The sequence below is a fragment of the Triticum aestivum genome, chromosome 5A (genome assembly GCF_018294505.1).
Source record: "Triticum aestivum cultivar Chinese Spring chromosome 5A, IWGSC CS RefSeq v2.1, whole genome shotgun sequence".
In the NCBI taxonomy this organism is placed as follows: Eukaryota; Viridiplantae; Streptophyta; class Magnoliopsida; order Poales; family Poaceae; genus Triticum; species Triticum aestivum.
The window spans coordinates 436,422,405-436,480,226 of record NC_057806.1 but is presented as its reverse complement, the minus strand read 5'-3'; the positions used below and the strand labels follow the sequence as shown (position 1 = coordinate 436,480,226).

The window sequence follows — 57,822 nt, the reverse complement described above, 5'->3', positions numbered from 1 at the left end:
TCGACTGGTGTCGAGAACTCGTTGCCGCGCGCGCTCGTCGAGTGCTCGCTGAAGGTTCTCCAGTCGAGTGCGCTCGGCCAAATTGGCCAGGCGCGCCTCCTCCAAGGCACGAGCCTCGGGGGTTTCTCCTGCGATGGGAATACGCAGGGGATCCTCGTTCCTGCGGCGAAGTTCCTCTCTTTGCAGAGAGTCGAGTGGCTCGGGTTGGTACTCTTCGTAGCCTCGCGTAGGGTCGCCGCCGTCACCTGCTCCACCGCCACGGGCGAAGCCAGGGGGACTGTGGGGCCCATCGACCATCAAGATTTCCGCCGCTGGATCACTGCTACCGCACTCGGATGCAGTCTCTACGGAACCAGTCGGCAGGTCGAACAAGCCGTAGAGAGGTTCGTCGGGCTCGATTGCCGCAACTTGGGTGGTGGCCGATTGGCGAGCCACCGCGTGCCTCACCCACCGCTGAAGCCTCGACCGGCCCGAGCGCTTGCGCTGGCGGGAGACCGGGAGGGTGGACGATGGAGGAGCCGACCGATACTGGGTCGACGGTTGCCGCAGCAGAACGCCGCGGACACATGCGCGAAAATGCGTCGCACCGCGGACGGGGAGCGCATCTACGTCGAGTGGAGCCTCCTGGAGCAGAACGCCGCAGCAGAACGACGGGTCGGCGATGAAGGTGAGAGTGCCGAGACGGATCTCTTGACCATCGACCAAAACTCCAGTAGACACCATGATGAAAGTACTCGGAAGAATCGCAACTTCCCCACAAAATCGCTAAAACACCTGCCCCACGGTGGGCGCCAACTGTCGTGGTTCTAAGCCTGACAGTAGAGTGGGGGGTAGGTATGGAGAGGCAAGGTCCTAGCTATGGAGAGGTTGTAAGCACAAAGGATGTACGAGTTCAGGCCCTTCTCGGAAGAAATAACAGCCCTACGTCTCGAAGCCTGGAGGCGGTCGAGTGGATTATGAGTATATGAGCTACAAGGTGCCGAACCCTTCTGCCTGTGGAGGGGGGTGGCTTATATAGAGTGCGCCAGGACCCCAGCCAGCCCACGTAGGAGAGGGTTTAAGGTGAGTTAAGTCTGGGGCGTTACTGATAACGCCCCACATAAAGTGCCTTTACTATCATAAAGTCTACTTGATTACAGGCCGTTGCAGTGCAGAGTGCCTCTTGACCTCCTGGTGGTCAAGTGAGTCTTCGTGGTCGAGTCCTTCAGACCAGTCGAGTGAGTCCTCATTGGTCGACTAGAAGGCGACCTCTTCTAAGGATGTCTTGGGGTAAGTTACTTGGATCAGGTCCATGACCCTACCCTAGGTACATAACCCCATCACTTTGCTCATGAGCTTTTTTTGTTGAATATTGACCCATTTTCCCCATCTTCTTTTGATTCCTTTGAATCTATTTTTTTTTTGTCTTTCTAGTGGTATCAAACAACCGCTCAATATTTTATCTACCCCTTCAGGAAATGAATATTCGCACGAAATATTCGGACTTCCGTATGGCTTTCTTTTCACTTTACTCGGAGCAGACCACCTAGTAGACTTATTGTCAAGCAAATTTAGGGATGAAGATCTTGGCAATATGCAATTCTTGAAGAACGAACAGAAAATGAACAACTTCTGTTTGGCATTTTGGAGTAAATTCTTTCGTTCCTCGATGCTCAATCAAAACTTCTTTTTATTATGAAATCTTTCTCTAGGCTCTCGTATTCGTCCTCCGAGTCTTCCTCTAAAGTCATCTATTTGTCCTCTGAGCATTCCTCGGGGTTGCCATATTCGTCTTCCGGGACTTCCTCTAGAGTTTCATATTCGTCATCTTGGGTCATATATATCCTTTATGGGCTCTTATATTCATCTTCCGAGTCTTCCTCTAAAGTCCTATATTCATTCTTTGAAATCCCATATTTGTCTTCTAGGGTTTCATATTCACAGTCGTCTTTTAGGATTCCGTATATTTAGATTCTTCTAGGCTTTCTTATTCTTCCTGTTGAGTCTTGTATTCGTTTTTTAGGGTCTCATAGTCCTATTTTATATTCTTGAACCCATTTATATTGACTGTATCATGCAATACGCAAAAAAAAAAGGTATTTCTACTTAAAACACCCATAAAGGGCGATTTCGTAATCCCGAACATGATAATAGTTTTTATTCTCTTGTTCTTGATGATATTGTAATAGAATACTGAAATAATTTCTACGCCATTTGGCGTAAAAATCTGAATTATCATGAAAAATAGAAGGATGGATAAAATTTAATTGCTCGTATTAACTGATACTAAATCACAATGTGCATGAAATGTACTGTACTAGTTAACTGTAAAATAAAGTTTGTGCGAATGCTACAAGAGCAAAGTATGAAATGTACTGTACTAGTTAATTGTAAAGTCAAGTTTGGGTGAATGCTACAAGAGCAAAGTTGAGTTTAAGATTCTCTCTCCGAAATTTAGGATGCGGGATTAGCCATGCATCCCCTATCTGACTATCGGCCATTTTTAAGGAATCCAACTGTATAATTTCATTTTTCATATCTGAGACAAGGTACCTTCATAAGCCTATTATATTCCAATCCATCTCTAATTCAGCTCCCGGTAGCATATGAACTATGTATCTGTAATTAGTACTATAAAGAATACGAGGATGATCAGTTCTCATCATTTACATGTCCTACTAACTAAGTACAGTTTGTGTTGTCCGGTCGACAACAAAGCTATTAGTTTTACACGTTGATGAAGGGCGCGCCAGTGATGATCTCCGTTGCCGCCAGAGCGACGAGTCCGAGCATGGCGAAGCGGCCGTTCCAGAGCTCCGCGTTGGCGTTCATGATGATACCGGCTCTGCCCTCGGCGCTCTCTCCTTGGAGCAGCGGCACCAGAGAAGATACGGATAGCACCGCCACGGAGTAGGCGAACCACGCCTGCCCGGTGCCGCTGCCGAGCTGCGAAAGGAGCCCGTCGCCGCGCCCTGCCTCCACGGCGAGCGCCGTCACGAAACCCACCATGGCCAGGCGCCCATTAATGCGCTCCGGCGCAGGGCCGCTGAACGCCAGCGCGTCCCAGATAGAGGTGCTCGCCTGTGCCGTGAACAAATATCAGAAAACTGTCACTCGGCTGAGTTTAGCGACGGCGCCGTGCCGCTTATACAGTTGGTACGTACCTTGGGTTTGTTTGGCGGTGGTGCGCTCGGGCCCCCGGTCTGTGCCCTGACGACGAGGGCGCGTCTGCCCAGCGCTGGCAGAGACTGGGCGCCGAAGCGGCTAGCCGAGCAGCGCGGCAGGACGGCGGCGCCGGCGCCGGCAAAGGAGCTCATGGCCATCATGATCGCCATTAATCAGCTGCGGACAGGAGGTGCACGAAGGACAGAAGAAGCTACAGATGCTGCAACAGGCAAGAAAACTGCTAGATGATTGCTAGTGGAGTGCTACTTGCTGCTGTGTCGCCGAGTGTTGTTTACTGATGTATTGTTCCGTGTGAGAGGGCACAATTTATAGGCCGTGCTCCACGCAAGCCAACCCATGACGAGCTGAGCGCGGTGGCGGCGACCGTGCCCACGTCGCGAGCAGCTCTCGGCCGTGAATTATCCTCTACGTGGAGCGAACCAGTGAGTACGCGGACGTGGAGGCCACCATGCTGAGGGCAACGCCAAACTGCAGACAGACAAGTTGGAAGCTTGTGTCGACGCACAGATCTTAAAGAGGCACGTGTGGACCAGAAGCTTTTTTTTAAGCTCGTGTGGACCAGAAGCTGAACTTTGGCATTTTTCTTTGTTTCTTACTTTGGTTTTCTTTATTTATATTTGATTTTTTTTCTTTTCCTTTTTCTAAACAAAACACATTTCTATACATTATACATTTTTAGTATACATGAGGAATATTTTTGATACATGTCTAACATTTTCCAAATACTACATGGTTAAAAAATAACTATATAATTTGATGTCTAACTGTTTTCATACACATTATGCATTTTTGGTATACATAAAAAACGTTTTTATACATGTTTAATATTTTTTTTAAAAACTTTATTAATCTTTCTTTCAAATACTTGTTTAAAAAATGAATAAGTGTTAAACATTTTTCAATACAAGCTGAAACATTTTTTTAATGGTACAAAACTTTTTTGTAAAAACTATGCAAACATTTTATTAAACAATATAAACATGTTTCAAAATTTCAGAAACATATTTTCCAAACGCGTGAACATTTTTTATATGTAAATTACATTTTTTGAATGGTACAAAACATTTTCTTTAATTATATGGAAAAAATACAATGAATAATATTTGCAAAAAATATCACATACATTTTTTAAACTCGTGAACTTTTTTCTGATGTCACAGACATTTGTTAGTGCTTAAATTGTTTTTAAGAAGTTATACTAACAAAATATATACACTATGTTAACATTTACAAATTCGTAGTAAACTTTAAAAAAAAGTATATTAAGTTTTTAAATACATGTACTACTCCCTCCAATTCTATGTATGTGTCGTGGTTTAGTTGAGATTTGAAATAAAATCATGACTCTTATTTTATATCGGATAAAGTATAATATTTTCAAGAATATAAACAAAAAGAATAAGAGAATAGAAAAAACTATTAACAAAATTGATGTATGTGTACCTGCATGATTATGAGCCGGACCATTTCGGGTGTCCTTGAGGCTAGACGTTGCTTGTGTCTCGCCGATTCCACCAAACATTGTGTGCATATTGGTGCCGTTATGCAACATGAGGATTTGTGTGCAAACAAACTGGTGCAGTACATGGCCCAAAGCATGTATTCCCCGCAGGATCTACCAGGCCAACTTCCAAGGAAGCCGAAAAATAGTGCTAGTAATCAAACACGTCCTAAGAAACTAGATGATACTACACACGTTGTTGCGAAATATTTTGCAATATATTTTTAATAAAGATTGGTTGTATGAAACATGCATATTTGGAGTAATATGAGAACTAAAACTAAAAATGCATATGATTCATTGTGTTTGATTATTTTATTATCATAAAATATTTATTAAATTTAAATATAATAACAAATTTAAATATTTATTAAATATAAATATCATAATAATTGAAGATTCTCATGCATGTTTGCATGTTGAGGTGAAGTTTTTTCCATGCATGATACATGATGAGATGACATGCTTGCATATGAGAGAAATGTGATAGTGAGGAGTAACTATTTAAATATAGAAAAATCAGGATCGTCTTCTTTTTGCATCCACCCACGGCATGACATGAGCAGTACACATGGTTGTCTCAAGATCTCTGTCTGGCCGGAGTTTCAACAAGCGGAGATAAACCTGGAAAAAAATGTTGTGATCCCATCCCCTTCGTAGGACATGCCGCCGTGAACAAACGCTAAGCACACCAAACTGAGTGTCTAACAATCGATACGACTCGTCAACACAACCCTGAGGATGAACATAGATATGGGGGAAGCCAAAGAACCATTGTTACCATTGTCGTTTTCGCTCCAGCTTACCATGATGAAAAACTCAAAAACCCTATGAAAAACGGACCAAGAGACTCGGATCTGGGTCCCCTCATTCTCTGACCGCCACAACGATTTTTGGAGGCAAGTGGAACCTGTGATGGCACCCGCGGGTCGAGGGGAAAAGATAGGCTCCTCCTCTTTGGCAACCCTTAGAAAAATGATTTCTAGATAACGACCTTTTTTTACTACAATGTGTTTCGTGTTTAAAATAAAATACAACAGCGGCAACAATTTCATCTCTGAATAGATGATTTTACAATCTGAACATTCCCACTGTTTGTTTTTGTGTTGCGAAAATGATTCATTGGCGTGTTTTTCCCTTGTGTTGCGGAAATGATTCATTGGTGTGTTTTCCCTTGTGTTGCGGACAGTGCCATAGCCAGAATAGCCGCACACCCAAGGCCATCCTCGTTGCTACAGTGTTTAGTGTAGCTACAGTGCACTCACGTAGCTACAGTAGCGAACATTTTCATCAGCACGGCCCTGGTAGCCCGGAGCCTGGCTACGCCCCTGGTTGCGGAAGTGTTTTAGCTTTTTCTTCATACAAATTGATTTTGTGAGAGTACACCTGCCCAACCATTTTCTGCATTTTAAATTGCCTTAGATGATTTACTGGTTTTTGCTTTGATTTCTGATGCCCATGCCAAACTAATGTGTGAAAAATGAGGACAACTCAATCGGGCATTGGTTATTTACATGTTAATTTGTGTTGGGCAGTATACTTGGAAAAGTGGAAAAATGAAGGACATCACTCCCTTTTCCACCTCCATCTCATCGTCGAATAAGGGTTCTCCAGTTCCTTCTCCATTTGGTCATCATCTTCAATGCCGGCGAGGAGCGCGGATTATTTTTTTCCTGACGATCTGCTGGATGGGGCGGGTGGTGTGAGCGGCAAGGTGGCATCAGTGAGATGGTGGAGCCGGTGTTGAGAGGCCTTTCGTTCTTCCAGCTTCCCCTTTGTCATGGTGGTGGCCCTCTCGGCGCTGTCGCCAAGCTTGGAAGATTGTGTAGGTGCATGTGTGGTTTGTGGACTCCGGATCTGTTGGTTCTCGTTGGTATGGGCGTCTCGATAAGCCGGCGCAAGTGGTGGCACTATGTCGATCCGGATCTTCTTCAACATGCTGGCCTATTGGGCCAAGGATGGTGACTTCTCGTCGTCAGCAGTCCGTGCGCATGACCAAGGTTATCATTGGCTCTGGAAGGGAGTGGTGGCGCCAGCGGCGGCGGTGTGCCCTCATCCCGCGTCGACGATGTTTCTGGATTGTTTCTTCAAAATGTTCGTTGTAATTTCCTTATTTTGCGGGGTGCGTTGTACCACTGCTTACTTTTAATATATGGTCCTTTTCGTAAAAAAAATTAAGGAAGAAAACGATTATAATTTTTTTAAAGAGATTATATTTCAAAGAAGACTTGCCCGCGAAAAAAAAATCAAAGAAGACAAAAAGGATAAAGGAGTAAATAAGGACCAAAAACAAGTACCCCAGCCGCTGCCTTGACGGAGATGGCGTTCCCGGTGGCTGTCCCACGCCCGAGACCCATCCTCCATCTGGACCGTTTCCACCTCACCCCCATCCGCGCCGCCGCGGCAAGAACCCCCGTTCCCCAGCCCCTCCCCGACGAGCTCCAGCTCGTCGCCGACGTCCGCTCCCCGCACAACCACATCCGCGTCGCCGACGTCTCCCCGCGCGCTGCCGGCCACCCCCTCGCCGGCGCGCGCCTCCTCCTCCTCGACGGCCCGGGCAACATCCACTCCGTCTCCTTCCCTCGTCGCCCCTACTGCCCCCTCACTTCCACCTACTTCGACGTCTTCGCCACCCTCCCGCCTCTCCTCCCGCGCCCATCCCTCGCCGTCCTCGGCTTCGGCGCGGGCTCCGCCGCGCGCGCCCTCCTCCATTTCTACCCGGACATATCCGTCCATGGCTGGGAACTCGACCCCTCCGTCATCGCCGTCGCCCGGGACTTCTTCAGCCTCGCGGAGCTCGAAAGGGACCACGCCGGCAGGCTGGTCATCCACGTCGGCGACGCGCTGGAGGCCGAGGCCGTGCCGGGGGGCTTCGGCGGCGTGCTGGTGGATCTGTTCGCCAACGGGAGCGTGCTGCCGGAGCTCCAAAAGGCGGACACTTGGCGCCAGATAGGCGCGATGGTAGCGCCGGGAGGGAGGATGATGGTGAACTGCGGCGGGGGCTGCGTGGAGGCGGAGGAGGAGGGGAGAGACGGCGAGGCAGTGAAGGATGCGACGCTGCGGGCGATGGTGGCAGCGTTCGGGGAGGGAATGGTGGCGGTGCTGAGCGTGGATGAAAGTTGGGTGGCGATGACAGCGCCGGTGGCGCGGGCATTGGAGGAGGCGGCGGCGTGGAAGGCTAGGCTGCCGCCGGAGCTGGGCCACTATATTGACATGTGGAAGCCGCACAATGGCAATGGTGATGCATGAATAGATGGGGATTATGCAGTGGTTCTCTGTGCAAGAATGCAGAGTGATTTCTGTAAGTAAGCGCACCACATTACTGAATTCTTCTTGTCCCTATTACCTATACATTCTTGGAATTCATTGACTAGTGACTAACAGGGCATGCCAACTAGAGAAAATGAAACTATATCTAAGCTATTTAAAATGTAATTGTCACAAAATGAGTGGTCTAAATCTATGACAAATTGTTTTTTCTGTGGTATGGAACTATGGATAGTGTCTGCTGAAATCTCTAATAACCAGATGGTAAATCAATGTGTGTGATCACAAATGTGAATTGGCAAGAAAGAAAGATTCTAAAGGCACAACAAGATTTCAGATCCGATGAGCTGTCAGTTATTTTAAAACCTGTTCAAATCACAATTTAATAGTTCAAAATTTCGGTATTATCTCAAATGTGGAGGAGAGCAAAGGTGTTGTGTTTCATTGTTTAAGATTTGTTAGTGGAGTTCGTGCAACTAAATATCCCCGCTTCACTGGTATGTAGTTATTCAGAACGATTGTGGTAACTGATAACAGCATAAAATCCAGATCTCTTCTGTACAAACTGTAGTGATTTATTTGTTACTAACTTCTGTTGTGCTGATTTGGTATTTGCCGTCTAAGATGCAAACTTGTAGATTTTGACAGTACAGTTCTGGAAGAGAAAATATTTGGGATTTTTCAGCTGCTTTCTCAATTAAGTCACACATTGCATGCTGCATTTTTGTACCTAACTTTAATGTCAAGTACTCCCTCCGTTCACAAATACTCCCTCCGTCCTAAAATAAGTGTCGCTGATTTAGTGCAACAACTTTGCACTAAATCAGCGACACTTATTTTAGGACGGAGGGAGTATAAGATGTTCTAACTTTTTTCTGAATCGGGTGTATATAGACACGCATTAGTGTGTTTGTCACTCATTTCAGTCCTACGTAGTCCATATTATATCCAAAACATCTTGTATTTGTGAACGGATGGAGTAGTTAACTGACCTAGTTTAAAAGACCAAGGATCACATCCTTTTTAAGCTCAAGGGAAAAAACAGAGCCACATTGGAAGGCAAGATGTAACAGTCTAAAAGGTTACATTGAACTTCATATGTCGATGTGTGGAGACAATTCCCTGCAAAAAGCATCAAACTGCGTATGATTATAGCAAGTTAACCCTGTTGGTATTCCTTTTTTCTCCTTTATCTTTATTTTTCAAGCGTTGACCATTCCCTTCAACAGGCACATCAAACTGCAGATGATTATAACAAGCTTTCAAAAATTGGCTCAGACACTACATGTTGCGTTTTTTCCAGCAATTTTCACGTCTTCGGTAGCTAAATTATCTACTCCTCTCTACAGACATTAATTAAGCCCTGACAAAAACAGAGTCGGCGTAGACAGACTTCATGTAAATGGATATTTGAGGAAACAGAAAACAGTTAGTTTGCTATCTAGTACTCCCTCTGTCCGGAAATACTTGTCCTAGAAATGGTTGTATCTAGACTTATTTTAGTTATAGATACATCCATTTTATCCATTTTTAAGACAAATATTTCCGGACGGAGGGAGTACTTGATTAAGTCAATTAGATTTAATGCTAGTTTCCCTCTTTAATAAACTCAACAAAGAACAGAAAAGATGTGCTGCATGGAAAAGTCCCACCCAACAGCTTGTAAAGTTGCATTTCGATTTAAAGCATGCATTGCAACAGCCGATTCCCTCCAAAATGCGTCCGAACTAGTTGACCTTTACATACGCATTCCTTGTGCTCTTTTATTCCCCTTTTCATACAAAGAAAGACAAGGTTGTTCTTTCCTTCCTCCTCATCTTTTCTCCTTTGATCCCTTTCCTTTTTCGCTTTTGCTCCTGCCCACACGCCTGAGTAAAACTATTTTCGCCCCCAAACCGAGCGCTTTGCCTTTGCATCTTGCTAATCATGCCCTTCAGCGTTCTTGAAAGAAGGCAAAGCTTGCGCTAATGGATCGGAAAGAGCTCATCTCCCTCTTTTCATTTCCCGTGCAACTTCCTCAGATTCCTCTCCCGTGCACTGACTGACTGTTTCAGTAGCATCTCTCCTCTTTCTTTCTATGCTTTGGCAAACATCTTTTTCTGTTCCTTTTCACTGGCTTATAAACACAGGCGTTGCATTGCACAGTCGGGCTGTCGTATCGATCCGTTATCGCTTGAAGTTTCGGCTACCTAGCTAACTGGTAGAGTAGTGCGTACGTGCAGGACCTTCCTCTTCTTTCACATCCGTTCTTTGTTCTTTGATTTGAGATTTGAGTTGACACTTGTAACTCTGTTTGTTTTTCCGTTTGCAGGCAGGGTGCAGCATGGGTTTTCAGAGAAAGATTCTTCTGCCCGAGAGAGCCACCATCCAGAAGACCGACGCTGGAACTCTGCAGCCGCTGAAGATGAAGCGGCCTCGTGACGGTGAGGACGAAGGCGCTTCGGGGCCGCTGACGCCGACGGCGAACAGCGCAGGGACCGCGCATCCGCGCTGCCCGCCGGCGCCGCCGAAGAAGCCGAGGCTCGTGCTGGGGTGCAGCCTGGACGGGTTCAAGGTTGTGAGCATCATGGACTTGCGTTGCTTCCTTCGTTGACGAGCCACCTTGCTTGCTTGTTTGTTTGTCTTTTTAGTTAGAGAAGAGAGGGGGTTTTGTTTTGGTGTTTTTGTGCTCTTCAACTCTTCTTTTTAACCGGAATAAGCCTGTACATTTGCAATGAATAGCTGTGCGTCAAGAGCAATGGATCGGTTTCAACAGTCACCCGTGTCATTCATTCCCAATCCCTGGGTTTCAGCATTCACTGCGTCTTGGACGATAATGGAGCCAGGAATTGAGTTTATCCGAAATGAATACGCAAGTCTTATTATATCTTTCTGAACACGGTAAGGTCTTAATTTTTTGTAAGGCATTAGATCAAGAAACGTATGCATTAGATCAAGAAAGTTTACCGGTGCTTTCCTGCCTGCAAAGGCTCCGCTTCCGCGTATGCACACACAACACGTGTTTCTCTAAGATGTTTCCATTAGCTCGCGCTAGAAACAAAGCCCGAATTTAACACGGTGCTGCGCTTCTGGTCCGTACCGTAGGTGCTGGAGTCCGCGGATGCTTCCCAACTTTTCTAGAGTATCTGTTTGGCGTTTCATGATGAAGCCCTTGTCCGCACGTCCGCTACCTCGCTCCACGTAGATGGTAACCCACGGCCGGGAGCAGCTCGCGACGTGGGCACCGCCGCGGCCACCGCGCGCAGCTCGTCACGGGTTGGCTCTCGCGGAGCACACGGCCTATAAACTGTGCCCCCTCTCTCGGAACAATACATCAAGCAAACACTCAGCGACACAACAACAATCAGAAACTGTACTAGCAATCATCTAGCCGATTCCTTGCCTGCTGCAGCATCTGTAGCTTCCTTCAGTCCGCGGCTGATTAATGGCGACCATGATGGCCATGAGCTCATTCGCCGGTGCCGCCGTCCTGCCGCGCGGCTCGGCAGGCCGCCTCGGCGCCAGGTCTCTACCAGCGCTGGGCCGGCGCGCCCTCGTCGTCAGGGCCCAGACCGAGGGCCCCAGCGCACCACCGTCAAACAAACCCAAGGCGAGCACCTCGATCTGGGACGCGCTCGCATTCAGCGGCCCTGCGCCGGAGCGCATCAACGGACGCCTTGCCATGGTAGGCTTCGTGACGGCGCTTGCAGTGGAGGCAGGCCGCGGCGACGGGCTACTCTCGCAGCTCAGCAGCGGCACCGGGCAGGCGTGGTTCGCCTACTCTGTGGCGGTGCTGTCTGTGGCGTCGCTGGTGCCGCTGCTCCAGGGCGAGAGCGCCGAGGGCAGAGCCGGCACCATCATGAACGCAAACGCGGAGCTCTGGAACGGCCGCTTCGCCATGCTCGGCCTCGTCGCTCTGGCGGCGACCGAGATCATCACTGGCGCACCCTTCATCAACGTGTAAAACTAGCTTTGTTGTCGACCGGATAACACAACTTATACATAGCTAGTAGGACATGTAAATGATGAGAACTGATCATCCTCTTATTCTTTGCAGTATATACTAATGGGATATATATATTTTTTGTCCTTCAACTTTACCGGTAGTTTAGAAATGGTCTCAAAACTACAAAACCAGAAAAACCTGGTCCCTCAATTGTCGAAACCAGGTCCAGCGAGCCATGCAGCCGTGCTGAGACTGCTGGTGCCGCGACGCAGGAGCCCGAGATGGCATGTGCATGGCGCCCTTCGTGATGTGCGACCCTGTTTCCCTGTGAATGCGCTGGCGCTGCCGTCCGAGGACGTGGGCACTGGCACATGGCCACCGTGCACTACTTTGACAACCACGGAGTGGAGCGCGCCGTCACAACGGTGTACGACCAGCAGCAGGCACTCGCAGCCACCGCTAGCTCCCGTGTGGAGACGCCCTGAGGCCAGGCCCATGGTAACCATGTGTGACTTCTCCGGCCTGGGTGAGAGAGAGAAGATAGAAGAAGAAGACGAAGATGAGTTGGACGATGATGTGGCAAGATCAGTGGTCAAAACCATGCCACGTCAGCACAAAACCATCTGAATCCATTTGAGGGACGAAAAATATCCGGTTTTAATAATTGAAGGACTAGATTTTTTTGGTTTTGTAGTTGAGAGACCATTTCTATACCATTGGTAAAATTGAGGGGCGAAAAATATACTTTTCCCTATACTAATTAAAGACGGCCTATTTTTTTCTCACTCGAAATCTTGTTAATTATTTTCCTGTTCGCGCGCAGCTCGGCGAGTGGCGGGCGTGGAGGTCGCCTGCGCCGCCGACATCGCAGCGACTCTCCGGCTGTGCTCTGCTCCACCACCCAACCACCCTTTCGACGTACTACTCCAGAAGGATTCAGCCGGCTGTTACTGGAGCCCGCGCCGTGCCGCGCCCGTGCAGGTACGAGCCTGCTCAGTTCTGCAAATCCCGGAACTCTTGGTCTAGCCCCCGCAAAACTCTTCTCTTTCTAATTTTGGGGTATGTTTTCCCAAGGATGTCCTACATGCTAGTACATGGTGAAAAATACCAATTTTGAAAATACCAACTTTGCGCCAAACACGAGTGTAGCTGAACTAAGCCAAAACCAGATGTCTCATTGCACGCCAGGTGTTTGTTAGAATGCCGATTCGTGGATACACTCGAATTATGTCTGTTTTTGCTGTGAAACAATGCCCGCATCTGCGGCAACCCCTAAATCCCTAAACCATCCAAGGAGCCAACATGTGACAAGCTGTACGGGACTGAAGTTCATGACAAAAAAGAATGTAGTAAACAGTTGAATAAATGGTTCAGTTCAATCAGGTCTGAATAGGGTATACACACGGAAATTACTACGAACAATGACCGGACTGGGGCCAGTGCTGACAAACTGGATGCCCAGGATAAGTTGAACTTTATGTATGGGCATAAACATAATTAGCTGTTGTATGTCGAGCTAATTCAGGCCAATCCTTTACCATTCTAGAAATTTATTCAGCTGGAGACTGCTTTATGCAATACCAGCTCAAATGAGCTAGAAACAACTTGAACTTGAAACAGGTGCCACTCATGTGCTAAGACTTCTGCGGCCGGTATCAGCGACAGTCGAACCATCGCGCGTATGGTCACTTGTTTGTTGACCTATGACTTCTTCGACCCTGACAAGAGACAGTTGAACCATCCCTCCTCGAGCATCTTCACTTGTTTGTTGACCTGTCTCTTCTTGGACCCCCATAGGAGACTGTTGAACCATCGCTCCTCCAGCCTGCTCGCCTCCATTTCCTTGTGCCTGCTCCCCATTTTGGCCAGGTTGCTCGCCTCCAGCCTGCCCGCCTCCATTTCCTTGTGCCTGCTCCCCATTATGGCCAGGTTGCTCGCCTCCATTTCCTTGTGCCTGCGCCCCATTATGGCCAGGTTGCCCGCCTCCATTTCCTTGTGCCTGCTCCCCATTTTGGCCACGTTGCTCGTTCCTTGGATACAAGTAAATGATCACAGCTACCACAAAACAGGATGTCGTGATAGCTACATTAAGTTTGAAAAGTCCTCGAAAACTGCCAAACGTGAGTTCGTCTGGATCAGGTGCACGTCCTGCATTGTTACAGTTGTTTTCATATCCTACTCCGATCCATTTCTTCTCAATTTGATTGATGGTATCTCCTCCTATTACACTGAGGATTGCCTTTGAGATGTCCCCAACTAGAGGAGATCCTTTTGGAAATGCCTGTTAAAGAAATTTATTGTTCTATTAGCTTATATGCATAGCTCTAGAGCACTTCATATCCGGCTATGGTGATGCCTAAAGGAGAATCAAAATTGAACCCATGTGGTATCAAAGAAGTCCAGATTGTCGTTAGCATAAGTGTTTTAGAAAGTCATTCTGATGTGCATAAATAAAATTATGTGGAAGCACATGTTATTTAGTAAGAGCTAGGAAATCCAAAATTTTCTTGGTCTAAGTTTTAAGAGCTCATTTAGATTTATGTATATGAACGTACGTGGCAGCACATGTTGACTCGAGGAGTCGGGGAACTAATAAACAACAGTGCTGCGCCTAACTACTTAGCACCCATTCGTTGTGCGTAACTGAACATGCATAATTGGATTCTATATCTATGTGATAAACAAAGATAATTTTTGCTTGTATGGGTGAGTTGTGCACAATTTCGAATTGAAAAGTCATCGGTGTTGCCATCACTTGTTTGAACACTTGTGTCAGCATTATCGTACATGTCGTTAATGAGGATAATGTACTTCGTTGGAACTTTGTGTTTCTCCAAATCCACCATATGACATTCCACGGTATCTTATCGAGTTATCATAGGACTTCTCCAAATCAATGAACACCATATACAGGTCCTTTTGTTACCTGTATCTCTCCACAAGTTGTCGTACCAAGAAAATGGCTTTCATGGTTGACCTCCCAGGCATGAAACCAAACAGAATTTTAGTCACGCTTGTTGTTGAAGATTGGTATTAATATTCCTCACCTCTGTTCTTTAGGCATCTTGTATGACCCAAAAAAGAGGTTGAAAAGGTTAGTTAGCCATACTACTGCCGTCTCCAATGCCTCTCCACACCTCAATAGGGATACAATCAGGGCCCATCTCCTTGCCTCCTTTCATCCTTTTTAAAGCCTCCCTGGCCTCAAACTCCTGGATTCGTCGCACAAAAACGTATGTTGGCATCATCAAAGGAGTCGTCCAGCTCAATGGTAGAGCTCTCATTCTTTCCATTGAATATTTTGTCGAAGTGCTCTTGCCATCTATGCTTGATGTCCTCGTCCTTCACCAAAAGCCGATCTGCTCCATTCTTGATGTATTTAACTTGGTTGACATCCCTCGTCTTCATCTCTCGATCTTGGCCATCTTATAGAAGTCCCTTTCGCATTCTTTCATGTTTAATCGCTGGTAGAGGTCCTCATACACCCGACCCCTTGCTTCACTCACAACTCGCTTTACTGGCTTCTTTGTCACCTTGTACTTCTCTATGTTGTCTGCACTCCTATCCAGGTGTAGGCGTCTGAAACATTCTTTCTTCTCCTTAATAGCCTTTTGGACATCATCATTCCACCACCAGGTATCTTTAGCTCGGCTTCTACTTCCCCTGATCACCCCAAATTCCTCTGAAGCCACCTTCCGAACGCAAGTCGCCATCTTCATCCACATATTGTTTGCATCACCCCCTTCCGCCCAAGAGCCCTCCTTAATAACTCCTTGAAAACATGAGTTTCCTCTCCTTTAGCTCACACCGCTTCGTTCTAGCGACTTTGGCACGCTTATCCTACTGGACACAAATCTGAAAGCAGAAGTCAGCACCACAAGCTTATGTTGAGGAACAACACTCCCCCTCCATGTATCACCTTACAATCTAGGCAAGCATGTCCGTCTTCTCTTGAGAGGACGAAATCAATCAGGCTAGAGTGTTGACCACTGCTAAAAGTCACTAGATGGGATTCTCTCTTTCCAAAGAGGGTGTTAATTACAATCATGTCGTAGGTTAAAGCCAAGCTTAAGACATTCCCTCCTTGATTCCTGCTGCCATAACCAAAGCCCCAAACCCACGCGAACATTGAGGTCTCATGCTATGAAGAGCTTCTCGCCAATAGGTACACTTCTAACCATGTCCCAGGCCTTCCCAGAATTCCCTTTTGGTCCTCTCACTGTGGCCTACTTGCGGAGCATACACGCTCATAACATTGAGAACTAACTCCCCGACGACGAGCTTTACCAGGATAATCCGGTCCCTTGCTTGTTGACGTCTACCACTCCATACTTGAGGCTCTTGTTGAATCTGCCTACTCCATTTATGCTTGTAGTTCTCCCCTTGTACCATAGTTTGAAGCCGGTATCCTCCACCTCCTCCGTCTTCTATCCCTTCCATTTGGTTTTTGGACTCATAGGATATCAACACTCCTCCTCACCGCTGTATCAACTAACTCTCGTGACTTACCCGTCGGGGACCCTACGATTCCAGCTACCTAAGCCGATCCTACTAGGCCCAACTAGCTTCCTTGCCCATCGCACTCGTTGAGTCAAATGCGAAGACCCTTACTCATTTTTCGCTACACCTGGGTGTCGACGTAGCGCGCCACTAAGGATGTGATGATCCGATCCTTAATCACTTATAACCACATGCAGATCAAGATACGGCACGCCACCAAGGTCCAAGGGGTTATGGCCCGGCTCGTGCCCATTTGACACCACACCAGGGTTCCGATATGGCGCGTGGCGTCTGGGTTTCATCTCCATAAGAGTGCTGAGTTTGGACGTTGGCTCGCCAAGTCTATCACAACCCTCCTCCTTTACCCGGGCTTGGGGCCGGCTATGTTGAGACATGTTAGAATTGAGTATTTGTGCACTTCGAAAGAAAATAGTATATGCACAACATGTTAGAACACATGCACCACTCAAAAAATTGAACACCAGCATGTTGTAATCATAAATACATGTGGTCAAATGCTTTCACAATTTTTCGCTAATCTATACATATGAAATGACATGTTGTAATCTGAATTTAAATACTTTGAAGACGAAACTTTCTGACAAATGTTGTGAAGTCCTATTTCAGCGGAAGGTTTCTATACTCGCGTAGGTTCCATGAAGTATATACTGTCGGGGTCTCCCAATCAATTTTCTTTCAAAATATGTTTTTTAATGCACACGTTTGATTTTCCAGAATTATGTACTACCCATAGAAGCACATATTTTTCCATTAACTAGTAGTGATACCATCCTCTTACTTAGGAATAGCACCTGTGGCGGCATAAATCATTATGAAATTTCAATGTCAAAGTTGATCATTAGTCACTTCAAACAGTGATCTTTCAGGATATGCCACTGTATAGTATGGAATCTATTACTCATGTGAATAGATTACATACAATGATCTTTCAGGAGTAACAAAAGCGGCGGGTGGCGACGCTGATTGGAGTTCAACTAGGATGGCAGGTGGAGCTAGCTATGCGCGCGTGCGTGCGTCTGACCGTCTGTTTTCTTCTTTCTTTGTTTAGATGTGCGTTCGTCTGGGTTAGATTAGGGGCATGGGTCAGTTAGTGGCCCCGTAAGTCAGTAGGGGTAACTTATGTCAAGTTTACAAATGCTGACACGTTTTTCTTCTGGTCAACTGGCCAAAAGAAATGGTTAACCCGCAGAGGTGTAACAGAGCGGTAGTTGTCATGCATTGTCAGAAGCTAGAATGGTAAAACTGAAATGTCAATTTTAAGAGTGGCATGGTCCAAATTTAGAGTGGCAGAAAAAAAATTCCGAGGCCAGTAGCATAACTTAGTTGACTTAGTGCTAAGGAGTTATGAACTAGTGATTAACGGCCATTTTATCAGTAAACATCAAATGTTCACAACGTGCATATGTTATGTGAGCATTAGTTCAATACCATTTGACATCTGTTCATTCAGTTAGGAATTAGGTATGCAAAGCCAGCAATGCTCGCATCTTAAATAAAACTAGCAGCGATGATATGTGTGTATGTATGTCTGTAATCTATACGTTTTAAGAAAAAAATGTATAACTGTCAGCTCAAGAAATTTATTGCAAACAAACAGATGAAATTAGGTTACTTACATATCCAAAACCTGCTGCCTTATAAAATGGAACCATGGTGTATCCTTTGCAGTTCCTTGCCAGAAATAATCTGATGTATGGAACTTCATGAATGAACGCGGCAATTCCGCCATTTTTGCTTCCCTTCGAGAGTGCACTGTAAAATCCGTCATAGGTACTATAGGTCTTGATCTTCGATTTGTCGAAATTGAGTTGTTCCAGTAGACTCTGGACGTAGGAACCATGAGTGCATCCTACATAGTCCCCACTTCTACGGAGGTCATGGATATCGGTTATAGTTGGATTTAGTTGTCTTATGGTAAGCATTGTTGCCAAATTTGCGGTGTAGCTTGCTGACAATACAAGGAAGAAAAACACCCATACAATCAAGACTATCCGAGATAGTAAGTGTCTCACTCTGTCTGAAATTTTTGATATGGAGTTCAATTAGTTTTTCAGTCATATGGAAGGAAAATTCAGGAACCACATAACTACATAATATAGATGAAAGTGATGAAACTTGATACGTAATTTTCTAGAGAGAATTCCTTATTTAACACCGTGTCTAAATTTTATGCCCTATTTAACATCGACAAACGATTTCTTCCCTATCTAACAAAGAGTTTAAATTTTATGCCTTTTATGACACTTTTGTCTATTTTGAGCCTCAATGACAACTGAAAAGACCCTTTTGCCCCTCATGTTTTATGTTTGTGCGCGCGTGTGTGCTGCTGATGTTGCGTGTGTGTGCGTGCGTGTGTGTGCTGCTGATGTTGCGTGTGTGTGCGTGTGTGTATGTGCTGCTGCGTGCCTGCGTGCTTGTGTGTGCGTGCGTGTGTATGCTGCTGCGTGTGTTGCTCGGTGTGTGCTGTCGCATGACTGCGTGTTTGTGTGTGTGTACATGCTGCTGTGTGTGTGCTGATGCGTGGGTGTGTGTTGTTGTGTGATGCGCGCGTGTGTGTGCTGTGTGCGTGTGTATGTGCTGCCGCTGCGTGTGTGCGTGTTGCGTGCGATGTGTATGTGTTGCCGCTGTGTGTTTGCTACTACCCCGTACTGATATTGCATGTGTGTGTGCTACTGTCCCGCACACATACATATCACATGAAGGGCAAAAGGGTTTTTTCATGTGTCATTTAGTCTTAAAATGGAAGAAAGTGTTATAAAGGGCATAAATTTTAGACTCGTTGTTAGATAGGGAAGAAAAAGTTTTTCAGTGTTAAATAAGAAAACAAAATTTAAGATAGTGTTAAATAAGGAATTGTTTCAATTTTCTACATGTGGTGCTTATTAAGTTTTTCAGATAGTGGGAATTATTTGCTAGTGTAGTTATCTTATGGCTCACGACGCACAGAACAGGGTTCTGGACAAGCATAGCTGCAAATCCTGAACGTGTGGTTGAGAATCAAACTTAGATCATCAGCCAGAGACAAGAGGTACCACACCGAAGCTATTGTAGTGTTAATTATTCGTAATACGGCACTGTTTCTGTGACAAAACTATTGTATATAAGATACTGAAATGACGTACAAAGTAACCTGACCACTCGAGCTTTGTTTTATACACCCCAGGCCTATCCGTTAAGCTTCATGTACTAAACAATGCAACCAAAAGTCCGAACTGATGAAAAGAGCTAGGCAATCTACATATACACTTCAATACCCCCTCTCACGTGTGATGCGGGAAGTCAATACATGAATAGACTTAGAGGTATGGCTAAAGAGGCCTATACATGGACACAAAGGGGGGCAGCAGCAATTTTTGGATAAATTGCGAAAGCCAGGACTTGAACTCAAGAAGGCCCTGATACCATGTTAAACTTCATGCACTAGCCAAAACAATCAAAAGTACGAACTGATGAAAAAGGCTAGGCAATCCACATATACACTTAAACATATCCAACAGCAGGAGCATCTAGTTTTGTAAGCTATGTCTACACGTTCACGTTCTTGCATACTTGGAGCATCTCAGATTGTTGAGCATAGACCCAAGGTTTGTTCCCTACATTGGTTGTTTGCTCATCTAAGACATGGAGGCAACTGGATGCATGCCTATTTGCTATAACATTGTAACTTTGTTAGTTGCACCAAGAATGAAATAATGATTTTGGTGCAGCTTGATACTTCATGTCATATGTTATGTGAAAGTTAATTTTCTCTTAAGGAATAGTAGTATTTTGGTAAATGTACTTACTGTCTCCAAATAGAGAAAAAAATGTCATAATCCCGATGTTTCTCAGAACTTCTCCAGTAATATTTATGTTGTTTTCCAGAAGCTCCAATATGCAGACAACAAACCATGTGTAGAACAATAATCCGATGCTTCTGAGCCACAGGCCACGTGATAATGGCTCAACGAAAATCCATGCTTTGTTAGTTCTGCTGCTCTTGGCTGGAACAACCATTGCCACTCCTGATTCTGTGTACGGTAGAGTGAAATCGACGTAGGAAGTTCTGTTATGTGAGATTGTTATATCCCCAATTGCTACATCATATTTCTGCAAGGCATCAAACAAAATTTGCTTTACTGGCCAGCACAATGATCGCTTAATCTTTATTATGAAAGCTGTAACTATTTCATAAGGACATGAATAGGTAAACTAAGAAGAGCCTAACTATGCCATGTTTCTTATCATGTACTCCGTCTGTAAAACTAGTATAAGATCGTTTGGATCACTACTTTAGTGATCTAGATGATCTTATATTAGTTTACAGAGGGAGTAAAGATGATGTGTATATTTCTCTGATATAGTACTATACCTAATGAGTTGCAAGCAACAGTTGACACGTTAATGCAATTTTTGCTACAATAACATAGTATCCCCTCTGTAAAGAAATATAAGAACGTTTGGATCACTAAAGTAGTGATCTAAACGCTCTTATATTTCTTTACGGAGGGAGTACCAAACAGTCACCTGACCCATAGTTAAGCATGATATGGTCGTTGTACAGACTATATAATAGAGAAATATGCCCCTGCTTAACATCTCCTCTCAATTGCAATTTATTTGAGCGGGCTGTGTGCCATTTCTTTTACATGGTTGCACTAAACTAAAAGTAGTAAATATATGTGTGAGCTCTTACATCATGGCATGCATATAAAATGTACTTTTAGCAAATTCAATGCGGAAGTTGAAGCCCTGTTGCGGTTATTACCTTAAGGTAAACTTGGTAAATAAAATCATCATAACCTCCACTGCTTGTGTCATTTGTAGTGCCAAATGCTACATATTCATAGGGTAGTGCATAGGGAAGTCTTTTAACTGCCTCTTCGAATACATCAATTGAAAGGCCACTTGCTTTAGTTGCCCCTGTGATTGGATCCTTTTCACTTGTCATAAATTGTGGGTATACACTTGCGTGCACTCCTACTCGAAGCTTCTTCCCATTTACAGGAGCTTCCCACCCTCTCGGTATCTCTGTTGATTTTCCCGGCCAAATCACGGGGTTTAGGTCAGAAGCTAAGCCTGAATGATGTGGCATTGCTTCCCCGTGATATAGTCGCCGGGAAATACCATTCTCTGCAGTCCAAAACCCAATTTGTTGCCACCCTTTACCAACTACATTTATGATCTGAAATGTAGAGGCTTGCAGCTGCCTGCCAGAAAGGTCAAAATGACCACTCAAACCTCTAAATTTGTATTGCAAGATGGTCTTTAGGAGATCCGGTCCATAAACAGAAGTTCCCAAGCTTGTCATATTTCTTGCAACTGCTGGTTTTTGAAATGATGTTTTGTTCTTAATACCAAGGTTTTCAACTGCTTGTGCTACCGCCCATATAGTATCATAGCCCCAGAGTTCAAATATGGTTGGTTTCAGTGGTGGATCATTTGGGTTATCAATCTGTAATCTCCTGTTCCAGCGTATGGTGAAGTTATCCAATTCTGCTGATTTAGGAGTATAAAATTTTACACCTAAAACACCATTCATTGCATCCATGACAGAAGGGTCCATGGAGTCTATGACATTGGTTAGTCCATCTGTCATGATCCATACGAATCCTTTCTTCATCATACCAACCTCTTTTGCCTTTGTGAAGAGGATTGACGCCAAATCAGGTGACATATGCACCACGAAGACCCTTGTTTGCATTGTCATTAACTTATAGAGTTCTTGGGTAATTTGTTCAGTAGTTGCTGACAGAGGGATCACACTCCGATAGGGAACACGGGCATCAATTTCTTGGAGGGCGTCGATGAGATATGGTATGACACCTCTACCATAGTCAGTTTCTTCATAAATTGGCACCACCTGTCTCCACCCGTAGACCTTAATTAGGGAGGCAATGCTATTCACTTGTGTAGAGTCACTCAATGTTGCACGAACAAAATATGGAAGACTGCCAGAGTAAAGAGATGGGCTTGTTGCTGTGAAGGAGATGACAGGGACCTGAGTTTTATTCCCGAGAGCCGATACAAATGCTGCTTGTGAAGATGTTTGAGGGCCTATGATAACTTGGACACTGTAATTCTCTAGCAGGTCGAGAGCTGTGAAGTTGCATAATCAAATTTTAGTTGAATGCAAATTTGTGGCTGCCAGAAGCTTCGTAAATTCCGAATCGAAGAGTGAAGCAATGCCGTATGGTATTTACTCAATATATGTTCGTTCATAGCACTCTATAGCGTGTGTTTCTACTGTCCTAGCAAACTTACACTTGTGAAAACAGGATTGCAAATTTTTACCAATTTACAGATGAAGCTGCAAATTTGAACCCACAATCTTTGTATGAATGTAGCAAACCATGTCGTCATACAATGAATGATTACAGTTCGCTTTGTTCACATGAGTTGCTTGTTTTTAAACATGGCATTTATCGTGTTCCTGCATTACTAGTTATGCTGATAAATAGTGTTTATTTTACATTGGATTTCATCACAAAACTTTTAGAAGCCTCTTATGGAGTATATTCCGTGCTCTTTTACTACAATAACAGTTCTAAGCAATGCTTGATTCCCCTTTTCCATTTCAGGTCATCCTATCATAGGGATATTTCCTTGATCCATCTGGACGATTGTTTGAAGGTATTTTGGTGTGATTTTTCCATTGGAAGTGAACTTCATATTTTCATTGAAAAAAAAGTGTCCTCACATAGAAAGATGACTGCTAATAACGGCATTCTGATTTTAAGTCCACTTGTTATGTTCTGATTTTTGCCAAAAAAGGTTTCGCCTCGCTTTATATATAAAGCACCGATCATTAAGCACCCAGTACAAACACACGCCACCGCAACACACGCACACACCCAGGGCAGGATACATAGGCGCCGAGCGCAGCAACACCACCCCTAGCACTGCCACCACGAAGAGATGAAGCTACATATGACGAACCATGTGTTCCAAGGAGGCGTCTTCGGGAAGGGTACGACACCGGAGCGCCGCCACTGCTCGATCCTAGTATCAGAGTTTTCCCTGGAGTCGCATGACGGGCAATGAGAGCCGCGACGACGCCTTCAAGAAGGGAACGATCTTCGCCGCCGCCGGTCCGTCCGAAGATAGAACAGGTTTTCACCTCGGCCAACGCTCACTGCCATCGAACGCCACACCTCGGCAACCATGCGCCCACACGGCCATGGTGACCGGGCAGCACCAAGGCACGGGCTCTCTGCCCAAGAGCACCGTGCTACCACCACCAGGGCCACCGCCTCGGCATCCAAGACCTTAACACCACCTCACCCGAGACCCGCCGCAACCCCAACAAAAAAAACGAGCGGAAAGGTCCCACCTTTCGTACCCCTGGGCGACCCCCAGCGTCGAGACCCAACAGGCCGGCCAGAACTGGCATCCACCGACCCGTCCTGCTACCCCGAGCGCGAGACGAGTTCGGTCCTGCAGCACCGGGAGGGGGACGAGGTCAGTCCTGCTGCACCGTGCGCGAGACGAGCTCAGTCCTGCAGCATCGGGAGGGGGACGAGGTTAGTCCTGCTGCACCGTGCGCGAGACGAGCTCAGTCCTGCAGCATCGGGAGGGGGACGAGGTTAGTCCTTCTGCACCGTGCGCGAGACGAGCTCGGTTCTGCAGCACCGGGCGCGAGACAAGCGGTGGACCACAATTGAGAGAAGACCAGCCCTTTGATGGGAATAACGCCCGGGCGACGAGGAGATGGCGAAGGTCGAGACGGTCCGAACGCAGACGAACCGACGCCAAAGCAGAGTCCGGTCCTCGCCGTGGCCGAGACCACCGAACCATCGTGTAGCCGACACGTCACAGGAAGGTCGCCGCAAAGCCAGACCTCATCGTGTCGCCGCCGCCCACGGCCAGAGCAGCCACCACGCTGAGCAACCGCCCCACCCGCACCATCCGCCAGGATCTACGCATCAGATCCGGCGCCATCCACCACCATCTTCCACAGAGCCGACCACGAGGTGCAGCGGCAACCAAATCCACCGCCAGCCGAGCTCCCACGCGAGCCGAACCAGCCCGGCCGCCGTTGAGCCCAAGTCTCCCGGAGGCACACCAGGAGCCAGATCTGGGCATGCCCAGCCATGGCCGCCGGCGCCCCTGGCGCCACCCTCGCGGACACGGAGCCGCCCGCGCAGCCACCATGACCAGGCGGCGTCGCCTGCCGGCCGGTCGCCGCGCCGCCATGCCCCCCGCACGCGCCGCGCCTCCACCTGGATGCGTCGTCCCGCGCCACCCGCTGCCAAGCAAAGAGGAGAGGCCGCCCCACCGCCGGCGGCGGCAACCGGGCTTTGCCCGGCCGCGCCCTCGGGCGGCGGCGAGGGAGGGAGGAGGGGGAGGAGGCGGGGTCTCCGGCGGCGGCGGTTAGGTCTCCTCCCGTGACGGGAGCCTCTCTGTTTCGTCCTCTGTTTTCGTTGCACTGTTACTCTGATTTTTTGTGAATAGAAACTGTTGATCAGTGAATCTCTCTGTTACTCTGTCAGTACGGAGAGAACAGTCCAGATAGGAAGGGATCAACACCATGGCTCTGATCAAGCAACCGGGTTACCTTATCATAAAAAGCACGCTAAAGCACTTGCCCACCAAAGATAGCTATCCATTGTCGAAAATTTATATGATGAATATGCCGTACGATTAAATTTCACAAAATACAGATGACCATACATCTGAAAACATGAATAAATCTATAATCTCTGGGTACTGAAATTTGAACCCAGTCAATTCACAGCAATTAGGTGGCTAACGGGATTACATCCGGGTCGGAACTAGCAGTAATCATTTTTGTTGTTAAGGTTTCTCAGACCAGCGAACTTATCAAGGATAAGCTAAGCTAAACATAATTGGGTTATTAAATATGTATGCACTAACCTTTATGAGAGTAAAACTCATAATATTTCCTTGCAAAAAAGTGTTGTAAATATTTCTCGGTAATAGTAACTTAGGTCATCTCCAACTCGGACCCCTAAAATGGACACATGATCCGTCCGCGGATGCATCTGCGGACATGGATACGGGAGGCGGCTATCCAACCGTGTACGTCAAACGTCCGGAGACATTTCAAACGGAATCTGAACAAACCGAATGATTTTCATGCAAATCGGATGATTTTCATTTAAATTTTGTTAGGAAATATTAGTATTGGTCTAAGAGTCCTTATTAGACTACGTTTCCTTTCCTTACACCTCAAGTCTTGCGTGATACGAGTATATATATGCCCCTTGGGCCTTCAAGCGGTTGCTACAAATCAGTCGGTTGATTTTTTACAAAATTAAGCCACCTAGCCAGCCGTCCGGTCTGACGGATACTGGCCGTGCAATCGCAGCAAACGGAGTCAACGTCTTCCTCCTTTGTTCTTCCATCCACCACACACATTATCCAACATCTGCACACGACCTCGCGGCATCGGAGCCGTCGGCAACCACTGCATCGCAACACCGAGAAGCCATCCGGGTGCTGCTCAAATGGCAACGCCAAGCGCGACGAAAAAAGCTTCAGCGCACCAGCTTCCATGGCAGCACCATGCGGCGCGAAGCACCGGCAATGCTCCATTGCAGCCCCAGCGCAGTACATTGCAATCCCCGGCAGCCCTCCATTGCAACCCCCGACGAGCTTCAACGACCCCGTGGCGCTTCATCGTAGCTCTAGCATGCTTCAATGCAGCTCCGGTGCTCTTCATTGCAGCTCCGGCATGATTCAATGAAGCTCTGGTGCACTTCATTGCAGCTCCGGCATCGCTTCAATGCAGCCCCGACTGACCTTTAACGACTCAAGTGGTGCTCCATTGCAGTCTTCGGCAGCACTCCATTGCAACCCGTCGAACTTCACTGCAGCAACACGAGCAGAGCACATCGCGTCGGACGCCGACAGCACGACGAGCGTGTCACGTTGGATGCCGCTTTGCAGCACCACGAAGCGTTGCTGCCCCTGCGAGATCCATGGTCAGCTGGTGCTGCAAGGCCGGCCGTGAACCTGTCTGCTGCAAGGGCTCATCCATGGGTGGGGGGGGGGAGGGGGGGCTGAGCCCTGATCTCGCACACCGGTGCGCTAGTTGGGCAGCAGCCAAGCCCATCTCGCACGCCGGTGTGCTGGTTGGGCAGCAGCCGAGCCCCGATCTCGCACGCCAGTGGCTTGGAGCGATGGCTGGCGCCTTGCCTTGCAGCCTCACCACGGCTTGCAACAACGGTTTGGGTGGGGCTTGCAGCATCGTCCTGTTTGGGTGTCTCTCATCCATGGAGGTGGATGGGAATGGGGAAGGAGAAATCGAAGGAAGAAGTTGACTCGGCCGAGAGATAAGGATAAGGTGGACGGGGCGGTGGGTGGGTCCCACGAAGGATGTGTGTCGATCTACGCCCATTGTCCTTAGTTAGCGAGTTTCTTTTGTCATTAGTTGTCATGGGCTATGATTTTCTGCGCAATGCTTTATTCTCTTGATGTGCCATCTTCCTTTGACATCCATCTTCTGTATCTTCTACTGATGTGGTGTCTTTCTCTGACGAGTCATCTCTTCATTATCCCCCTTGGCTTGACTCGACAAGTTTTGAAGACTCTTCATACTATGGCAACACTCTCAAGACGCATAATTGGATTATCATTTTTTTCTTTTACTACTAAACTTCTTAGGGCGCCGCTGAGCCCTGATCTCGCACGCCGGTGCGCTAGTTGGGCAGCAGCCAAGCCCATCTCGCACGCCGGTGTGCTGGTTGGGCAGCAGCCGAGCCCCGATCTCGCACGCCAGTGGCTGGGAGCGATGGCTGGCGCCTTGCCTTGCAGCCTCAGCACGGCTTGCAACAACAGTTTGGGTGGGGCTTGCAGCATCGTCCTGTTTGGGTGTCTCTCATTCATGGAGGTGGATGGGAATGGGGAAGGAGAAATCAAAGGAATAAGATGACTCGGCCGAGAGATAAGGATAAGGTGGACGGGGCGGTGGGTGGGTCCCATGAAGGATGTGTGTCAATCTACGCCCATTGTCCTTAGTTAGCGAGTTTCTTTTGTCATTAGTTGTCATGGGCTATGATTTTCTGCGCAATGCTTTATTCTCTTGATGTGCCATCGTCCTTTGACATCCATCTTCTGTATCTTCTACTGATGTGGTGTCTTTCTCTGATGTGTCATCTCTTCATTCTCCCCTTTGGCTTGACTCGACAAGTTTTGAAGGCTCTTCATGCTATGGCAACACTCTCAAGACGCAGAATTGGATTATCATTTTTTTCTTTTACTACTAAACTTCTTCAAATGCAATGCTATTGCATACGCTTTGCATTTGAGGAGGGTGTTAGGGAGTATTAGTATTGGTCTAGGAGTCCTTGTTAGACTATGTTTCCTTTCCTTGCACCTGCGCCTGCTCCATGGTAAAGTAAGCATGCACCAATGCCGGTGGGGGTGTTCGCTCGTCATCGGACGCCTCCTCCATCGCTGTGTCGTCCTCGCTCACCTCCGGTGAGCTCACCAGCAAGCCGGCCTCTATCCGTCGCGCATGACGGGCCTGCCATCCCACTGCAACGCCGGCCAACTTGTGCTTCTGCTTCGTCAAGAGGCTCTCCCACATCACTCTAGAGCTCCTGGTCATAGCGGAGGTGGCGCACGGAGGAGGAACAGAAGCAGGCGTGTTGCGGTGCGAATCGTGCCAAGCGTGGCCACGCATAAATAGCGGTCATGGGCCAGGACAAGCGGTGGGCGGTTCAATGCGGGCGCCGGAGTGGGTTTCTCAGACGCCGTGCATGTTTAATGCCGACAAGCAGGCGAACGGGCACTAGTTTTGAATGCAGTAGTTAGTCGTCCCGTTTCGTCCAGTCATGTCTCTCCGACATTGAATAGGTGTGAAGTTCGCGACGCGGCATGGACAGGATGCCGCTTTAATGGTGGCTCCAGTGACCGGTGGCGTTCGCTCTGGATCGGCATGAATGCGGTGCGGGGAGCGGAGGTGCGGTCGCGCGGGAGATGTTTTTGGTTGGGACCGGGGTGCTAGACGCGTACATGATGACGGTCCGAACGCCCGCAAACCTCCTCCTGTTTGCGTCCGGTTTGCAGGATTTCGGACAAGCGGATTTACGCCCGAATTGGATGGCTTGCGGTGTCCGAGCAGCTCGGCCCGGACGTTTGCGGGCGTTTTGAGGGTCTGATTGGAGATGCCGTTAGTAAGAATTTAGTAGCCGGACATTGTCCTTTTATATGTTTCTGAACTTTACCGAGAAATATACGCTTAAAGTACTTCATTTAATATGATTGTCATAAATTAGCCTTGTTAGTATCTATTTATTTGGTTTACAACCTTTTCTGTCCATCAGCATTTGTTAGTTGGATGTCTATTGTTAAACAGAAGAAGTACGGAGTATTATGGAGCACATGGAAAGTAAAGTAAAAACCATTGATAAATGTTACAATTAAACTCCTCCAACTTTGTCCATTAGTAGTGGTGGCACGTTGGAGGATAACTATGTTATTTTTCCATCGAAACTGTGTTGATAATATTTCACTTTTGTAGCTTATACTAACTTGATTGATGAAAGTTGCGGTCAAAAAAAAAACTTGATTGATGAAAGTCAGTTATATAAGTTGTACTTTGCAGAATGTGTAAAAAAAAAAGTTGTACTCTGAAGCATATACTATGTAGCAACGGAAGTATTAGGAAAGAAGGTTTTCATGATAGACTGCAGAACTTTTACCTGCTGATGCAGCTTGGACATTGTTACTTTTGGAGTCCCTGATGTGGAGAACTAGCTTCGGGCTGTAGTTTCTGTGGACTGCATAGAAGTCTTCCAGGGCCATCAAAATGCTGGTCCGTGTCATCTTGCCCCCCAATGAATCCAAGTCAAGGATCACTCCGACAGGGAACTCATCTGCTCCACTTGTGGTAGCATTTTGAGCTGCGCCGAAATGGATGATAAGTAACAGGAAGAAGGTGATTTGAGATGCTCTCTCCATTGAGAGTGCTGCAAGGTTCGCGAAGTATTTTGTGCCCAGAATCTGAGGCCGCCGAGGTTCATATATAGTTGGTTTCTTTGACGCATTCAAGCTAAAATTTCAGCGTAACGGCATCGGTGGCTAAATTTCGATACCTTGAGCCATGCATATTTTATTGCTGAGGGAATGGTTCTACCCCCATTTTCAGTTGTAGTTTCCAAAGGTCAAATGATGTAGCACGGCCAAGGAATTTAAATACAAAATACGTAGTTGAGGACATGTTGCATTGATGGTTCGATGATACAGTAGTGGAGTACTCCGTTGCTGCATGTTACCACCGGGCTGTACAGGTACTTAAATACTACCAAGCGACCAGTAGCTCCTTCCGTTCAATCTAACGCTATATCCCTTGAAAGCGACAACAGCTGTTATCCAATTGTTTTCAAATGTTTGCCTTATTTCCCCAAGGAAATGGATTTTGTTGACGCGATTTCTGTTGTTTATCTGAAGTCCAATTGCTGGGAAGTTGTCCAGAATCCCCTTCATTATGTTGGTTAACTAGACTCCAATTGCTGGGAAGTTGCCCAGAATCCCTTTGATTATGTATGTCAAAACCTGATGAATGTGACAATGGAATTTCCTTACATCAGAATGCGTGTGTTGACATTTGAGAAAGGGAAATTTCTGGAATTATTTCGCCCGGTTACTCATAGGCGAAAAAAGGATTGTCGGGTTGTCTCGCTGTCCAAAGAATTGTACCTACGTAAATTACCAAAACATAGATGTTGGGTGATGAACAGATGTAGACTTCCTAAATTTTATTTTGCTGAATTTCTATTGGATGAGCTTCAGTTTGTTATTAGCATAGCTGGATCGCTGGCCTTCTCAATTTTAATGTAATTCAGCACAACTGGTCGAGTATAAACCAGTAATTTTCGAAACCAACTTGATAACAAAGTCAGACACGAACCAGGACATGCGCATTGAGTTGTATCAGTAGCACTCTATGAGTGCGCTCCACGATGACAATCATATTAGCCTAGTATTACAAGTGGTGCCAATTGCAAACAGGGAAATTGTTTTTTGATGTTTGGCAAACCATCTAACGGCACTAAGAGTTAGGCACCTTTCGTGCCATGATATAGGAAGTTGCAAAAAATTGTGGAAAAGTATGACTAACTGTGTGGTGTTATCCCTGTATTTTTGAAGTGATAGCTGTGCGTAATTCAACGAAGTTCCCTGTGGCAACCCCAAGAGGACTGAGCTGGATAGATTCCTTAGTAAGTTCAAGCTGGGTCAATGTGAGCTAGATCCAACGTGGTGGACGCGCTTGGACGTGTCCAGGCCTCTTTATATCCACCGTAGATATGGGTTGGATTTAAGGGGTGTCGGTCAGTCTGAATGTATAGGGCTAGTGTGAGGGGTGCGACTGGTTTGCGATTTCTTAACTGGTCAGCGACTGGGCCGTCCACCCAGACGTATAGAGGCAATATAAGGGATTTGGCTGTAGAAGCACTCATGCTGATTTTGGGGAACAGTGTTGGAGGTGGAGCCAACAACTCCCCTGTCTGTGAAATAAATTGTTGTTTACGGGAAGTTGGAGCAAATTAGAGCATCTCTAGCAGATCTCACAAACCGGACCATCCGGCAAAATAACCGCCGGTTTGCGAGATGGAGGGGGTTTGACCGGTCCGAATAGATCCCACAAATTCGGCCGTCCTAGAATTTATTTTGTGGGATCTTGAATCCGCAGACTCATTTCCTCCATGTCTATGGGGTTTCGTTCGATTTTGTCGGCTCCCCTTTCCTTTGGCGCGAATGCATTTTCGCCCGCTTCAGTTCGCACCTCCACTCCCTGCCACCACCACCGCATATCCCCCGCCCGTTCTTGTTGCCCCGTGCAGTCCGAAAGCTCCGTCGCATCCATTCCACCAAGTTTCAGCACGGGGAGTGCCGTTTTGTGTCTGAGGACTCACCGCCACCGCTGGCACCATGGATCCGCCCCGGAGCTTGGTGCGCGGCCTTGTAACAGGCGGATCCGGTTGGTTCCGGCCCCGGTGAGCCTCGGAATCAGTAGGGCTTGCCCGCGCGCATCGGAGGAAGTGGTGGCGCGGCTTTGCTTCGGCCGGCGGGGAAAAAAGGGGCGGCACGACGAGACTTTGCTTTGGTTGGCGGGGAGAAGAAAGGGGCGGCGCGTCTTTGCTTCGACCGGCTTTGGGCGAGGTATGTCCAACACCTGCGGGTTTGTGCTTGATTTGGCTCGGTTGAGGTTCGGGTCAAATTTATGGACGATTCGCGTGCATTTTGTAGATGGATTTGAGTTCATCTTCGCTGCCTTCGTCCGGTGGTTCGGACATAGAAGAGATTATCCTGGACAACAATGTCGACAACCTAGTGTTGTTGCATCGCGTGGAGGAATTTGAGACGGGGCCGAAGAAAACCGCCTAAAACTTTACCACTTATACGTTGTTGCATCTTCCCGTATAGTTTTGGCGGGCTAGAAACCGCCTAAAACTTACCATCCACCTCGACGGAACCTTGCCACCACACCGCCTCGCGCGGGCGGCCCCACACTGTCTCACGTCGCCCCTCGCCAGCGGCCGTCATGCGTGTCACTTGACTAGCGGATCCTAGGCCATTATCTATTTTTGTTTAACTAAAAGTAAAATAAAAGAAGATTTATGGGGAGATGTTATGGGAACCGATAAAAATAATTCTGGGACAACTTTCTCTAAATTTTATTGTGTTTTTCGAAGGAGCTGTTGAAGTTGCTACCAAACACACCCATAAGAGCAACTCTAGTGGGGCGACCCAAATGGATGCGCGTCCGTTTTTCGTTCACGGGCGGCCCATTCCAGGCCTAATTTTGAGCCGAATTTGTGTCGGCGCGGACACGAGATGAACGCGCACGCGCGCCTACTCCTCTCCCCGGGCCCACCTGTCGGTGGCAGCCACCACCATTTTCCCCAAAAACGCTCCCGCCCGCGCGCGCCCCCGCCCCCGAACCAGCCATGGAGGACGCCATCGACCTCGACCTCGACGCCGCCGCTGGCCTCGCCTCCCTTGCCTCGTCCGGCGCCGTCACCCCCTCCGGGAAAGGCAAGCCTCGTGCCCCGCGCAAGACCGCCGCGGCAACCAAGCCGAAGAAGGCGCTGATGCCCGAACAGCGGGCAAGGGAGTCGGCCAAGAGGAAGGGCCGGAGGCACGCCGCAGACATGAGGGATGAGGCCGCTGCGCAGGCCGCCGTCGCCGCCGTGCAGCAGGAGTTCACCAACGCCCGCGTCGCCGCGGCAACGAGGGAGGCGCTCTATATGCTTGGGGTAAACCCTAGCCAGCACAACCTCATCCAAGCCGCCGTCGCCGCGGCCAGCACCGGCTCGTCAGTGTTTCCTCGGATGGTGATGCCCGACTCACCCCGCGCATCGGCTTGCAACCCGGTCCACAGCCCATTTGTGTCTGAGGACTCACAGCCACCGCTGGCACCATGGATCCGCCCCGGAGCTTGGTGCGTGGCCTTGTAACAGGCGGATCCGGTTGGTTCCGGCACCGGTGAGCCTCAGAATCAGTAGGGCTCGCCCGCGCGCATCGGAGGAAGTGGGGCGCGGCTTTGCTTCGGTCGGCGGGGAAAAAAAAGGGGCGGCACGACGCGACTTTACTTTGGCTGGCAGGGAGAAGAAAGGGGCGGCGCGGCTTTGGGCAAGGTATGTCCAACACCTGTGGGTTTGTGCTTGATTTGGCTCGGTTGAGGTTCGGGTTAAATTTATGGGCGATTCGTGTGCATTTTGTAGATGGATTTGAGTTCATCTTCGCCGCCTTTGTCCGATGGTTCGGACATAGAAGAGATTATCCTGGACAACAATGTCGACAACCTAGTGTTGTTGCATCGTGTGGAGGAATTTGAGACGGGGCCGAAAAAACCGCCTAAAACTTTACCACTTATACGTTGTTGCATCTTCCCGTATAGTTTTGGCGGGCTAGAAACCGCCTAAAACTTACCATCCACCTCGACGGAACCTTGCCACCACACCGCCTCGTGTCGGCGGCCCCGCATTGTCTCGCGTCGCCCCTCACCAGCGGCCGTCATGCGTGTCACTTGACTAGCGGATCCTAGGCCATTATCTATTTTTGTTTAACTAAAAGTAAAATAAAAGAAGATTTAGGGGGAGATGTTATGGGAACTGATAAAAATAATTCTGGGACAACTTTCTCTAAATTTTAGAGTGTTTTTCGAAGGAGCTGTTGAAGTTGCTATCAAACACACCCGTAAGAGCAACTCCAATGGGGCAACCCAAATGGACGCGCGTCTGTTTTTCGTCCACGTGCGACCCATTCCAGGCCCAATTTTGAGCCGGATTTGCGTCGGCGCGGACACGAGACGGACGCGCGCGCGCCTACTCCTCTCCCCGAGCCCGCCTGTCGGTGGCAGCCACCACCATTTTCCCCAAAAAGGCTCCCGCGCGCGCCCCCGCCCCCCAACCAGCCATGGAGGACGCAATCGACCTCGACCTCGACGCCGCCGCCAACCTCACCTCCCTCGCCTCGTCCGGTGCCGTCGCCCCCTCCGGGAAAGGCAAGCCTCGTGCCCCGCGCAAGACAGCCGCGGCGACCAAGCCGAAGAAGGCGCTGACGCCCGAACAACGGGCAAGGGAGTCGACCAAGAGGAAGGGCCGGAGGCACGCCGCGGACACGAGGGATGAGGCCGCTGCGCAGGCCATCGCCGCCGCCGCGCAGCAGGAGTTCACCAACGCCCGCGTCGCCGCGGCAACAAGGGAGGCGCTCTACATGCTTGGGGTGAACCCTAGCCAGCACAACCTCGTCCAAGCCGCCGTCGCCACGGCCAGCACTGGCTCGTCAGCGTTTCCTCAGATGGTGATGCCCGACTCACCCCGCGCATCGGCTTGCAACCCGGTCCCCGGCTTCCACGTCTACCCGCAGGCCTCCCGCCTCTCCGGGGAGTGCTCACCCGACGTGAGCGTGGTCGCGCCTTCCACGCCCGCGCCCGCGCCCATCGACCTCAACGCCACCCCGGTGGACGGTGGCTCGTCGTCCGACGGCACGAGGAAACGCACGCGACAGACGCCAGCCGACGGTCTCCCGGACGCCCGTAACCTATTCGAGGAAATGTCGTCCGTCGTCGACGAGGACTACATGCAACACCTCATCTTCGAGGATGGTGCGCCGGGCGCTGGCTACGATCCCGAGGAGACGCAAAGCCAGGACGGCCGCGGGGCGTTCACGCCGGCCGCTAGCTATGATCCCGATCAGGCGGCCTTCATGCGTGATCAGGTCGGCATCGACCTGGACGGCTTCCCCCTCGACCACGAGTTCCCGGACGACTATGGGCTAGAGGAAGAGGACGAGTGCGACAACGAAGTGGAGCCTTTGTTCGAGGACGAGCTCGCCAACCAAACCGCCGGTCCTAAGCCGAAGCGCAAGAGCAAGCGCACGAAGGCGTACACAGCTGCGAGGACAAGCTTCTTTGCGAGTGTTGGCGAGACATTGGACAAGACCCAAAGACGGGCGCCGAGCAAAAGCATTCAACCTTTTGGACTCGTGTGCACCGCGAGTTTCATGAGCGCAAAAGGTTTCCACCCTACCAATTTGTGAGCACGCGCGGGTGGGTCTCCATTTCCAAGCGGTGGAGTATGATCCAACAAGAGTGCAACAAGTTTTGCGTCACCCTTGAGAGCGTCAAGGCCCGCCCCGTGAGCGGCATCGACGTGCAAGACATGGTATGATAGCAAGCAAGCCGCCCTCTTTTTTGCCATCAAGATCATCCTTTTACGTCTTCATTTTGCTATCACTTGCCCATATGCTTGCATGAAAACATTTTATAGGCATCCAAGGTTCAACACAATGGCAAGTGCTTCAACCTCTCCCATTGCTATCGGGTCATCAAGGACGAAGAGAAGTTCAAGGCACAATATGCCGCGCTCAAGGCACGTGGGGGGAAGGGCGCCGTGGAGGATGTTGGGGAGGGCGAGCCGGCACGACCGCGGGGGAAGACCAACTCCAAGAAGGAGAACACGCGAGATGCGGCCACCAACGCCTTGATCGCAAGCGTGGACGGCATGCTGAATAAGAAGGACTCAAGAGAGGAGGAGCGCCGGCGTTTCAAGGCGGAGCAAATGGATGCTTTCATGGAGATCCAAAGGAGGAGGCTTGATCTTGACGCCAAGAAGCAAGCCAAGATGTTCGAGCTCGAGGCGGAGAAGCAAGCCAAGATGCTAGAGATCGAGGCCGCCAACGCAAGACAAAAGCGAAAGAAGTGGCTCTTGCAACCATGATGACCGGGGTGGAGATCATGAAGGTGGATCTCAACGCCTTGTCGCCAAGGAAGAGACCGTGGTTTGAGAAGATGCATGCCGACATGCTCAAGTTCGACGACGAGTGATCTATGACGTCGAGGGGGCATCTTTTTTGTATGCCGGCAGGTGTGCCGGTATGACCACGAGAGCCGCGATGGCGTGGTCGAACTGAAGTCCCACCATTTTTTGTGTGCTGGCATGTGTGCCGGCCGGCTGGCAAGTGCGCCAGCATGAACTGTGGTGTTTTCTGAAGCCGACATTCTATGCCGGCACTGGCTGGTGCCGACATGAGACATGGCCGCTGGCATGATCGGCCACGGGCCTTTTTTATTTAAAAGTTGAATGCGGATATGAAATGGGTCTGCGCGTTGGGCGCATTGCCAACCCAAATGCAAAACTGGGCAAGCGGTGAACGGACGATCGATCCAAACGAAAAAAAAGCGAACAAATACGCGGTCCATTTGGGCCCCATTGGAGTTGTTCTAAGGCCCGTGACCCCACATCGCGCGCGTCCGCAATTATTTTCCTGTTCGCGCGCAGCTCGGGGAGTGGCGGGCGGGTAGGTCGCCTGCGCCGCCGACATCGCAGCGACTCTCCGGCTGTGCTCTGCTCCACCACCCAACCACCCTTTCGACGTACTCCAGGAGGATTCAACCGGCTGTTACCGGAGCCCGCGCCGTGCCCGTGCTGCGCCCGTGCGAGGACAACGCGACAAGGTACGAGCCTCGCTCGACGCTCAGTTCTGCAAAACCCCTCTTCTCTTTCTAATTTTGGGATATGTTTTCCGACGGATGTTCCATGATGTGTTTATTTCATGCCGCGCACATGCTACATGGTGAAAATACCAACTTTGCTCGAAACATCAGTGTTAGCTGAAATAAGCCGAAACCAGATGCCCCGATGCATGCCAGGTGTTTGTTAGAATGCCGACACTTGAAAATATGTCTGTTCTTCGTGCGAAACAATGCCCGCACCTACGACAACCCCTAAATCCCTGAACCATCCGAGTGGCCAGCAGGTGACAATCTGTATGGGACATGTGAAGTTCATGAATTCGCGAGAAAAAGAATGTAACCTTGTACGTAAGAAGCAAACACTTGGCTAGATGGTTCTGTTCAACCAGGTTTGAATAGGTATGGCAGTGTGCTTAAACAAGATTCACACATGAAAATTAGTACAAACAATCATCCGACTGGGAAGAGCGTTGGCAGACTGGATGCCTAGAGTAAGTTGAGCTTTATCTATGAACCGTAAACATAATTAGCTGTTGTATGTTGAGCTACTTCAGTCCAAACTCTTACCATTTTAGAAATTCATTTAGCTGGAGGCTGCTTTATGTAATACCAGCTAGCTGAGCTAGAAACGACTTGAACTTGAAACAGGTGCCACTCTTGTGCCAAAACTTCTTCTAAACCCCCAAGAGACAGCCGAAGCATTGCGCCTGTGGCCACTTGGTTGTAGACCTATGTTTTGCATCTCTTCTCCAGCTTCATTACCTCTTTCATTTCCTTCTGCCTGATCTCCCTTTTGGTCAGGTTGCGTCTCAGTTGTTGAGTTTTTCTTTTCATAAAAGTAAATCGCCACGGCTATCAGAAGAGAAGAAGTCGAGATGGCTCCACTAAGTATGAAAAGTCCTGTAAAACCATCAGGTGTGAGTTTTTCTGGATCAGGTGCACGTCCCGCATTGTTGCAGTTGTTTTGATATCCGATTCCGATCCATTTCTTCTCAATTTGATTAATAGTGTCTCCTCCTATTACGCTGAGGATTGCCTTTGAGATGTCCCCAACTAGAGGAGATCCTTTTGGAAATGCCTGTTAAAGAAATTGAGAGTTCTGTTAGCTTATATCATAGCTCTAGCACACTTCGTATTCTGCTATGGTGATGCCTAACGCAAGATGAAATTGAACCCATGTGGTAGGAAAGAAGTCCAGTTTGTCATGAGCGTAAGTGTTATAGAAACTAATTCTGGTGCACATACATGAACTTATGTGGCAGCGCATATTGCTTGGTAAGAGCTAAGAAATTTAAATTCTTCTTAATATATATGAACATATGTGGCAGCACATATTGACTTGGGAAGAAGTAAGAAACTACTTAGAAATGAACATGCATAATAGATTATATATTTGTGTGGTAAACAAAGAGGATGTTTTCACTTGTATGGGTGAGTTGTACACGATTTCGAACTGAGTACTTGTGTATCTTAAAGCGAGTTAGTATTTGTATATTTCATTTTTTATGCACAAAGTGCATCCAGAATTATCTAGTACCCATAGAAGCACATATTGTTTTCCCATTAACAAGTGGTGATACCATCCACTTACTTAGGGAATAGCAGTATAGCACCTGTGATGGCATAAATCATTATCAAATTTCAATGATAAAATCAATCATTGTCAATTCATACAGTGGTCTTTTAGGGTATGCCACTATATAGAATGTAATCCATTATTTGCCACTATATAGAATGTAATTCATAGAGTGCTCTTTCTGTTTGTGCTTAGAGGTCGATTACTTCATGATTTGCCATATTGACTTTAGCTGTTCATGTTTATTTCTCTATTGCTCTTTTTCTTGAGAACTACACGTCTTTCCACTAAGAGATTAACAGTCAATGTGTTACTGGCTCGAGATAGCCTATGTTTCTGAACTAAATGAAAGGAAGAAAGCATGACCTGAAGAAAATGAATTGAGCTGCTAAAATGACAGACAGATTAAAATAATGATCCACAACTCAAACTACCCAACTGTCCAGCACCCAATCCATCTAGGATACTCTGATAATAAACCATTTTCTGGACTCTTCCTTGATCGTTGACACTAAGCACAAATAGAAAGTTGTGGTTAATTGGAAACCTTGTTATTCCTTTCCTTCCACACCATCCAAGCAACCAGGATGAAAAGGTACCAAAGCCCTTTCTTAAAATACTACTGAGTACTGTGCACATGCGCCCTGGAAGTGATCCACCAATCACCATACTTTAACTCTCCTTATGAAATGCAAAAAAGGGGTTTCACATTCTCAAGGAATCTGGTGGTTCTCACTGGCTACAAGGACAAGGCCAAAACTGGTTATGGTGGTTGGCACTGTCTTTCTGGTTGAGATGCGGGGGTAGATGATGCCCAGGTGTGCCCATCACGTGCTATCACTCATCCTGTCTTTCTCCTAATGGATCTGAGTATAAGGCAAAGCACTGGACCAGTCCTGGCAATTAGTGATGCATGAAGGCGTTGGTGGTGAACAAAACTAGGCGGAGACCTATTTGGAGTTGAATCCATGCTTTTTGATGTGTTTATAACTTTATATTCTTGGTTGGCTATGGTGAAGTAGATCCTGACCATAATGGTACAAAGTTTTATCAAGTTGCAAATAATGGATTTCATCTTGCATAGTAGTAAATCCTATATGCCTGCTCTATGAGCTGGAATGATGAATTTTTTTGACTTTATTTGGATAAGATTGTTTGTATATGTAAGCTGAATTTTGAGCTTCCTTGTGGGTGTGTTTGTTCTTAAATTCATTTTCCAACTGTCTCCCCAAATTTATCTCTTCGAAGTCTTTTTAGTTTGATTTCTGATTATATTAACTTGTAACTTGTCATCTGAGTTATGTGATTAACAGCCATTTTATTAGTGAACATCAAGTGTTCACAAATGTGCGTATGGTAATTATGTGAGCATTGGTTCAATATCATTTGCCCTCCACTCATTCACTTAGGAATTAGGTGTGCAAAGCTAGCAATGGTCCCATCTTAAATAAAACTAGCAGTGATGAGATGCGTACAGGAATGTCTATGATATATTCGTATTCAAACAAATTTAATGACTGTCAGCTTCAGAGATATATTGCAAACAGACAGATGAAAGTGTGTTACTTACATATCCAAAACCCGCTGCTTTATAAAATGGAACCATAGTGTACCCTTTGCAGTTCCTTGCAAGAAATAATCTGATGTATGGGACTTCATGAATGAACGCAGCAATTCCACCATTTTTGCTTCCCTTTGAGAGCGCACTGTAAAATCCATCATAGGTATTATAGGTCTTGATCTTCGATCCGTCGAAATTGAGTTGTTCCAATATTCTCTCGACGTAGGAACCACGAATGCATCCTACATAGTCCCCACTTTTGCGGAGCTCATGGATATCAGTTATAGTTGGATTTAGCTGTCGTATGGTAAGCATCGTTGCCAAGTTCGCGGTGTAGCTTGCTGACAATACAAGGAAGAAAAATACCCATACAATCAAAACTATCCGAGATAGTAAGCGTTCCACTCTGTCCTCTGAATTTTTTGATATGGAGTTCAATTAGTTTTTCAATTATATGAAAGGAAAATGCAGGAACCCACATAACCGCATAATGTAGATGAAAGTCATGAAACTTACTATGCAAATTTCTACATATTGTGCTTATTAAGTTTTTTCGAGTGTGGGAATTGTTTGGTAGTCTAGTCATCTTATGGCTCACAACGCGCAGAACAATGTTCAAATCCTGGACAACCATAGCTGCAAATTTTACCCCCCCCCCCCCCCCCCCCCCAACTTGTGGATGGGAATCGAACTCGGATCATCAGCCAGAGGCAAGTTACCACACCGCTAGGCTATGGTAGGTTTAATTATCAGTAATATGGTACTCCCTTTGTAAAAAAATATAAGATGTTTTAGACCACTACTGATCTAAAACGTCCTATATTTGTTTACAGAGGGAGTACAATGTATCTACGACAGAAGCTATTGCGTTGATAAGGTAATGAAATGGCTCACAAAGTAACCTAGCCACTTGAGCTTTGTTTTGTACACCCCGGGCCTATCCAACTGCAGGAGAATCTAATTTTCTAAGCTATCTCTACACATTCGCGTTCTTGCATCGTTCAGGCAACTAGAAGCATGTCTATTCACTACAACTTTGTAGCTTTGTTTGTTGCACCAACATTAAAACACTGCTTCTTCATGCAACTTGATACTTCATGTAAGATGATATGCAAAAGTTCATTTTCTTTCAAGGAATGGAAGTATTTTGATAAATATACTCACTGTCTCCAAACAGGGAAAAGAAGGTCATAATCCCGAGCTTTCTGGGAACTTCGCCTGGGATATTTGTGTTGTTTCCAAGAAACTCCAATAGCCAGAGAACAACCCATGTGTAGAAAAATAATATGATACTTCCGAGCCACAGGTCACGTGATAATGGCTCAACGAAAATCCATGTGTTGTTAGTTCTGCTGCTCTTGGCTGGAACAACCATTGCCACTCCTGATTCTGTGTACGGTAGAGTGAAGTCGACGTAAGACATTCTGTTCTCTGAGATTGTTATGTCTCCAATTGCTATATCGTATTTCTGCAAGTGCATCAAACAGAGTTACTTTACTGACCAGCAAAATGATGATGCTTAATCTTTGTTATGAAAGCTGTAACTATGCCATGAGGATATGAATAGGTTAACTGAGAAGAGCCTAACTATGCCATGTGTTCTTATCATGTAAAGATGACATGTATATTCCTTTGATATAGTACTTTACCTTATGAGTTGCAAGCAACAGATGGCATGTTATTACAATTTTTTACTACAATAGCATAGTACTTGCAAGAATGGTTACCAGACCAGTAGGGAAGCATGATATGGTGGTTATACACACTATACAATGGAGAAATATGGCCCCAGATAGAATTCAATTTGGGTATTTATCCTCGTCGTATCCTTTATATGGAAATCCAGGTCCAGGGGATCATTCCCTTGACTCTTACTGATGATATTTTTTTTACTCCATCAGAAAATGAACAAAAAGCTGCCAAATTGGCCTATTTCTTGCGCGTAGCTACCAATTGAAGTATTTTGAGGATTTTTTTTAAAACTGAATTGAATGGAGAAAATAAGAACTGGAAGAAGAAAATTTTTCTCAACAGGGGGAGGAAGTCCCTTTGAAATTGGATTTGTTGCTGTAAGGGGATTTTCAAGTATTATCTAAAGGAAGGAACAAACGAGGATAAGAGAAAATTCCTTTTAATTTATTTTGTCCACGTGAGATGTATTGCATACTATTCTTCCATTTTCATCCGAAAGGACTTAAAAAAAAATCTATTTCACTATCTCATTCCATCTAGTGCTAAGAAAAAACCCAATGCACTGAAATTCCTGCTCAACATCTCCTCTCAATTGCAATACATTATTTGGGTGGGTTGTGTGCTATTATTTTTTACATGGTTGCATTAAACTAAAATGTAGTATCCCTCCGATCCATATAACTTGTCGCTGCTTTAGTACAACTTTACTAAAGCAGCGACAAGTAATATGGATCGGAGGGCGTACATAAATGTGGGAGTAGTGAAATCATGGCATGCATATAATTTTACTTTTTGCAAATTTGATGCTGAAAGTTGAAGCCCTGATGCACTTACTACCTTAAGGTAAACTTGGTAAACAAAATCATCATAACCTCCAGTGCTTGTGTCATTCGTGGTGCCAAATGCTACATATTCATAAGGTAGTGCATAGGGAAGTCTTTTAACTGCCTCTTCGAATACATCAATTGAAAGGCCTTCTGCTTTAGTTGCCCCTGTGATAGGATCCTTTCCACTTGTCATAAATTGTGGGTATACACTTACGTGCACTCCCACTCGAAGCTTCTTACCATTTACAGCAGCTTCCCACCCTCTGGGTACCTCTGTTGATGTTCCTGGCCAAATCACGGGGTTTAGTTCAGGAACTAAGCCTGAATGCTCTGTCATTGATTCTCCTTGATATAGTCGCCGGGAAATACCATTTTCTGCAGTCCAAAACCCAATTTCTTTCCACCCTTTACCAACTACATTTATTATTTGAAATGTAGATGCTTGCAGCTGCCTGCCTGAAAGGTCAAAATGACCACTCAAACCTCTAAATTTGTATTGCAAGATGGTCTTTAGGAGATCCGGGCCATAAACAGATGTTCCCAGGCTTGTCATGTTTCTTGCAACTGCTGGTTTTTGAAATGATGTCTTGTTCTTAATACCAAGCTTTTCAACTGCTTGTGCTACCGCCCATATAGTATCATAGCCCCAGAGTTCAAATATGTTTAGTTTCACTGGTAGATCATTTGGGTTATCAATTTGTAATCTCCTATTCCAGCGTATGGTGAAGCTATCCAGTTCTGCTGATTTAGGTGTATAAAACTTTACACCTAAAACACCATTCATTGCTTCCATGACAGAAGGGTTTGTGGAGTCTATGACATTGGTTAGTCCATCTGTCATGATCCAGACGTCTGCTTTCTTCATCATACCAACCTCTTTTGCCTTTGTGAAGAGGATCGAAGCTAAATCAGGTGACATATGCACCAAGAAGACCCTTGTTTGCATTGTCATTAGCTTATAGAGTTCTTGGGTAATTTGTTCATTAGATGCCGACAGAGGGATCACACTCCGATAGGGAACACGAGCATCAATTTCTTGGAGGGCGTCGATGAGATATGGTATGACACCTCTACCATAGTCAGTTTCTTCATAAATTGGCACCACCTGCCTCCACCCGTAGGCCTTGATTAGGGAGGCAATGCTATTCACTTGTGTAGAGTCACTCAATGTTGCACGAATAAAATATGGAAGACTGCCAGAGTAAAGAGATGGGCTTGTTGCTGTGAAGGAGATGATAGGGACCTGACTTTTATTCCCCAGATCCGATACAAATGCTGCTTGTGAAGATGTTTGAGGGCCTATGACAGCTTGGACATTGTAATTCTCTAGCAGGTCGAGAGCTGTAAAGGTTCATAATCAAATTTTAGGTGAATGCAAATATGTGCTGCCAGAAGCTTCATAAATTCAGAACCGAAGAGTAAAAAAATGACATAGTATTTACAAAATATATATGTTGGTTCAGAGCACTCTGTAGCTATGCTTTTGTTGTCCTAGTTAACTTAAACTTGTGGAAAACAGGATTGAAAATTATTACAGATTTGCAGATGAAGCTACAAATTTGAACCCACAATATTTGGATGAATGTAACTAAACTTGTTGTCAGTATAAAATATAATTACAGTTCAGTCTGTTTACTTGACTTGCTTGTTTTGAAATATGACATTTATAACCTGTATTACTAGTTACGCTGATAAAGTTAAGGTTTCTCAGACTAACAAACCCATCAAGGGAAAGCTAAGGTAAACATAATCGGGTTATTAAATATGTATGCACTAACTTTTCTGAGAGTAAAACTCATATAATATTTCCTTGCAAAGAAGTGTGAATATTTGTTGGCAATAGTAATAGTTTAGTAACCAAACATTGTCCTTTTGATGTTTCTGAACTTTAGCAGGAGATATATGCTCAAAGTACTTCGTTTAACAGGAATGTAATAAACTAGCCTTGTTGCTGTTTATTTATTTGATTTACAACTGTTCTTCCCATGGGCATTTGTTAGCTGGATGTCTATTGTTAAACAGATGAAGTATTATGGAGCACATGGAAAGTAAAGATATAGCCAAAAAAACACTCGTTCCTAAGTAAAAACCATTAAATCCTTTTGATAAATGTTACTATCAAACGCTTCCAACTTTGTCCATTAGTAGTGGCACATTGGTAAATAACCATGTTGATTTCCATCAAAACTGTGTTCATAATATTGCAGTTCTGTAGCTTGTACTAAGTTGAATGATGAAAGTCAGTTATATTCCTTTGCTCGCTGTGTTCAGAGTTCTTGCCCTTTCCACCAGCCTGATGTATGGCCTGGGGTGGAATTTAAACTTTTCTGGCTCAGCTACTTTGGTTTAGCCGAGCGCTGTGAACAGTAATCTGTGTTTTTTTACCTCGTTTAATTAGGGGGGGGGGGGGGGCTTTCGATAAAAAAGACAGTTATGTAAGTTGTTTTTTTATGACAGCGTAAAAAGTTGTACTTCAAAGACAATAATAAGTTGAGAAAGCATATTTGTAAGCAACGTAGGGAGTGGGAAAGAGTTTTTCCTTTTCATGATAGGCTGCAGAACTTTTACCTGCTGATGCAGCTTCTACGCTGTTACTTTTCGAGCCCCTGATGTGGAGAACTACCTTTGGGCTGTAGTTTCTGTGGACTGTATAGAAGTCTTCCAGAGCCATCAAAATGCTGGTCCGCGCCATCTTGCCCCCCAATGATTCCAAGTCGAGGATCACTCCAACGGGGAACTCATCTGTTCCACTCGTGGTAGCATTTTGAGCTACGCCAGAATGGATGATGAGTAACAGGAAGAGGGTGATTTGAGATGCTCTCTCCATTGACAGTGCTGCAAGGTTTGTGAAGTATTCGGTGCCCAGAATCTAAGGCCACCTTGGCTTTTATAGAGTTGGTTTCTTCAAGCTAAAAGCTTAGCATGACGGCGTAGGTGACTACTCTTCAATGCCTTGAGCCATGCATATTTTATTGCAGAAAGAATGTTACTAATTTCTACCTCATTTCAGTTGTAGTTTCCGAAGGTCAAATGACGTAGCACGGCCGACCAAGCAATTTAAATACAAATACGTAGTTTAGGACATGCTGCAATGATAGAGTTCTATAATAGTGGAGTACTCCTCCTCTGCATGTTACCCAGGTACTTAAATACTAACTGACCAGTAGCTCCTTCCATTCAATCTTGCAATATATCACTTGAAAGTGACAGGAGCTGTTATCTAATTGTTTTCAAACGTTTGCTCTGTTTCCTGAAGCAACTGAATTCTGTTGACATGATTTTTGCTGTTTATATAAATTCCAATTGCCCCCTTTTAATATGTATGTCAAAACCAGATGAATGTGACAATCATATTTCTCTACGTCAGAATGCGCGTGTTGACATTTGAGAAAGGGGAATTTGTGGAATTATCTTGACTGCTTACTTGTAGGAGAAAATGGATTGCCGGGGTAGTCTTGTTGTGCAAAGAGTATCTACGTAATTACCAAAACCTATATGGTGGTTCATGAAAAAAAAACTGTATGGTGTGTTTTGTGATGAACATACGCATCCTCTCTCAAATTTATTTTGCGAAATTTCTGTCGGATGAACTTCAGCTTGTTGTTAACATTGCTGGGTTGCTGGTCTTTTCAGTTTACTCTAATTTAGCACGGCTGTTGAGTGGAAACCTATAATTTTCTAAACCAATGATAACAAAGTCAGACACGAACTTGCAAAGGGTGTGTGTATCAGTTTGAGCTGTCTGATCTCCATAATACAGTAACATTTTAGATGTCAAGGAGGTGTGTATCAGTTTGAGTGCACTACATAATGACAATCATATTAGCGTATTATAAGTGATACCAACAGAGAATTGTCTCTCTTTTTCTTTTTCTTTTTTTGTGATCAGAGAAGTTATCTGTTAATGAAAATATTGGCGGACCATCTGCCACTGGCAAAGTTGAGTCACCTTTCGTAGAAGAAGGTGTAGAAGTATGACTATTTGTGTGGCGTAGAAGAAGAGATACCCCTGTATTTTTGAAGTGATGGCTGTGCAAATTCAAGGAAATTCCCTAACCCAAGAGGACTGAGCTGGACAGATTCCTCAATTAACCAATGGGATCGCAAGGAACAAGTCAAGGAACTCGTATTTGGCAGTGACAGAGGCTCCTGTTCTTCTATGGAGTACTATAATAAAGTTTTGTGCGTAGTTATATGTTGTTGTTTTTTTGAATAAAAAGGGGAGCCGCCCGGTAAGGACATGCACCTCGTACTAACAATTCAGCAAAATGCACACATACAAAGAAAATAGGTGATGTCAGCACAAGGTATATCTATTTTGACATTTCAAAAACACATTACTTTCAAACCAATTGACCAAATCAATATCTGCTTTCACTTTGAGTTCATAATTACAAGATCTTCGAAATTAGATCCCACATGAACATGTTTCGATAAATATTTTTGAAAAGCAACTTTCTCCTGAAAAAGCAAAACAAATTTATGAACTTGCTTTTCTAGCACATGTCTATTACAAGTTGGTATTTGTTTTGAGTCTATTACAAGTTGGTATTTGTTTTGAGTAAAAGTAAAACTAGATCCCAAGAAGACTGAGCAGGACAGATTCCTCAATTAGTTAACCGTGGGATCATGAGGAAGAAGTCAAGGAACTCATTTGGCACTGCCAGATGCTCCTCCTACTCTGCTACTATGATTCTATAGTTGTGTGTGTAGTATGTGTATGTCTTTTGTTTGTAAAACTATGCACCATTCTAGGCGCTTGTGTAAATGTAGCTAGTCGATTCCTCTCAAAAACAAAAAGCAATAATTTAGTCAACGGTGATGCAGATGATTCTGTTGTAAATCCATGTCAATTTTTATTCTATAAATAACCTCCTACTTTGGCCCAAGAAGCATTTCATGTTGTAATGTCAAGTTAATGTGCCTCTGTTTTGTGGTCGCAAGTAGCTGAATGATTATGCCGGACGTTTGAGAACCACGAAATGATTTTTATAGAAATTTGGAATCTTCAGGATTTTTTTTCTTACGGTGGTTGTTTGGTTTGTAGGATTGAATACTAAATGTTTTTTCTAAGGATTCTTTTGTACTATATTTCATAGGAATTTCAGCCTTCGCTTAAACCCTTAGAAAGATTTTTTTAATGCAATCAAACAAAAGAAAATCGTGTAGGAATATGATTAAAAAAGGCATTGATATCACAATCCTTTTGTTTTCCCTATTTCTATGTGCCCTCGGATGCCTATAGCGTTGGCAGCTCGTTTCGTGAATAATGAAAGGCTCAGTCAGATGTATGAATTATGATAGAAAGTGTTTTCCTACAGTAATGGGAACACGAATGTGTCTTGTGTGTAACCGCCTCTGTGAGTAAAATGGATTTTCGGTGGTCGGCGGCAGTGGAGCATGATATTTTGAAGCCCCTAAAACAAGTGCTTAAATAATTTGAAAAAAATGAATTCCTTTACATGAATACGCATGCATGTGGTCCAAGTACCTGTTAAATTTCGTGTGAAAATACGTTATATTGTATGCTGCACAAAAAGACAAAATTTTGACTCAAAATCGAAAAAAAAGCTGGCCCTAAATTTGCATGTATTTTGTCTTTTTTTAATCTCTCACATGCAAGCACGTACATTGGTGAAATTTTGGCCCATTATACTGCACTGCTTACGTGCATGTACACAAAATTTTAGAACTTCAAAATAACGGGAGTGCCCGTGCTCAGATGTCAACTTTCGCTCTGTGAGCAAAATTTATGCAGCTTAACGTTGAGCAGCTATGCTGACGAACCAGGCCCACATGTCAGACACCCTGCTCCTTCCCTATCTTCGAGTCCCGCGGCCGCCCGTCGCCGTCCTCCGCCTGCCACCGCAACGGCTCCTCCGCATGCCGGGGCTCGCCCACCCGCCGTCGCGACGGTTGGAGGAGCCCATCGCCCCATCCGGCGCCCGGCGGCCCTGCCGGCAACCAGCAAGGTACGTCGAGATTCGATCAGTTCTGCCGAGTGCAAACTTCCCAAATGAACTCTTGCTTCCCGTCCCTCCTTAAGATCGAAATTCGATTCCTTAATGGAGTATATGCGTTCGCGAATGTGCTACCGGAATTTTGCAGACACTAGTTTGATGTACGTTGGAATTTATGGGGACAGACGGATACTGCAGCCAAGGTGTTCGTTAGAATGCCCGCCTCGTATTTTCCATCTCGCGAAAAGAAGCGATGATTATTGGATGGTCCACGTCCATCTCCTTTCCGTGTGAAAACTTGAATGTATAAAGTATTTACAGAAATAGTCCCCTCTACAAGGAGTGTATAGCCTTGATTTTTCCTGGAAAACTACAGTACTATATGATAGACCGAGACAGGTGATGCCCGGAAGGGTGAAGCATAAGACAGACTGAAACTTTACTTGATTTTGCATCCATAGGAAGCTCCACACACCCAAAGTTCAGCCAGGCTTTCCCCACGGTTAGTTGTGGATCTTTGAGATTGGAAGGTGATCTTTGCTCAGCTTGGAACTAGCTTGATCCACTTAATGACATTCTACTTTTATCTCCCCTGTGAATGGTTTGTGGACCAATATGAATCAGTGACGTTGCCTTGTTATTATGTGTGAATCCACAGCTTATATTGTTGTTCTTACTGTCTGGTGGTAGCTGGTCACTCTGTGTTCGAACTGAGTTGCACAGTCAATGTTGTCTGCTTCTCTATATCACTGCAGTTTCCGTGTTCATTGCTGTTTTGATCTCCTTGTTCTTCCTGTGAATCTCCATTTTCTCCTTGTTGCCCGTGTACACATTCATTTTGATCGTCTTCTTTGCTCCATGCATTTTGTTGATATTTTTTGTAGAGGTTCATCAGCATGGCTATAGCAAGAGAACAGGTTGTCACAATCCCAGTTAGGAGGAATAACCCCCCAAAACTTTCAAAAGTGATTGCGCCTGAACCATCAATTTTATCCTCTTGTTGATGGCTGTTTTGATATATCCATTTCTTTTCAATTTCATTGATACTATCTTCTCCTGTTATGTTGAGTATTGCCCTTGACATTTCAGCTCTTAGTGGTGATTGCTTGGGAAGCGCCTGATTACCAAAGAGATCATTATTATAAGCTTGCACAAGCTAACATACAGAGAATTCTATTCATCATAATATCTGACTATAAAAGCCTGAAAAGTAAAATTTCCATTGGGCTGAATATTCTTAGCTAACAAGATATAATGGAAGATGGTCAATGATGGTGTTGCTTAGCAGCAGTACCATACTTTCACACAATCATACTGAAAGTTGCTCAAGCAGTACAAAAATCCAGTAATCTGACCATAGGGCCTGTTTTCAGGTTTAGTTTGTGGTTGTTGTGTTGTGATGTACTCCTAGTGTCAAAAAACGTCCTATATTTTGATACGGAGAGACTTACTTATTTTTGAAGTTGCTTTAAGAAGGAAGTTGTGAAAAGTCTATTACTCTGTTTGATAAATCAGACTAGAGTTAGATATAGTGTTATCGAATGGTTGACCTCCCACATTACATCTCATATGTTCTCGAATGCAGATTATGCAATTCGTTTTAGAAGAGATAAAAACAGACTAACTAAACGCCAAGGTTATCTAGAAGCAACCCATCCAACCGAGATTATTTATCATAAAAATGAATGGCTTAAGGGGGTGAAGTCCCTCTGTGCTTATATTTTGATACGGAGAGAGGCTCCTGGAAATGTGACCACGAAGGGTCGATCCCAGGCTGGTGGCAAGACCACCAACACGGCTACCATCCAAGCTATTGCTTGGTCTCCAAGATTATTTATCATAATCCACTGCAGTGCCAAATGGAAATATCAGCTCATATACTTTTTTTGATAGAAAATGGATGGATCCATTTTTATGCTATATTGTTGTATATGGTAGTTAAGCTTACATTGATGATCCCCATAGGGTGCGGTCAGTGAGAGTTCATTATTGGGGACAGACAGACTAGAAAAGGGCATCGTTTTCACTTTGACATTTATCTCCACCCTTTTCAACTTTTCATCAGTCAACTGGAAGATACATTATTCATCGTATGCTATTAGATAGCCTCACTATTTCTATTTTTATTTCGTAACTTCGAATTTGTATATAGCAATCTTAGGGGTCATGGTATGTAGAATTGAAGGAGACACATGAGCATAACATTTTGCTTGACTTGTAGCAAACTTCAAGGCAGATTTTTTATTCAAGAGATTAAAACAAAGCACCCTAGTGAGTGTAGTTAAACTTACAAATGCAAAACCTGCACTCTTGTAGATAGGTCCCACCATTGTGTAACCTTTGCTGTACTTTGCAAGAAACAGTTTGATGTAGGGGATTTCATGTACAAGCGCAGCAATGCCACCATCTTTGCTTCCTTTAGAAAGAGCAGCAGCGAAATCTTCCTGTGTTTCGTAGGGCCTCATCTTTGATTTTTCAAAACCAATATCCACCAGTAGACCCTCTATATAGGAACCACGGTGGAACCCTACATATTCTCCTTTCCTCTGGAGTTCATGAACATCAGTCACTGTCGGTGAAAGCTGCTGTACAGTCAGCATTGATGCAAAGCTTGCTGTATAACTTGATGTAAGTACCAGAAAAACAAACATCCATACAAGTAGAACAATTCTGGATAGAAATCGTTCCAGCTTCTCCTCTGCAATAACGATGAAGATATTATTGAGACAGTAAACAAACTTGAAAGCTGGGATACTGCAATGCATAACATTCCAGGACTTGATTGGGATACTGCAATGCATGCCATTGCAGGACTTGCTTGAAAGCATATGCAATATCTATTTCTTGATATGATAAATGCAAGTCTCACCATCATTTTTTTTTTTCAATTGACGCTATAAATTTTTTCCTTTAGTGAAGCACAATTATGAAGAACAGATGTATTGCTTTCATGTTTCTAAAGCAGATACGTACTAGCATTAGTTCATCCCCAGCTAGATTTGAACTAAAACCATAACAATAATTATGGAACGAAGGGAGTACTAATTAGACAGATCTAGGTTCTTATGCTGAGAAACATTAAGATAAGTTTAACTAAAATGGGGTCATACAGATGATTTTCTTTCCTAAAAGTTGTGGAGGTGCAGTTTAGTTAGATCACTGCAGTAATCTTTTTCGAAGGAATCTTTCGGCGCTTCTTATTTTCATGTAGTGCAACGTATACTTTGTCTATGCAACTGAAATACTTGTTCAAAATTAAGCAAAGATCTAGGAAACTGTAATGTTTACTCAACTCTCTTCAAAAATGGAGAAGAACATTGTAATCCCCACTTGTTTGAGTGAAAAGGGACCATGTACATGTTGATTGCCATTTAGATACTCCAGAAGCCAGGCAACAACTCCTGTGTAAATAAAGAATATGATGCTTCCAAACCACATTCCAGTGCTCAATGGTTTCAAGAAAATCCACATATTCTTGATCATGTTTTCCTTGACTGGAACAATCATCCCTACTCCAGATTCTGTGTACGGTACAGTGAAGTCGACATACAATGATCTATTGTACCTTACAGTAATATCTCCAACCGCTATGTCGTATTTCTGCAATGGCATGAATCAGCTTCATATATTTGAGAAATAAGAAAGTGATGATCTACTTCTAAGAATGATTAAACACTGGAAGTAAATTGTTCAATAAGAGGAAAATATTTTAGCATGCAAAATAGACTTTTGATTTGCTTTGAGAAAAACAAAATACAATGAGCCTTTCTATCTGACATCCTTCTATGTAAAATAAAATAGGAGCCTGGTTTTAATTGCAGAACAAAACACTGGATGAAATTGTGGAACATAGTTAATATCTTGTAAAATGTTTTAGCTACTAGAGTTTTCTTCTTAACAGTGGAATGTATGCAGCTTCTAGTTTCTGCAATGGTAGATTAAGAAATTGAAACCAAATCTTTCGTAATGTATTTCTTACCTGAAGATAAACTTGATAAATAAAATCGTTATAGCTTCCTGTAGTTGCTGTATCAGCTGTGTCAAATGCCAGGTACTCATAAGTAAGTGCAAAAGGTAGCCTCTTTATTGCCTCCTCAAATATGTCAACTGAAAGGCCACTCGCACTTGTTACATTTGTAACAGGATCTCTGAATGTCTTTATAAACTCTGGGCAATTGCTCGTGTGCACACCGACTCTAAGCTTCTTACCATTTATAGGAATTTCCCAGCCCCTCGGTATTTCAGTTGACTCTCCTGGCCAAATTACAGGATTTAGATCAAGCATTGAGGCTGATCCTGTTGTTTTTAAGCCATTTTGATTCAACTGCCGTGACAGTCCACTTTTGACACTCCAAAACCCGATTTCTCTCCAACCTCTCCCAACCACATTTATTATTTGGAACACAGAAACTTTAAGCTGTTTGTCTGTAAGGTCAAAGTCGCCACTTATACCTCTAAACTTATTTTGTACAATTGCTGCTAAGAGTTTTGGACCATTTGGGGAAATAACCATGGATTCCAAGCATGTGGAGTTCTTAATGGACCATGGTTGCTTATTTGGGGCACTGGATATCCCAACCTTTTCTGCTGCCTGTGCTAATGCCCATATCGTATCATAGGCCCGTAGTCCAACAATGCTTAGCTTATTGAAGGGTGATTCATCTGGGTTATCCTGTTGGTACATTCTGTTCCACCTTATGGAGAAACTATCAAGCTCTTTTGATTTGGGGACATGGTACCTTACTCCCAGTACACCATTCATCACCTCGGTCACACTTGGATTGAGTGAGTCGATGATGTTTGCTACTCCGTTTGTAGTAATCCACGCAAATCCTTTGTCCATCATCCCTTCCTCTTTGGCCTTTGTAAAAAGAAGGTAAGTCATCGTGGATGACATATGAACAATAAACACCCTTGTTTGCATTGTCATCAACTTATAGAGTTCTTGCATCATGATTTCACTTGTTGCTGATGGGGGGATAACACTCTGATACGGGACATGAACATCACTCTCTTGAAGTGCACTAATGAGGTATGGTAGAATGCCTCTACCATAGTCAGTGTTTTCATATACTAGCACCACTTCTCTCCATCCATAGGCTTTTACAAGCGAGGCAATGCTATTCACCTGAGCTGAGTCATTCAATGTTGCACGCACAAAATATGGCATAGTATCTGAAGTGAGAGAGGGGCTTGTTGCTGTGAAGGATACTGTGGGGACTTGGGTTATATTTCCGATCTTGGAGATGAATACAGCTTCTGATGATTTCTGGGGACCAATGATGGCTTGCAGTTTGTAATTATCCAGTAATTCAATCGCTTTTGAAATTGCATAAGGAAATTTCAGTCAGATGATATATATAATGGTGAGTTTAGGTTTTTGTGTGTTCGTGTTGCTTGTGATGTTTTCTATTTTCTTGATCATTTGACACCTGTTTGCCTAAGCCTTATACGACTCCTATAACTAAGACTGCTTTTATCCTTGATGAAATGATAACACAGACTCTGTTTACACGTTCTTTCATTTATACTCCTAATACTATCAAAGGGGGTTTGATTTGACTCATTTGGAGAATTATGTCACTATGTAGGTTATGGTTTGCAATTTACAATAAACATATGTTTTCTCGATCTGTGATTTTTATAGACTCTGCTTGGCTTACCATTAGGGTTTTCCTACTAGGGAACTGATCAAATGCTAATCTGAATATGACTCTTGTTTAAGGTGACAAATGCTTCATAACTCTAAATAATTTAAGTATGACTCTTGTTTAAGGTGTCAAATGCTAATATGAATATGTTTTTCTTGTTTAAGGTGTCAAACTATGGACTTCCGTTTTCCTCTTTTTATTTAGAAAAATGTCCATTTTACTACCCTGAATAAAGTGGGTGGTTCACTTTACCCCCTGATCTATGTTTCGGTTCCTATACCCCCCTAAACAATCTCATACCGGACAAAAAATCAGCCTAGGTGGTTTACCCAAACCAGATGATGACGTGGACACAGTCAAAGGTGGTATTTGACCTGTCGGTGGGTCCCACTCGTCAGTTTTTTTAAAAAACAAAGAAATAGAAAAATAAAAAAGGGGTGCCCCCCTACTGCAGTAGCAGCCAGCCACAGCGGCGGCAGCCGGTGCGCGCGGAGCAGGCAGGCAGCCGTGGCGGGCGGAGCCGGCGCGCGCCGAGCGGGGGAGGCCGAGTGCGGCCAGGCGCAGCGACGGGTTCGCGCGCACGAGGGCAGAGCGGCACGGACCGGCTTGGGCACGAACTGGGCTGCGCGCGCGAGGGCAGAGCATGCGTGGTCGGAGCCGGTGTGCGTCGAGCGGGGGAGGCTGGGCGCGGCCAGGCTCAACGATGGGTTCGCGCGCGCGAGGGTAGAGCGACGCGGATCGGCTTGGGCGCGGACAGGGCCGCGCGCGCGAGGGCAGAGCGGGGGCGGTCGGAGCCGGCGGGCGGCCGGGGACGACGGCGCGAGCAGCGCGCGAGGGCGGCTGGGGTCCACAACGCAAGCTTGGGGAGGAGGCGGGGCGGCGCAGGCGCACGGCCGGAGCGGCGACGGGGCGGACGGCGAGGCGGCGTAGCCGTGGGAAGAGGCGGGCCAGCGCGGGGTGGAGCAGGTGGCGACGCGGCTCGTCGGCGGGGTCGCGCTGGAGCCGGAACGAAGCGCGAGGGGGTGACGGGGATGCCCACGCCCGACCTGACACCGAGGTCAAAACCACCGTTGACTAGTGCCACATCAACAGCGAGTGGAGACAAACCAGCCAGGGGTGGTGTTTTGTCTGGTTTTGGTTTGTTTGGGGGGTAGAAGGAGCCAAAAAATAGATCATGGGGTAAAGTGAACCACCCACTTTATTCAGGGTAGTAAAATGGATTTTTTTCGTTTATTTAAAGTCCTTCCGTTTTCCTGAATCCTGACAACTTAACTTTGACATACACATACCTGCTGATGCAGCCTTTACATCACTGGCCATGGAATCCCTGAAATGGAGGACAAGCTTTGTGCTGTAAATCTGGTGGACCGCGTAGAAGTCTTTGACGGCCAGTGAAATGCTGGTTCGTGCTACTTTTCCCACCAGCGAGCCCAGATTGAGGATCACTCCGACATGGAACTCGTCTGCTTTGCCGGTGGTGGTGTTCTGAGCTACGCCGGGATCGACAAGGAGCAAGAGGAAGAGGAAGAGGATTGCTCGGGGAGTTCTCTCCATTCCGTGGTGCTGAGATGCACTGCATTGCACCCTCTTATGTAGGATTCCGCTTGTTGAAGACTTTTCGGCTTAATAATGGTGACAATGGTGACATGGTGTCACTGGTCAAACTGAAAGTTGCAAGGCAAATCCGCTCAGCTGTGACAGATTGGTTGTCTATTACCAGCATCTTTCGTCGTGCACTGTTTCTTTCTTGACTTTGGTGTTCATTTGCAGCTAAATTACCGGGAATGTCAACCGGAGTTGCCTCTGCATATAGTAGTTAGCTAAGAACATACTCCCTCCGTCCCAAAATAAGGTACAAAGTTGAGTCATAATTTTGGGACTGAGGGAGTATAAAACAGAGGAAGCAAGATTGCGTACTGCCCCTATCGGGGTCTATAAGTGGGGCATGGGTTTTTAGATTTTTAATTTGACACATATGTTTTGTTAGTCAAACTGACCTGAAAACCCATGTCCAACTTATAAACCCGGATGAAGAGTGCAGAATGAACTGATTGATGGATTATGTCCTCGATAAGGAATCTACATAAGGGTGGTGTGCCTACATATATAAATATTTGATTTGTAATTTGTCTGTTCCAATAAACGAGATTTATATTGCTTCCCTTGGGGACTTGTGCAAATTAACGTTGACCTTGAAATATTTTGAGGAGCGTTGAGATTTCCTACTTTTGAGACGCTAAAATATTTTCGCATACAAGGCAATTCCAAATATTACAAATTAACAACTGAAACTCTTCGTAACCCTAGGCATCATCCTCCTTTATAAGACGGGTCAGGTTCTTTGTAACCCTAGCCATCCTCCTTTATAAGACACTAACGACGCGTTTGGTTCCGCCTCAGGTAACGTAATGGGTTTGGGTATGGAGAAGCGCTGCTTCCGATTTTCTTTTATCGAATACTGACTTTGTTTGGTTGGTGCGCTTTTGTCCGGTTTCCTAATCACCTTCAGCTCGGCTGTTTTCGACTCTAGGAAGGCCCGTATCAGAAAATGCTGCCAGCGAATACATAGTGCGTGAACCAAATGTAATCTGTCGGTTTCGGGAAGCGTGGGTATCGGAAACCGTAGCCAAATCATCGAAACAAACGCGTCGTAAAACTCTTTGTAACCCTAGGCATCATCCTCCTTTATAAGACGGGCCAGGGCTAGCTAGAGACACCTTGCATCCAAGCTAATACTCTTGATAGAGCTTACTATTCTCCATTTTAATCCCCTCTCATAAGGCACCCTTACCATCAATCCAATCCAAGCAGGAGTAAGGTATTATCTCCATCATTAGGGTACAAATCTGGGTAAAATCTTTGTGTGCTCCCTCGTCTAATACTTCCAATCACGCACATCACCCTATGGTGACTACTACTGGTTTCATATGTCGACAGTTGGTGCGCTAGGGGCTGGCTGTGTGGCCCGGTAAACCAATCCAGATAGGGTCTCTAGTCCAAATTGGTGTCTTTGCTTCGGGCGAGAGGATCACCATTTGCTACTTGAGATGCATCGCCAACTTGGCAAGGTGACTCGTCATCATTAGCGATGGAAGGTCTTGGTCGATTTCCTTGTCGAGTAGACCGAGGCCCAGCAAATCCCCAAGTGTGTCGACCTCGAGCATTGGAGGACGTACTTTGACGGCTCCATGATGCTTCTGGGCTTGGGGGCCGGCGTTGTCATGATGTCCCCGAAACGGGTAAGATGAACTATGTTGTGCTCTACATACACTTCCCAACCTCCAACAATGCAGTCAAGTATGAAGCCCTCCTCCATGGTCTCTGCCTTGCTGTCTCCATGGGCATACGGCGGCTCAGTTATCGCAGTGACTCTAGCCTTATCGTGCAACAGGTCATGAAGCCCGTCGGTAGAAAGGATCCAAAGATGGTGGCCTATTGCTTCGAGGTGCGCCGACCCAAATGTCAGTTCGACACCCTCGAGCTTCATCACATCAAGCGAAATATGCCCTAGAGGCAATAATAAAGTTATTATTTATTTCCTTATATCATGATAAATGTTTATTATTCATGCTAGAATTGTATTAACCGGAAACATAATACATGTGTGAATACATAGACAAACAGAGTGTCGCTAGTATGCCTCTACTTGACTAGCTCGTTAATCAAAGATGGTTACGTTTCCTAACCATGGACAAAGAGTTGTTATTTGATTGACGGGATCACATCATTAGTTGAATGATCTGATTGACATGACCCATTCCATTAGCTTAGCACACGATCGTTTAGTATGTTGCTATTGCTTTCTTCATGACTTATACATGTTCCTATGACTATGAGATTATGCAACTCCTGTTTGCCGGAGGAACACTTTGTGTGCTACCAAACGTCACAACGTAACTGGGTGATTATAAAGGAGCTCTACAGGTGTCTCCAAAGGTACATGTTGGGTTGGCGTATTTCGAGATTAGGATTTGTCACTCCGATTGTCGGAGAGGTATCTCTGGGCCCTCTCGGTAATGCACATCACTTAAGCCTTGCAAGCATTGCAACTAATGAGTTAGTTGTGAGATGATGTATTACGGAACGAGTAAAGAGACTTGCCGGTAACGAGATTGAACTAGGTATTGAGATACCGACGATCGAATCTCGGGCAAGTAACATACCGATGACAAAGGGAACAACGTATGTTGTTATACGGTCTGACCGATAAAGATATTCGTAGAATATGTAGGAGCCAATATGGGCA

At 45.7% G+C, this 57,822-nt stretch overlaps 6 protein-coding genes and 1 long non-coding RNA gene across 9 annotated transcripts; 3 read left to right on the top strand and 4 right to left on the bottom strand.

The window, feature by feature from the left end:
* Positions 1 to 2,479: 2,479 nt before the first annotated feature.
* LOC542772 (low molecular mass early light-inducible protein HV90, chloroplastic) lies at positions 2,480 to 3,444 on the bottom strand. The gene is made up of 2 exons (XM_044525489.1): positions 3,144 to 3,444; positions 2,480 to 3,060 (listed from the first exon to the last, which is right to left on the bottom strand). Exons 1-2 carry the CDS (start codon positions 3,312 to 3,314, stop codon positions 2,707 to 2,709), a joined length of 525 nt encoding a protein of 174 aa, XP_044381424.1. The 5' UTR covers positions 3,315 to 3,444; the 3' UTR covers positions 2,480 to 2,706.
* Positions 3,445 to 6,981: 3,537 nt separating this feature from the next.
* LOC123103808 (uncharacterized) lies at positions 6,982 to 10,691 on the top strand. Of its 2 annotated transcripts, none has more exons than XM_044525488.1 (2): positions 6,982 to 7,971; positions 10,245 to 10,691. In XM_044525488.1, exon 1 carries the CDS (start codon positions 6,986 to 6,988, stop codon positions 7,913 to 7,915), a length of 930 nt encoding a protein of 309 aa, XP_044381423.1. In that variant the 5' UTR covers positions 6,982 to 6,985; the 3' UTR covers positions 7,916 to 7,971; positions 10,245 to 10,691. The 2 variants fall into 2 exon arrangements, 1 of the variants encoding a protein (XP_044381423.1); XR_006449983.1 differs by lacking the exon at positions 6,982 to 7,971 and adding an exon at positions 7,978 to 10,145.
* A 504-nt stretch (positions 10,692 to 11,195) lies between these two features.
* Positions 11,196 to 11,944, top strand: LOC123103809 (low molecular mass early light-inducible protein HV90, chloroplastic-like). The gene has a single exon (XM_044525490.1). It carries the CDS (start codon positions 11,358 to 11,360, stop codon positions 11,874 to 11,876), a length of 519 nt encoding a protein of 172 aa, XP_044381425.1. The 5' UTR covers positions 11,196 to 11,357; the 3' UTR covers positions 11,877 to 11,944.
* A 1,541-nt stretch (positions 11,945 to 13,485) lies between these two features.
* LOC123101355 (glutamate receptor 2.1-like) lies at positions 13,486 to 29,287 on the bottom strand. Its single transcript, XM_044522846.1, has 7 exons — positions 29,030 to 29,287; positions 21,127 to 22,457; positions 20,328 to 20,468; positions 20,165 to 20,246; positions 19,634 to 19,636; positions 17,996 to 18,396; positions 13,486 to 14,139 (listed from the first exon to the last, which is right to left on the bottom strand). The coding sequence occupies exons 1-7, from the start codon at positions 29,151 to 29,153 to the stop codon at positions 13,486 to 13,488; spliced, it is 2,736 nt and encodes a 911-aa protein (XP_044378781.1). The 5' UTR covers positions 29,154 to 29,287.
* Positions 29,288 to 36,077: 6,790 nt separating this feature from the next.
* On the top strand, positions 36,078 to 45,284 carry LOC123103807 (uncharacterized). Of its 2 annotated transcripts, none has more exons than XR_006449982.1 (3): positions 36,078 to 36,291; positions 40,624 to 44,895; positions 44,976 to 45,284. It is a non-coding gene; the product is annotated as an uncharacterized lncRNA (long non-coding RNA). The 2 variants fall into 2 exon arrangements; XR_006449981.1 differs by having other exon boundaries at positions 40,624 to 44,899.
* On the bottom strand, positions 36,727 to 44,964 carry LOC123103806 (glutamate receptor 2.8). The gene is made up of 5 exons (XM_044525487.1): positions 44,534 to 44,964; positions 41,976 to 43,306; positions 40,611 to 40,914; positions 39,456 to 39,859; positions 36,727 to 37,387 (listed from the first exon to the last, which is right to left on the bottom strand). Exons 1-5 carry the CDS (start codon positions 44,790 to 44,792, stop codon positions 36,932 to 36,934), a joined length of 2,754 nt encoding a protein of 917 aa, XP_044381422.1. The 5' UTR covers positions 44,793 to 44,964; the 3' UTR covers positions 36,727 to 36,931.
* Positions 45,285 to 48,203: 2,919 nt separating the features above from the next.
* Positions 48,204 to 55,130, bottom strand: LOC123103805 (glutamate receptor 2.8). The gene is made up of 5 exons (XM_044525485.1): positions 54,866 to 55,130; positions 51,905 to 53,244; positions 51,219 to 51,525; positions 50,217 to 50,623; positions 48,204 to 49,042 (listed from the first exon to the last, which is right to left on the bottom strand). The coding sequence occupies exons 1-5, from the start codon at positions 55,128 to 55,130 to the stop codon at positions 48,620 to 48,622; spliced, it is 2,742 nt and encodes a 913-aa protein (XP_044381420.1). The 3' UTR covers positions 48,204 to 48,619.
* Positions 55,131 to 57,822: the final 2,692 nt, after the last annotated feature.

Coding starts and splice junctions, on each gene's coding strand:
- LOC123101355 (XM_044522846.1), bottom strand. CDS start 29,153: ATGACACGGACCAGCATTTTGATGGCCCTGGAAGACTTCTATGCAGTC. Junction 22,458..29,029: donor TGTCCAAGCTGCATCAGCAG/GTAAAAGTTCTG, acceptor GCAACTTCACAG/CTCTCGACCTGCTAGAGAAT. Junction 20,247..20,327: donor CTAACAAAGCATGGATTTTC/GTTGAGCCATTA, acceptor TGCATATTGGAG/CTTCTGGAAAACAACATAAA.
- LOC123103805 (XM_044525485.1), bottom strand. CDS start 55,130: ATGGAGAGAACTCCCCGAGCAATCCTCTTCCTCTTCCTCTTGCTCCTT. Junction 53,245..54,865: donor TGTAAAGGCTGCATCAGCAG/GTATGTGTATGT, acceptor CAATTTCAAAAG/CGATTGAATTACTGGATAAT. Junction 49,043..50,216: donor AGAGTGCAGGTTTTGCATTT/GTAAGTTTAACT, acceptor TTTGGTAATCAG/GCGCTTCCCAAGCAATCACC.
- LOC123103808 (XM_044525488.1), top strand. CDS start 6,986: ATGGCGTTCCCGGTGGCTGTCCCACGCCCGAGACCCATCCTCCATCTG.
- LOC542772 (XM_044525489.1), bottom strand. CDS start 3,314: ATGGCGATCATGATGGCCATGAGCTCCTTTGCCGGCGCCGGCGCCGCC. Junction 3,061..3,143: donor CACCGCCAAACAAACCCAAG/GTACGTACCAAC, acceptor TTCACGGCACAG/GCGAGCACCTCTATCTGGGA.
- LOC123103809 (XM_044525490.1), top strand. CDS start 11,358: ATGGCGACCATGATGGCCATGAGCTCATTCGCCGGTGCCGCCGTCCTG.
- LOC123103806 (XM_044525487.1), bottom strand. CDS start 44,792: ATGGAGAGAGCATCTCAAATCACCCTCTTCCTGTTACTCATCATCCAT. Junction 39,860..40,610: donor CTTTTCCCTGTTTGGAGACA/GTGAGTATATTT, acceptor CAAAAAATTCAG/AGGACAGAGTGGAACGCTTA. Junction 37,388..39,455: donor AAGCAGCGGGTTTTGGATAT/GTAAGTAACACA, acceptor TTTCTTTAACAG/GCATTTCCAAAAGGATCTCC.